Below are 72,089 nucleotides of genomic sequence, written 5' to 3'. Positions count from 1 at the left end.
AAATCTTATTGTGTTATTAACGTAAATCAATTGTTATTGATTGTTGATCGTCCGTGGGACGGAGTGTTAACGTAAGGATTAATTTGTGGAAGGGTGCTGGAGTTGCCAGTGAACCCATTAGTTATTGTTGTCATTGAAAGACTACTGATTTGATTGCATTGCAACCGCTGTTGTAGGTGTAGACTGCACTGAGGCGTAGAACAGTTAGGAGGTTACTGGAGACGTGTTTCAGAACCTACTGTGTCATTTGTTGTAATTGTGATTATAGATCTGTTAGTTCTTGCTTGCTTGTTGATTCCGCTGTGGTCACGCTTATGTTCGAGTTAGTTCATTATGCAGCCCGAGGGGCTGGTGTCTAGCTGTCATTGATAGTGTCACAGGAAGGATTTCGAGTAACGTCATTGACATTTCTTTGTTTTGTTGTAGTAGTTAGTACTTTATTGAATAAACTAAGTTGTTATGGTTAACACTGTCTTTTCGTTACACCCCCACACATTATTATTGTTATGCAAATGTTCTTCACACTCGACTAAAATTGAGACTAATTTTCTGAGCTTTGGATCAAATATACGGCACCACACAACAATAAATTATTGTTGTGAGAGCCCGTGACCTACTCGTTAGATTCGCTTCGGCGATTGGCGAAGGTCGGCGGCCTAAGTGGGGGGGGATTTCAATTTTCATTGGGGTCTCGGCGTTTGCTCGCGCCTAGTCAATTGTTCATACATGGTCCCAAAGTGAGGAATGAGCTGGTTACTACACTGGTGTGTTAGCTAAGCAAGTCCTTCCTCAGGCGACCTAGTTGAATATCACGACGGGAATAATGGTTAAAGAATAAAGAAAGTTCTTAGAAATTTTCCGAGCTAAAATTCCTTATACCAATTATAATTTATTCCACAAATTCTCTCAAAAACTCTCACAGGGCGCATATATATATATATATATATATATATATATATATATATATATATATATATATATATATATATATATATATATATATATATATATATATATACACACACAACTGAATCACGAGTGGGGGGGGGGGGTGTTTTAAGTCTGGTGTGGACCTGTTGCCAGCTGATTCAGCCTACTCGGGAAAAACTGTTTTGCATACCGAAATAGTTGGTCAGTACATCAGGGCGTCAGCTTCCCATGATGTTCAAAAAGCACTCAAGATGTACCATTAAGTTCTTTGTCAAGACCATCAGGATTATTTATAAACAGGAACAAGCTGACTAGGGAGGCGGCAAAAAATATTTCAATCAACTCTAGCTGAATCTGAGGTCACAGGCTGACCTTAACCCAACCACCAGGGCTGAGAGGGTGCACGACCACCAGAGCTGAGAGGGTGCACGACCACCAGGGCTGAGAGGGTGCACGACCACCAGGGCTGAGAGGGTGCACGACCACCAGGGCTGAGAGGGTGCACGACCACCAGGGCTGAGAGAGTGCACGACCACCAGGGCTGAGAGGGTGCACGACCACCAGGGCTGAGAGAGTGCACGACCACCAGGGCTGAGAGGGTGCACGACCACCAGGGCTGAGAGAGTGCACGACCACCAGGGCTGAGAGGGTGCACGACCACCATGGCTGAGAGAGTGCACGACCACCAGGGCTGAGAGGGTGCACGACCACCAGGGCTAAGAGGGTGCACGACCACCAGGGCTGAGAGGGTGCACGACCACCAGGGTTGAGAGGGTGCACGACCACCAGGGCTGAGAGAGTGCACGACCACCAGGGCTGAGAGGGTGCACGAACCACCAGGGATGTGAGGGTGCACGAACCACCAGAGCTGAGAGGGTGCACGAACCACCAGAGCTGAGAGGGTGCACGAACCACCAGAGCTGAGAGGGTGCACGAACCACCAGAGCTGTGAGGGTGCAAGAACCACCAGGGCTGTGAGGGTGCACGAACCACCAGGGCTGAGAGGGCGCACGAACCACCAGGGCTGAGAGGGTGCAAGAACCACCAGGGCTGAGAGGGTGCACGAACCACCAGGGCTGAGAGGGTGCATGAACCACCAGAGCTGTGAGGGTGCACGAACCACCAGGGCTGAGAGGGTGCACGAACCACCAGAGCTGAGAGGGTGCACGAACCACCAGGGCTGAGAGGGTGCACGAACCACCAGGGCTGAGAGGGTGCACGAACCACCAGGGCTGAGAGGGTGCACGAACCACCAGGGCTGAGAGGGTGCACGAACCACCAGGGCTAAGAGGGTGCACGAACCACCAGAGCTGAGAGGGTGCACGAACCACCAGGGCTAAGAGGGTGCACGAACCACCAGAGCTTAGAGGGTGCACGAACCACCAGGGCTGAGAGGGTGCACGAACCACCAGGGCTGAGAGGGTGCACGAACCACCAGAGCTGTGAGGGTGCACGAACCACCAGGGCTGAGAGGGTGCACGAACCACCAGAGCTGCGAGGGTGCACGAACCACCAGGGCTGAGAGGGTGCACGAACCACGAGAGCTGTGAGGGGGCACGAACCACAAGGGCTGAGAGGGTGCACGAACCACCAGGGCAGAGAGGGTGCACGAACCACCAGAGCTGAGAGGATGCACGAACCACCAGAGCTGAGAGGGTGCACGAACCACCAGGGCTGAGAGGGTGCACGAACCACCAGAGCTGAGAGGGTGCACGAACCACCAGAGCTGAGAGGGTGCACGAACCACCAGAGCTGAGAGGGTGTACGAACCACCAGAGCTGAGAGGGTGCACGAACCACCAGAGCTGAGAGGGTGCACGAACCACCAGGACTGAGAGGGTGCACGAACCACCAGAGCTGAGAAGGTGCACGAACCACCAGAGCTGAGAGGGTGCACGAACCACCAGAGCTGAGAGGGTGCACGAACCACCAGAGCTGAGAGGGTGCACTAACCACCAGGACTGAGAGGGTGCACGAACCACCAGAGCTGAGAGGGTGCACGAACCACCAGAGCTGAGAGGGTGCACGAACCACCAGAGCTGAGAGGGTGCACGAACCACCAGAGCTGAGAGGGTGCACGAACCACCAGAGCTGTGAGGGTGCAAGAACCACCAGGGCTGTGAGGGTGCACGAACCACCAGGACTGAGAGGGTGCACGAACCACCAGGACTGAGAAGGTGCACGAACCACCAGGACTGAGAGGGTGCACGAACCACCAGGGCTGAGAGGGTGCACGAAACACCAGGGCTGAGCGGGTGCACGAACCACCAGGGCTGAGAGGGTGCACGAACCACCAGAGCTGTGAGGGTGCAAGAACCACCAGGGCTGTGAGGGTGCACGAACCGCCAGGGCTGAGAGGGTGCACGAACCACAAGGCTGAGAGGGTGCACGAACCACCAGAGCTGTGAGGGTGCACGAACCACCAGGGCTGTGAGGGTGCACGAACCACCAGGGCTGAGAGGGTGCACGAACCACCAGGGCTGAGAGGGTGCACGAACCACCAGGGCTGAGAGGGTGCACGAACCACCAGAGCTGAGAGGGTGCACGAACCACCAGGGCTGAGAGGGTGCACGAACCACCAGGGCTGAGAGGGTGCACGAACCACCAGAGCTGAGAGGGTGCACGAACCACCAGGGCTGAGAGGGTGCACGAACCACCAGGGCTGAGAGGGTGCACGAACCACCAGAGCTGAGAGGGTGCACGAACCACCAGAGCTGAGAGGGTGCACGAACCACCAGAGCTGAGAGGGTGCACGAACCACCAGGGCTGAGAGGGTGCACGAACCACCAGAGCAGAGAGGGTGCACGAACCACCAGAGCTGAGAGGGTGCACGAACCACCAGAGCTGAGAGGGTGTACGAACCACCAGAGCTGAGATGGTGCACGAACCACCTGAGCTGAGAGGGTGCACGAACCACCAGGACTGAGAGGGTGCACGAACCACCAGAGCTGAGAGGGTGCACGAACCACCAAGACTGAGAGGGTGCACGAACCACCAGAGCTGAGAGGGTGCACGAACCACCAGAGCTGAGAGGGTGCACGAACCACCAGGACTGAGAGGGTGCACGAACCACCAGGGCTGAGAGGGTGCACGATCCACCAGGACTGAGAGGGTGCACGAACCACCAGGGCTGAGAGGGTGCACGAACCACCAGGACTGAGAGGGTGCACGAACCACCAGGACTGAGAAGGTGCACGAACCACCAGGACTGAGAGGGTGCACGAACCACCAGGGCTAAGAGGGTGCACGAACCACCAGGGCTGAGAGGGTGCACGAACCACCAGGACTGAGAGGGTGCACACGAACCACCAGGACTGAGAGGGTGCACGAACCACCAGGACTGAGAGGGTGCACGAACCACCAGGACTGAGAGGGTGCACGAACCACCAGGGCTGAGAGGGTGCACGAACCACCAGGACTGAGAGGGTGCACGAACCACCAGGACTGAGAAGGTGCACGAACCACCAGGACTGAGAGGGTGCACGAACCACCAGAGCTGTGAGGGTGCACGAACCACCAGGGCTGAGAGGGTGCACGAACCACCAGGGCTGAGAGGGTGCACGAACCACCAGAGCTGAGAGAGTGCACCAACCACCAGAGCTGAGAGGGTGCACGAACCACCAGGGCTGAGAGGGTGCACGAACCACCAGAGCTGAGAGGGTGCACGAACCACCAGAGCTGAGAGGGTGCACGAACCACCAGAGCTGAGAGGGTGTACGAACCACCAGAGCTAAGAGGGTACACGTACCAACAGAGTTGAGAGGGTGCACGAACCACCAGGACTGAGAGGGTGCACGAACCACCAGAGCTGAGAGGGTGCACGAACCACCAGAGCTGAGAGGGTGCACGAACCACCAGGACTGAGAGGGTGCACGAACCACCAAAGCTGAGAGGGTACACGAACCACCAGAGCTGAGAGGGTGCACGAACCACCAGAGCTGAGAGGGTGCACGAACCACCAGAGCTGAGAGGGTGCACGAACCACCAGGGCTGTGAGGGTGCAAGAACCACCAGGACTGAGAGGGTGCACGAACCACCAGGACTGAGAAGGTACACGAACCACCAGGACTGAGAGGGTGCACGAACCACCAGGACTGAGAAGGTGAACGAACCACCAGGACTGAGAGGGTGCACGAACCACCAGGGCTGAGAGGGTGCACGAACCACCAGGGCTGAGAGGGTGCACGAACCACCAGGGCTGTGAGGGTGCACGAACCACCAGGGCTGAGAGGGTGCACTAACCACCAGGGCTGAGAGGGTGCACGAACCACCAGGGCTGAGAGGGTGCACGAACCACCAGAGCTGTGAGGGTGCACGAACCACCAGAGCTGTGAGGGTGCACGAACCACCAGAGCTGTGAGGGTGCAAGAACCACCAGGGCTGATAGGGTGCACGACCACCAGGGCTGAGAGGGTGCACGACCACCAGGGCTGAGAGAGTGCACGACCACCAGGGCTGAGAGGGTGCACGAACCACCAGGACTGAGAGGGTGCACACGAACCACCAGGACTGAGAGGGTGCACGAACCACCAGGACTGAGAGGGTGCACGAACCACCAGGACTGAGAGGGTGCACGAACCACCAGGGCTGAGAGGGTGCACGAACCACCAGGACTGAGAGGGTGCACGAACCACCAGGACTGAGAAGGTGCACGAACCACCAGGACTGAGAGGGTGCACGAACCACCAGAGCTGTGAGGGTGCACGAACCACCAGGGCTGAGAGGGTGCACGAACCACCAGGGCTGAGAGGGTGCACGAACCACCAGAGCTGAGAGAGTGCACCAACCACCAGAGCTGAGAGGGTGCACGAACCACCAGGGCTGAGAGGGTGCACGAACCACCAGAGCTGAGAGGGTGCACGAACCACCAGAGCTGAGAGGGTGCACGAACCACCAGAGCTGAGAGGGTGTACGAACCACCAGAGCTAAGAGGGTACACGTACCAACAGAGTTGAGAGGGTGCACGAACCACCAGGACTGAGAGGGTGCACGAACCACCAGAGCTGAGAGGGTGCACGAACCACCAGAGCTGAGAGGGTGCACGAACCACCAGGACTGAGAGGGTGCACGAACCACCAGAGCTGAGAGGGTACACGAACCACCAGAGCTGAGAGGGTGCACGAACCACCAGAGCTGAGAGGGTGCACGAACCACCAGAGCTGAGAGGGTGCACGAACCACCAGGGCTGTGAGGGTGCAAGAACCACCAGGACTGAGAGGGTGCACGAACCACCAGGACTGAGAAGGTACACGAACCACCAGGACTGAGAGGGTGCACGAACCACCAGGACTGAGAAGGTGAACGAACCACCAGGACTGAGAGGGTGCACGAACCACCAGGGCTGAGAGGGTGCACGAACCACCAGGGCTGAGAGGGTGCACGAACCACCAGGGCTGTGAGGGTGCACGAACCACCAGGGCTGAGAGGGTGCACTAACCACCAGGGCTGAGAGGGTGCACGAACCACCAGGGCTGAGAGGGTGCACGAACCACCAGAGCTGTGAGGGTGCACGAACCACCAGAGCTGTGAGGGTGCACGAACCACCAGAGCTGTGAGGGTGCAAGAACCACCAGGGCTGATAGGGTGCACGACCACCAGGGCTGAGAGGGTGCACGACCACCAGGGCTGAGAGAGTGCACGACCACCAGGGCTGAGAGGGTGCACGAACCACCAGGGCTGAGAGGGTGCACGACCACCAGGGCTGAGAGGGTGCACGACCACCAGGGCTGAGAGGGTGCACGAACCACCAGGGCTGTGAGGGTGCACGACCACCAGGGCTGAGAGGGTGCACGAACCACCAGGGCTGAGAGGATGCACGACCACCAGGGCTGAGAGGGTGCACGGCCACCAGGGCTGAGAGGGTGCACGAACCACCAGGGCTGTGAGGGTGCACGACCACCAGGGCTGAGAGGGTGCACGAACCACCAGGGCTGAGAGGATGCACGAACCACCAGGGCTGAGAGGATGCACGACCACCAGGGCTGAGAGGGTGCACGGCCACCAGGGCTGAGAGGGTGCACTAACCACCAGGGCTGAGAGGGTGCACGGCCACCAGGGCTGAGAGGGTGCACTAACCACCAGGGATGAGAGGGTGCACGAACTACCTGGGCTGAGAGGGTGCACGAACCACCAGAGCTGTGAGGGTGCAAGAACCACCAGGGCTGTGAGGGTGCACGACAACCAGGGCTGAGAGGGTGCACGACCACCAGGGCTGAGAGGGTGCACGAACCACCAGAGCTGAGAGGGTGCACTAACCACCAGGGCTGAGAGGGTGCACGAACCACCAGGGCTGAGAGGATGCACTAACCACCAGGGCTGAGAGGGTGCACGAACCACCAGGGCTGAGAGGATGCACTAACCACCAGGGCTGAGAGGGTGCACGACCACCAGGGCTGAGAGGGTGCACGGCCACCAGGGCTGAGAGGGTGCACTAACCACCAGGGCTGAGAGGGTGCACTAACCACCAGGGATGAGAGGGTGCACGAACTACCTGGGCTGAGAGGGTGCACGAACCACCAGAGCTGTGAGGGTGCAAGAACCACCAGGGCTGTGAGGGTGCACGACAACCAGGGCTGAGAGGGTGCACGACCACCTGGGCTGAGAGGGTGCACGAACCACCAGAGCTGAGAGGGTGCACGAACCACCAGAGCTGAGAGGGTGCACGAACCACCAGAGCTGTGAGGGTGCAAGAACCACCAGGGCTGTGAGGGTGCACGAACCACCAGGACTGAGAGGGTGCACGAACCACCAGGACTGAGAAGGTGCACGAACCATCAGGACTGAGAGGGTGCACGAACCACCAGGACTGAGAAGGTGAACGAACCACCAGGACTGAGAGGGTGCACGAACCACCAGGGCTGAGAGGGTGCACGAACCACCAGGGCTGAGAGGGTGCACGAACCACCAGGGTTGTGAGGGTGCACGAACCACCAGGGCTGAGAGGGTGCACTAACCACCAGGGCTGAGAGGGTGCACGAACCACCAGGGCTGAGAGGGTGCACGAACCACCAGAGCTGTGAGGGTGCACGAACCACCAGAGCTGTGAGGGTGCACGAACCACCAGAGCTGTGAGGGTGCAAGAACCACCAGGGCTGATAGGGTGCACGACCACCAGGGCTGAGAGGGTGCACGACCACCAGGGCTGAGAGAGTGCACGACCACCAGGGCTGAGAGGGTGCACGAACCACCAGGGCTAAGAGGGTGCACGACCACCAGGGCTGCGAGGATGCACGACCACCAGGGCTGAGAGGGTGCACGAACCACCAGGGCTGTGAGGGTGCACGACCACCAGGGCTGAGAGGGTGCACGAACCACCAGGGCTGAGAGGATGCACGACCACCAGGGCTGAGAGGGTGCACGGCCACCAGGGCTGAGAGGGTGCACTAACCACCAGGGCTGAGAGGGTGCACTAACCACCAGGGATGAGAGGGTGCACGAACTACCTGGGCTGAGAGGGTGCACGAACCACCAGAGCTCTGAGGGTGCAAGAACCACCAGGGCTGTGAGGGTGCACGACAACCAGGGCTGAGAGGGTGCACGACCACCAGGGCTGAGAGGGTGCACGAACCACCAGGGCTGAGAGGGTGCACTAACCACCAGGGCTGAGAGGGTGCACGAACCACCAGGGCTGAGAGGATGCACTAACCACCATGGCTGAGAGGGTGCACGAACCACCAGGGCTGAGAGGGTGCACTAACCACCAGGGCTGAGAGGGTGCACGAACCACCAGGGCTGAGAGGATGCACTAACCACCAGGGCTGAGAGGGTGCACGAACCACCAGGGCTGAGAGGGTGCACGAACCACCAGAGCTGTGAGGGTGCACGAACCACCAGAGCTGTGAGGGTGCAAGAACCACCAGGGTTGAGAGGGTGCACGACCACCAGGGCTGAGAGGGTGCACGACCACCAGGGCTGAGAGAGTGCACGACCACCAGGGCTGAGAGGGTGCACGAACCACCAGAGCTGTGAGGGTGCAAGAACCACCAGAGCTGAGAGGGTGCACGAACCACCAGAGCTGAGAGGGTGCACGAACCACCAGAGCTGAGAGGGTGCACGAACCACCAGAGCTGTGAGGGTGCACGAACCAACAGGGCTGAGAGGGTGCACGAACCTCAGAGCTGAGAGGGTGCACGAACCACCAGAGCTGAGAGGGTGCACGAACCACCAGGGCTGAGAGGGTGCACGAACCACCAGAGCTGAGAGGGTGCACGAACCACCAGAGCTGAGAGGGTGCACGAACCACCAGAGCTGAGAGGGTGTACGAACCACCAGAGCCGAGAGGGTGCACGAACCACCAGAGCTGAGAGGGTGCACGAACCACCAGAGCTGAGAGGGTGCACGAACCACCAGAGCTGAGAGGGTGCACGAACCACCAGAGCTGAGAGGGTGCACGAACCACCAGGACTGAGAGGGTGCACGAACCACCAGAGCTGAGAGGGTGCACTAACCACCAGGGCTGTGAGGGTGCACGAACCACCAGGGCTGAGAGGGTGTACGAACCACCAGAGTTGTGAGGGTGCAAGAACCACCAGGGCTGTGAGGGTGCACGAACCACCAGGGCTGAGAGGGTGCACGAACCACCAGGGCTGAGAGGGTGCACGAACCACTAGGGCTGAGAGGGTGCACGAACCACCAGAGCTGTGAGGGTGCACGAACCACCAGGGCTGTGAGGGTGCACGAACCACCAGGGCTGAGAGGGTGCACGAACCACCAGGGCTGAGAGGGTGCACGAACCACCAGAGCTGAGAGGGTGCACGAACCACCAGGGCTGAGAGGGTGCACGAACCACCAGGGCTGAGAGGGTGCACGAACCACCAGAGCTGAGAGGGTGCACGAACCACCAGGGCTGAGGGGGTGCACGAACCACCAGAGCTGTGAGGGTGCACGAACCACCAGAGCTGAGAGGGTGCACGAACCACCAGGGCTGAGGGGGTGCACGAACCACCAGAGCTGTGAGGGTGCACGAACCACCAGGGCTGAGAGGGTGCACGAACCACCAGGGCTGAGAGGGTGCACGAACCACTAGAGGTGAGAGGGTGCACGAACCACCAGAGCTGAGAGGGTGCACGAACCACCAGGGCTGAGAGGGTGCACGAACCACCAGAGCTGAGAGGGTGCACGAACCACCAGAGCTGAGAGGGTGCACGAACCACCAGAGCTGAGAGGGTGTACGAACCACCAGAGCTGAGAGGGTGCACGAACCACCAGAGCTGAGAGGGTGCACGAACCACCAGGACTGAGAGGGTGCACGGGATACCAGAGCCGAGAGGGTGCACGAACCACCAGAGCTGAGAGGGTGCACGAACCACCAGGACTGAGACGGTGCACGAACCATCAAAGCTGAGAGGGTGCACGAACCACCAGAGCTGAGAGGGTGCACGAACCACCAGGACTGAGAGGGTGCACGAACCACCAGGGCTGAGAGGGTGCACGAACCACCAGGACTGAGAGATAGCACGAACCACCAGGACTGAGAAGGTGCACGAACCACCAGGACTGAGAGGGTGCACGAACCACCAGGGCCGAGAGGGTGCACGAACCACCAGGACTGAGAGGGTGCACACGAACCATCAGGACTGAGAGGGTGCACGAACCACCAGGACTGAGAGGGTGCACGAACCACCAGGACTGAGAGGGTGCACGAACCACCAGGGCTGAGAGGGTGCACGAACCACCAGGACTGAGAGGGTGCACGAACCACCAGGACTGAGAAGGTGCACGAACCACCAGGACTGAGAGGGTGCACGAACCACCAGAGCTGTGAGGGTGCACGAACCACCAGAGCTGTGAGGGTGCAAGAACCACCAGGGCTGATAGGGTGCACGACCACCAGGGCTGAGAGGGTGCACGACCACCAGGGCTGAGAGAGTGCACGACCACCAGGGCTGAGAGGGTGCACGAACCACCAGGGCTGAGAGGGTGCACGACCACCAGGGCTGAGAGGGTGCACGACCACCAGGGCTGAGAGGGTGCACGAACCACCAGGGCTGTGAGGGTGCACGACCACCAGGGCTGAGAGGGTGCACGAACCACCAGGGATGAGAGGATGCACGACCACCAGGGCTGAGAGGGTGCACGGCCACCAGGGCTGAGAGGGTGCACGAACCACCAGGGCTGTGAGGGTGCACGACCACCAGGGCTGAGAGGGTGCACGAACCACCAGGGCTGAGAGGATGCACGACCACCAGGGCTGAGAGGGTGCACGGCCACCAGGGCTGAGAGGGTGCACTAACCACCAGGGCTGAGAGGGTGCACGGCCACCAGGGCTGAGAGGGTGCACTAACCACCAGGGATGAGAGGGTGCACGAACTACCTGGGCTGAGAGGGTGCACGAACCACCAGAGCTGTGAGGGTGCAAGAACCACCAGGGCTGTGAGGGTGCACGACAACCAGGGCTGAGAGGGTGCACGACCACCAGGGCTGAGAGGGTGCACGAACCACCAGAGCTGAGAGGGTGCACTAACCATCAGGGCTGAGAGGGTGCACGAACCACCAGGGCTGAGAGGATGCACTAACCACCAGGGCTGAGAGGGTGCACGAACCACCAGGGCTGAGAGGATGCACTAACCACCAGGGCTGAGAGGGTGCACGACCACCAGGGCTGAGAGGGTGCACGGCCACCAGGGCTGAGAGGGTGCACTAACCACCAGGGCTGAGAGGGTGCACTAACCACCAGGGATGAGAGGGTGCACGAACTACCTGGGCTGAGAGGGTGCACGAACCACCAGAGCTGTGAGGGTGCAAGAACCACCAGGGCTGTGAGGGTGCACGACAACCAGGGCTGAGAGGGTGCACGACCACCTGGGCTGAGAGGGTGCACGAACCACCAGAGCTGAGAGGGTGCACGAACCACCAGAGCTGAGAGGGTGCACGAACCACCAGAGCTGTGAGGGTGCAAGAACCACCAGGGCTGTGAGGGTGCACGAACCACCAGGACTGAGAGGGTGCACGAACCACCAGGACTGAGAAGGTGCACGAACCACCAGGACTGAGAGGGTGCACGAACCACCAGGACTGAGAAGGTGAACGAACCACCAGGACTGAGAGGGTGCACGAACCACCAGGGCTGAGAGGGTGCACGAACCACCAGGGCTGAGAGGGTGCACGAACCACCAGGGTTGTGAGGGTGCACGAACCACCAGGGCTGAGAGGGTGCACTAACCACCAGGGCTGAGAGGGTGCACGAACCACCAGGGCTGAGAGGGTGCACGAACCACCAGAGCTGTGAGGGTGCACGAACCACCAGAGCTGTGAGGGTGCACGAACCACCAGAGCTGTGAGGGTGCAAGAACCACCAGGGCTGATAGGGTGCACGACCACCAGGGCTGAGAGGGTGCACGACCACCAGGGCTGAGAGAGTGCACGACCACCAGGGCTGAGAGGGTGCACGAACCACCAGGGCTAAGAGGGTGCACGACCACCAGGGCTGCGAGGATGCACGACCACCAGGGCTGAGAGGGTGCACGAACCACCAGGGCTGTGAGGGTGCACGACCACCAGGGCTGAGAGGGTGCACGAACCACCAGGGCTGAGAGGATGCACGACCACCAGGGCTGAGAGGGTGCACGGCCACCAGGGCTGAGAGGGTGCACTAACCACCAGGGCTGAGAGGGTGCACTAACCACCAGGGATGAGAGGGTGCACGAACTACCTGGGCTGAGAGGGTGCACGAACCACCAGAGCTCTGAGGGTGCAAGAACCACCAGGGCTGTGAGGGTGCACGACAACCAGGGCTGAGAGGGTGCACGACCACCAGGGCTGAGAGGGTGCACGAACCACCAGGGCTGAGAGGGTGCACTAACCACCAGGGCTGAGAGGGTGCACGAACCACCAGGGCTGAGAGGATGCACTAACCACCAGGGCTGAGAGGGTGCACGAACCACCAGGGCTGAGAGGGTGCACTAACCACCAGGGCTGAGAGGGTGCACGAACCACCAGGGCTGAGAGGATGCACTAACCACCAGGGCTGAGAGGGTGCACGAACCACCAGAGCTGTGAGGGTGCAAGAACCACCAGGGTTGAGAGGGTGCACGACCACCAGGGCTGAGAGGGTGCACGACCACCAGGGCTGAGAGAGTGCACGACCACCAGGGCTGAGAGGGTGCACGAACCACCAGAGCTGTGAGGGTGCAAGAACCACCAGAGCTGAGAGGGTGCACGAACCACCAGAGCTGAGAGGGTGCACGAACCACCAGAGCTGAGAGGGTGCACGAACCACCAGAGCTGTGAGGGTGCACGAACCAACAGGGCTGAGAGGGTGCACGAACCTCAGAGCTGAGAGGGTGCACGAACCACCAGAGCTGAGAGGGTGCACGAACCACCAGGGCTAAGAGGGTGCACGAACCACCAGAGCTGAGAGGGTGCACGAACCACCAGAGCTGAGAGGGTGCACGAACCACCAGAGCTGAGAGGGTGTACGAACCACCAGAGCTGAGAGGGTGCACGAACCACCAGAGCTGAGAGGGTGCACGAACCACCAGAGCTGAGAGGGTGCACGAACCACCAGAGCTGAGAGGGTGCACGAACCACCAGAGCTGAGAGGGTGCACGAACCACCAGGACTGAGAGGGTGCACGAACCACCAGAGCTGAGAGGGTGCACTAACCACCAGGGCTGTGAGGGTGCACGAACCACCAGGGCTGAGAGGGTGTACGAACCACCAGAGTTGTGAGGGTGCAAGAACCACCAGGGCTGCGAGGGTGCACGAACCACCAGGGCTGAGAGGGTGCACGAACCACCAGGGCTGAGAGGGTGCACGAACCACTAGGGCTGAGAGGGTGCACGAACCACCAGAGCTGTGAGGGTGCACGAACCACCAGGGCTGTGAGGGTGCACGAACCACCAGGGCTGAGAGAGTGCACGAACCACCAGGGCTGAGAGGGTGCACGAACCACCAGAGCTGAGAGGGTGCACGAACCACCAGGGCTGAGAGGGTGCACGAACCACCAGGGCTGAGAGGGTGCACGAACCACCAGAGCTGAGAGGGTGCACGAACCACCAGGGCTGAGGGGGTGCACGAACCACCAGAGCTGTGAGGGTGCACGAACCACCAGAGCTGAGAGGGTGCACGAACCACCAGGGCTGAGGGGGTGCACGAACCACCAGAGCTGTGAGGGTGCACGAACCACCAGGGCTGAGAGGGTGCACGAACCACCAGGGCTGAGAGGGTGCACGAACCACTAGAGGTGAGAGGGTGCACGAACCACCAGAGCTGAGAGGGTGCACGAACCACCAGGGCTGAGAGGGTGCACGAACCACCAGAGCTGAGAGGGTGCACGAACCACCAGAGCTGAGAGGGTGCACGAACCACCAGAGCTGAGAGGGTGTACGAACCACCAGAGCTGAGAGGGTGCACGAACCACCAGAGCTGAGAGGGTGCACGAACCACCAGGACTGAGAGGGTGCACGGGATACCAGAGCCGAGAGGGTGCACGAACCACCAGAGCTGAGAGGGTGCACGAACCACCAGGACTGAGAGGGTGCACGAACCATCAAAGCTGAGAGGGTGCACGAACCACCAGAGCTGAGAGGGTGCACGAACCACCAGGACTGAGAGGGTGCACGAACCACCAGGGCTGAGAGGGTGCACGAACCACCAGGACTGAGAGATAGCACGAACCACCAGGACTGAGAAGGTGCACGAACCACCAGGACTGAGAGGGTGCACGAACCACCAGGGCCGAGAGGGTGCACGAACCACCAGGACTGAGAGGGTGCACACGAACCATCAGGACTGAGAGGGTGCACGAACCACCAGGACTGAGAGGGTGCACGAACCACCAGGACTGAGAGGGTGCACGAACCACCAGGGCTGAGAGGGTGCACGAACCACCAGGACTGAGAGGGTGCACGAACCACCAGGACTGAGAAGGTGCACGAACCACCAGGACTGAGAGGGTGCACGAACCACCAGAGCTGTGAGGGTGCACGAACCACCAGAGCTGTGAGGGTGCAAGAACCACCAGGGCTGATAGGGTGCACGACCACCAGGGCTGAGAGGGTGCACGACCACCAGGGCTGAGAGAGTGCACGACCACCAGGGCTGAGAGGGTGCACGAACCACCAGGGCTGAGAGGGTGCACGACCACCAGGGCTGAGAGGGTGCACGACCACCAGGGCTGAGAGGGTGCACGAACCACCAGGGCTGTGAGGGTGCACGACCACCAGGGCTGAGAGGGTGCACGAACCACCAGGGCTGAGAGGATGCACGACCACCAGGGCTGAGAGGGTGCACGGCCACCAGGGCTGAGAGGGTGCACGAACCACCAGGGCTGTGAGGGTGCACGACCACCAGGGCTGAGAGGGTGCACGAACCACCAGGGCTGAGAGGATGCACGACCACCAGGGCTGAGAGGGTGCACGGCCACCAGGGCTGAGAGGGTGCACTAACCACCAGGGCTGAGAGGGTGCACGGCCACCAGGGCTGAGAGGGTGCACTAACCACCAGGGATGAGAGGGTGCACGAACTACCTGGGCTGAGAGGGTGCACGAACCACCAGAGCTGTGAGGGTGCAAGAACCACCAGGGCTGTGAGGGTGCACGACAACCAGGGCTGAGAGGGTGCACGACCACCAGGGCTGAGAGGGTGCACGAACCACCAGAGCTGAGAGGGTGCACTAACCACCAGGGCTGAGAGGGTGCACGAACCACCAGGGCTGAGAGGATGCACTAACCACCAGGGCTGAGAGGGTGCACGAACCACCAGGGCTGAGAGGATGCACTAACCACCAGGGCTGAGAGGGTGCACGACCACCAGGGCTGAGAGGGTGCACAGCCACCAGGGCTGAGAGGGTGCACTAACCACCAGGGCTGAGAGGGTGCACTAACCACCAGGGATGAGAGGGTGCACGAACTACCTGGGCTGAGAGGGTGCACGAACCACCAGAGCTGTGAGGGTGCAAGAACCACCAGGGCTGTGAGGGTGCACGACAACCAGGGCTGAGAGGGTGCACGACCACCTGGGCTGAGAGGGTGCACGAACCACCAGAGCTGAGAGGGTGCACGAACCACCAGAGCTGAGAGGGTGCACGAACCACCAGAGCTGTGAGGGTGCAAGAACCACCAGGGCTGTGAGGGTGCACGAACCACCAGGACTGAGAGGGTGCACGAACCACCAGGACTGAGAAGGTGCACGAACCACCAGGACTGAGAGGGTGCACGAACCACCAGGACTGAGAAGGTGAACGAACCACCAGGACTGAGAGGGTGCACGAACCACCAGGGTTGTGAGGGTGCACGAACCACCAGGGCTGAGAGGGTGCACTAACCACCAGGGCTGAGAGGGTGCACGAACCACCAGGGCTGAGAGGGTGCACGAACCACCAGAGCTGTGAGGGTGCACGAACCACCAGAGCTGTGAGGGTGCACGAACCACCAGAGCTGTGAGGGTGCAAGAACCACCAGGGCTGATAGGGTGCACGACCACCAGGGCTGAGAGGGTGCACGACCACCAGGGCTGAGAGAGTGCACGACCACCAGGGCTGAGAGGGTGCACGAACCACCAGGGCTGAGAGGGTGCACGACCACCAGGGCTGCGAGGGTGCACGAACCACCAGGGCTGAGAGGATGCACGACCACCAGGGCTGAGAGGGTGCACGGCCACCAGGGCTGAGAGGGTGCACGAACCACCAGGGCTGTGAGGGTGCACGACCACCAGGGCTGAGAGGGTGCACGAACCACCAGGGCTGAGAGGATGCACGACCACCAGGGCTGAGAGGGTGCACGGCCACCAGGGCTGAGAGGGTGCACTAACCACCAGGGCTGAGAGGGTGCACGGCCACCAGGGCTGAGAGGGTGCACTAACCACCAGGGATGAGAGGGTGCACGAACTACCTGGGCTGAGAGGGTGCACGAACCACCAGAGCTGTGAGGGTGCAAGAACCACCAGGGCTGTGAGGGTGCACGACAACCAGGGCTGAGAGGGTGCACGACCACCAGGGCTGAGAGGGTGCACGAACCACCAGAGCTGAGAGGGTGCACTAACCACCAGGGCTGAGAGGGTGCACGAACCACCAGGGCTGAGAGGATGCACTAACCACCAGGGCTGAGAGGGTGCACGAACCACCAGGGCTGAGAGGATGCACTAACCACCAGGGCTGAGAGGGTGCACGACCACCAGGGCTGAGAGGGTGCACAGCCACCAGGGCTGAGAGGGTGCACTAACCACCAGGGCTGAGAGGGTGCACTAACCACCAGGGATGAGAGGGTGCACGAACTACCTGGGCTGAGAGGGTGCACGAACCACCAGAGCTGTGAGGGTGCAAGAACCACCAGGGCTGTGAGGGTGCACGACAACCAGGGCTGAGAGGGTGCACGACCACCTGGGCTGAGAGGGTGCACGAACCACCAGAGCTGAGAGGGTGCACGAACCACCAGAGCTGAGAGGGTGCACGAACCACCAGAGCTGTGAGGGTGCAAGAACCACCAGGGCTGTGAGGGTGCACGAACCACCAGGACTGAGAGGGTGCACGAACCACCAGGACTGAGAAGGTGCACGAACCACCAGGACTGAGAGGGTGCACGAACCACCAGGACTGAGAAGGTGAACGAACCACCAGGACTGAGAGGGTGCACGAACCACCAGGGTTGTGAGGGTGCACGAACCACCAGGGCTGAGAGGGTGCACTAACCACCAGGGCTGAGAGGGTGCACGAACCACCAGGGCTGAGAGGGTGCACGAACCACCAGAGCTGTGAGGGTGCACGAACCACCAGAGCTGTGAGGGTGCACGAACCACCAGAGCTGTGAGGGTGCAAGAACCACCAGGGCTGATAGGGTGCACGACCACCAGGGCTGAGAGGGTGCACGACCACCAGGGCTGAGAGAGTGCACGACCACCAGGGCTGAGAGGGTGCACGAACCACCAGGGCTGAGAGGGTGCACGACCACCAGGGCTGCGAGGATGCACGACCACCAGGGCTGAGAGGGTGCACGAACCACCAGGGCTGTGAGGGTGCACGACCACCAGGGCTGAGAGGGTGCACGAACCACCAGGGCTGAGAGGATGCACGACCACCAGGGCTGAGAGGGTGCACGGCCACCAGGGCTGAGAGGGTGCACTAACCACCAGGGCTGAGAGGGTGCATTAACCACCAGGGATGAGAGGGTGCACGAACTACCTGGGCTGAGAGGGTGCACGAACCACCAGAGCTGTGAGGGTGCAAGAACCACCAGGGCTGTGAGGGTGCACGACAACCAGGGCTGAGAGGGTGCACGACCACCAGGGCTGAGAGGGTGCACGAACCACCAGGGCTGAGAGGGTGCACTAACCACCAGGGCTGAGAGGGTGCACGAACCACCAGGGCTGAGAGGATGCACTAACCACCAGGGCTGAGAGGGTGCACGAACCACCAGGGCTGAGAGGGTGCACTAACCACCAGGGCTGAGAGGGTGCACGAACCACCAGGGCTGAGAGGATGCACTAACCACCAGGGCTGAGAGGGTGCACGAACCACCAGAGCTGTGAGGGTGCACGAACCACCAGAGCTGTGAGGGTGCAAGAACCACCAGGGTTGAGAGGGTGCACGACCACCAGGGCTGAGAGGGTGCACGACCACCAGGGCTGAGAGAGTGCACGACCACCAGGGCTGAGAGGGTGCACGAACCACCAGAGCTGTGAGGGTGCAAGAACCACCAGAGCTGAGAGGGTGCACGAACCACCAGAGCTGAGAGGGTGCACGAACCACCAGAGCTGTGAGGGTGCAAGAACCACCAGGGCTGTGAGGGTGCACGAACCACCAGGACTGAGAGGGTGCACGAACCACCAGGACTGAGAAGGTGCACGAACCACCAGGACTGAGAGGGTGCACGAACCACCAGGACTGAGAAGGTGAACGAACCACCAGGACTGAGAGGGTACACGAACCACCAGGGCTGAGAGGGTGCACGAACCACCAGGGCTGAGAGGGTGCACGAACCACCAGGGTTGTGAGGGTGCACGAACCACCAGGGCTGAGAGGGTGCACTAACCACCAGGGCTGAGAGGGTGCACGAACCACCAGGGCTGAGAGGGTGCACGAACCACCAGAGCTGTGAGGGTGCACGAACCACCAGAGCTGTGAGGGTGCACGAACCACCAGAGCTGTGAGGGTGCAAGAACCACCAGGGCTGATAGGGTGCACGACCACCAGGGCTGAGAGGGTGCACGACCACCAGGGCTGAGAGAGTGCACGACCACCAGGGCTGAGAGGGTGCACGAACCACCAGGGCTGAGAGGGTGCACGACCACCAGGGCTGCGAGGATGCACGACCACCAGGGCTGAGAGGGTGCACGAACCACCAGGGCTGTGAGGGTGCACGACCACCAGGGCTGAGAGGGTGCACGAACCACCAGGGCTGAGAGGATGCACGACCACCAGGGCTGAGAGGGTGCACGGCCACCAGGGCTGAGAGGGTGCACTAACCACCAGGGCTGAGAGGGTGCACTAACCACCAGGGATGAGAGGGTGCACGAACTACCTGGGCTGAGAGGGTGCACGAACCACCAGAGCTGTGAGGGTGCAAGAACCACCAGGGCTGTGAGGGTGCACGACAACCAGGGCTGAGAGGGTGCACGACCACCAGGGCTGAGAGGGTGCACGAACCACCAGGGCTGAGAGGGTGCACTAACCACCAGGGCTGAGAGGGTGCACGAACCACCAGGGCTGAGAGGATGCACTAACCACCAGGGCTGAGAGGGTGCACGAACCACCAGGGCTGAGAGGGTGCACTAACCACCAGGGCTGAGAGGGTGCACGAACCACCAGGGCTGAGAGGATGCACTAACCACCAGGGCTGAGAGGGTGCACGAACCACCAGAGCTGTGAGGGTGCACGAACCACCAGAGCTGTGAGGGTGCAAGAACCACCAGGGTTGAGAGGGTGCACGACCACCAGGGCTGAGAGGGTGCACGACCACCAGGGCTGAGAGAGTGCACGACCACCAGGGCTGAGAGGGTGCACGAACCACCAGAGCTGTGAGGGTGCAAGAACCACCAGAGCTGAGAGGGTGCACGAACCACCAGAGCTGAGAGGGTGCACGAACCACCAGAGCTGAGAGGGTGCACGAACCACCAGAGCTGTGAGGGTGCACGAACCAACAGGGCTGAGAGGGTGCACGAACCTCAGAGCTGAGAGGGTGCACGAACCACCAGAGCTGAGAGGGTGCACGAACCACCAGGGCTGAGAGGGTGCACGAACCACCAGAGCTGAGAGGGTGCACGAACCACCAGAGCTGAGAGGGTGCACGAACCACCAGAGCTGAGAGGGTGTACGAACCACCAGAGCTGAGAGGGTGCACGAACCACCAGAGCTGAGAGGGTGCACGAACCACCAGAGCTGAGAGGGTGCACGAACCACCAGAGCTGAGAGGGTGCACGAACCACCAGAGCTGAGAGGGTGCACGAACCACCAGGACTGAGAGGGTGCACGAACCACCAGAGCTGAGAGGGTGCACTAACCACCAGGGCTGTGAGGGTGCACGAACCACCAGGGCTGAGAGGGTGTACGAACCACCAGAGCTGTGAGGGTGCACGAACCACCAGGGCTGAGAGGGTGTACGAACCACCAGAGCTGTGAGGGTGCAAGAACCACCAGGGCTGTGAGGGTGCACGAACCACCAGGGCTGAGAGGGTGCACGAACCACCAGGGCTGATAGGGTGCACGAACCACTAGGGCTGAGAGGGTGCACGAACCACCAGAGCTGTGAGGGTGCACGAACCACCAGGGCTGTGAGGGTGCACGAACCACCAGGGCTGAGAGGGTGCACGAATAACCAGGGCTGAGAGGGTGCACGAACCACCAGAGCTGAGAGGGTGCACGAACCACCAGGGCTGAGAGGGTGCACGAACCACCAGGGCTGAGAGGGTGCACGAACCACCAGAGCTGAGAGGGTGCACGAACCACCAGGGCTGAGGGGGTGCACGAACCACCAGAGCTGTGAGGGTGCACGAACCACCAGAGCTGAGAGGGTGCACGAACCACCAGGGCTGAGGGGGTGCACGAACCACCAGAGCTGTGAGGGTGCACGAACCACCAGGGCTAAGAGGGTGCACGAACCACCAGGGCTGAGAGGGTGCACGAACCACTAGAGGTGAGAGGGTGCACGAACCACCAGAGCTGAGAGGGTGCACGAACCACCAGGGCTGAGAGGGTGCACGAACCACCAGAGCTGAGAGGGTGCACGAACCACCAGAGCTGAGAGGGTGCACGAACCACCAGAGCTGAGAGGGTGTACGAACCACCAGAGCTGAGAGGGTGCACGAACCACCAGAGCTGAGAGGGTGCACGAACCACCAGGACTGAGAGGGTGCACGGGATACCAGAGCCGAGAGGGTGCACGAACCACCAGAGCTGAGAGGGTGCACGAACCACCAGGACTGAGAGGGTGCACGAACCATCAAAGCTGAGAGGGTGCACGAACCACCAGAGCTGAGAGGGTGCACGAACCACCAGGACTGAGAGGGTGCACGAACCACCAGGGCTGAGAGGGTGCACGAACCACCAGGACTGAGAGATAGCACGAACCACCAGGACTGAGAAGGTGCACGAACCACCAGGACTGAGAGGGTGCACGAACCACCAGGGCCGAGAGGGTGCACGAACCACCAGGACTGAGAGGGTGCACACGAACCATCAGGACTGAGAGGGTGCACGAACCACCAGGACTGAGAGGGTGCACGAACCACCAGGACTGAGAGGGTGCACGAACCACCAGGGCTGAGAGGGTGCACGAACCACCAGGACTGAGAGGGTGCACGAACCACCAGGACTGAGAAGGTGCACGAACCACCAGGACTGAGAGGGTGCACGAACCACCAGAGCTGTGAGGGTGCACGAAACACCAGGGCTGAGAGGGTGCACGAAACACCAGGGCTGAGAGGGTGCACGAACCACCAGAGCTGAGAGGGTGCACGAATCACCAGAGCTGAGAGGGTGCACGAACCACCAGAGCTGAGAGGGTGCACGAACCACCAGAGCTGGGAGGGTGTACGAACCACCAGAGCTGAGAGGGTGCACGAACCACCAGAGCTGAGAGGGTGCACGAACCACCAGGACTAAGAGGGTGCACGAACCACCAGGACTGAGAAGGTGCACGAACCACCAGGACTGAGAGGGTGCACGAACCACCAGGACTGAGAAGGTGCACGAACCACCAGGACTGAGAGGGTGCACGAACCACCAGGGCTGAGAGGGTGCACGAACCACCAGGGCTGAGAGGGTGCACGAACCACCAGGGCTGTGAGGGTGCACGAACCACCAGGGCTGTGAGGGTGCACGAACCACCAGGGCTGAGAGGGTGCACTAACCACCAGGGATGAGAGGGTGCACTAACCACCAGGGCTGAGAGGGTGCACGAACCACCAGGGCTGAGAGGGTGCACGAACAACGAGAGCTGTGAGGGTGCAAGAACCACCAGGGCTGTGAGGGTGCACGAACCACCAGGGCTGAGAGGGTGCACGAACCACCAGAGCTGAGAGGGTGCACGAACCACCAGAGCTGAGAGGGTGCACGAACCACCAGGGCTGAGAGGGTGCACGAACCACCAGAGCTGAGAGGGTGCACGAACCACCAGAGCTGAGAGGGTGCACGAACCACCAGAGCTGAGAGGGTGTACGAACCACCAGAACTGAGAGGGTGCACGAACCACCAGAGCTGAGAGGGTGCACGAACCACCAGGACTGAGAGGGTGCACGAACCACCAGGACTGAGAGGGTGCACGAACCACCAGAGCTGAGAGGGTGCACGAACCACCAGAGCTGAGAGGGTGCACGAACCACCAGGACTGAGAGGGTGCACGAACCACCTGAGCTGAGAGGGTGCACGAACCACCAGAGCTGAGAGGGTGCACGAACCACCAAGACTGAGAGGGTGCACGAACTACCAGGGCTGAGAGGGTGCACGAACCACCAGGACTGAAAGGGTGCACGAACCACCAGAGCTGAGAGGGTGCACGAACCACCAGAACTGAGAGGCTGCACGAACCACCAGGACTGAGAGGGTGCACGAACCACCAGAGCTGAGAGGGTGCACGAACCACCAGAGCTGAGAGTATGCACGAACCACCAGGACTGAGAGGGTGCACGAACCACCAGGGCTGAGAGGGTGCACGAACCACCAGGACTGAGAGGGTGCACGAACCACCAGGGCTGAGAGGGTGCACGAACCACCAGGACTGAGAGGGTGCACGAACCACCAGGACTGAGAAGGTGCACGAACCAAAAGGACTGAGAGGGTGCACGAACCACCAGGGCTGAGAGGGTGCACGAACCACCAGGGCTGAGAGGGTGCACGAACCATCAGGACTGAGAGGGTACACACGAACCATCAGGACTGAGAGGGTGCACGAACCACCAGGACTGAGAGGGTGCACGAACTACCAGGACTGAGAAGGTGCACGAACCACCAGGACTGAGAGGGTGCACGAACCACCAGAGCTGTGAGGGTGCACGAACCACCAGGGCTGAGAGGGTGCACGAACCACCAGGGCTGAGAGGGTGCACGAACCACCAGAGCTGAGAGGGTGCACGAACCACCAGAGCTGAGAGGTTGCACGAACCACCAGAGCTGAGAGGGTGCACGAACCACCAGAGCTGAGAGGGTGTACGAACCACCAGAGCTGAGAGGGTGCACGAACCACCAGAGCTGAGAGGGTGCACGAACCACCAGGACTGAGAGGGTGCACGAACCACCAGAGCTGAGAGGGTGCACGAACCACCAGAGCTGAGAGGGTGCACGAACCACCAGGACTGAGAGGGTGCACGAACCACCAGAGCTGAGAGGGTGCACGACCCACCAGAGCTGAGAGGGTGCACGAACCACCAGAGCTGAAAGGGTGCACGAACCACCAGAGCTGAGAGGGTGCACGAACCACCAGAGCTGTGAGGGTGCAAGAACCACCAGGGCTGTGAGGGTGCACGAACCACCAGGACTGAGAGGGTGAACGAACCACCAGGACTGAGAAGGTGCACGAACCACCAGGACTGAGAGGGTGCACGAACCACCAGGACTGAGAAGGTGCACGAACCACCAGGACTGAGAGGGTGCACGAACCACCAGGGCTGAGAGGGTGCACGAACCACCAGGGCTGAGAGGGTGCACGAACCACCAGGGCTGAGAGGGTGCACGAACCACCAGGGCTGTGAGGGTGCACGAACCACCAGGGCTGAGAGGGTGCACTAACCACCAGGGCTGAGAGGGTGCACTAACCACCAGAGCTGAGAGGGTGCACGAACCACCAGAGCTGAGAGGGTGCACGAACCACCAGAGCTGAGAGGGTGCACGAACCACCAGAGCTGAGAGGGTGCACGAACCACCAGGACTGAGAGGGTGCACGAACCACCAGAGCTGAGAGGGTGCACGAACCACCAGAGCTGAGAGGGTGCACGAACCACCAGGACTGAGAGGGTGCACGAACCACCAGAGCTGAGAGGGTGCACGAACCACCAGAGCTGAGAGGGTGCACGAACCACCAGGACTGAGAGGGTGCACGAACCACCAGGGCTGAGAGGGTGCACGAACCACCAGGAATGAGAGGGTGCACGAACCACCAGGGCTGAGAGGGTGCACGAACCACCAGGACTGAGAGGGTGCACGAACCACCAGGACTGAGAAGGTGCACGAACCACCAGGACTGAGAGGGTGCACGAACCACCAGGGCTGAGAGGGTGCACGAACCACCAGGGCTGAGAGGGTGCACGAACCGCCAGGACTGAGAGGGTGCACACGAACCATCAGGACTGAGAGGGTGCACGAACCACCAGGACTGAGAGGGTGCACGAACCACCAGGACTGAGAGGGTGCACAAACCACCAGGGCTGAGAGGGTGCACGAACCACCAGGACTGAGAGGGTGCACGAACCACCAGGACTGAGAAGGTGCACGAACCACCAGGACTGAGAGGGTACACGAACCACCAGAGCTGTGAGGGTGCACGAACCACCAGGGCTGAGAGGGTGCACGAACCACCAGGGCTGAGAGGGTGCACGAACCACCAGAGCTGAGAGGGTGCACGAACCACCAGAGCTGAGAGGGTGCACGAACCACCAGAGCTGAGAGGGTGCACGAACCACCAGAGCTGAGAGGGTGCACGAACCACCAGAGCTGAGAGGGTGTACGAACCACCAGGACTGAGAGGGTGCACGAACCACCAGAGCTGAGAGGGTGCACGAACCACCAGAGCTGAGAGGGTGCACGAACCACCAGAGCTGAGAGGGTGCACGAACCACCAGGACTGAGAGGGTGCACGAACCACCAGAGCTGAGAGGGTGCACGAACCACCAGAGCTGAGAGGGTGCACCAACCACCAGAGCTGAGAGGGTGCACGAACCACCAGAGCTGAGAGGGTGCACGAACCACCAGAGCTGTGAGGGTGCAAGAACCACCAGGGCTGTGAGGGTGCACGAACCACCAGGACTGAGAGGGTGCACGAACCACCAGGACTGAGAAGGTGCACGAACCACCAGGACTGAGAGGGTGCACGAACCACCAGGACTGAGAAGGTGCACGAACCACCAGGACTGAGAGGGTGCACGAACCACCTGGGCTGAGAGGGTGCACGAACCACCAGGGCTTAGAGGGTGCACGAACCACCAGGGCTGTGAGGGTGCACGAACCACCAGGGCTGAGAGGGTGCAGTAACCACCAGGGCTGAGAGGGTGCACTAACCACCAGGGCTGAGAGGGTGCACGAACCACCAGGGCTGAGAGGGTGCACGAACCACCAGAGCTGTGAGGGTGCACGAACCACCAGAGCTGAGAGGGTGCACGAACCACCAGAGCTGAGAGGGTGCACGAACCACCAGGGCTGAGAGCGTGCACGAACCACCAGAGCTGAAAGGGTGCACGAACCACCAGAGCTGAGAGGGTGCACGAACCACCAGAGCTGAGAGGGTGTACGAACCACCAGAGCTGAGAGGGTGCACGAACCACCAGAGCTGAGAGGGTGCACGAACCACCAGGACTGAGTGGGTGCACGAACCACCAGAGCTGAGAGGGTGCACGAACCACCAGAGCTGAGAGGGTGCACGAACCACCAGGACTGAGAGGGTGCACGAACCACCAGAGCTGAGAGGGTGCACGAACCACCAGAGCTGAGAGGGTGCACGATCCACCAGGACTGAGAGGGTGCACGAACCACCAGGGCTGAGAGGGTGCACGAACCACCAGGACTGAGAGGGTGCACGAACCACCAGGGCTGAGAGGGTGCACGAACCACCAGGACTGAGAGGGTGCACACGAACCACCAGGACTGAGAGGGTGCACGAACCACCAGGACTGAGAGGGTGCACGAACCACCAGGACTGAGAGGGTGCACGAACCACCAGGGCTGAGAGGGTGCACGAACCACCAGGACTGAGAGGGTGCACGAACCACCAGGACTGAGAAGGTGCACGAACCACCAGGACTGAGAGGGTGCACGAACCACCAGGGCTGAGAGGGTGCACGAACCACCAGGGCTGAGAGGGTGCACGAACCACCAGGACTGAGAGGGTGCACACGAACCACCAGGACTGAGAGGGTGCACGACCCACCAGGACTGAGATGGTGCACGAACCACCAGGACTGAGAGGGTGCACGAACCACCAGGACTGAGAGGGCGCAGGAACCACCAAGACTGAGAGGGTGCACGAACCACCAGGGCTGAGAGGGTGCACGAACCACCAGGGCTGAGAGGGTGCACGAACCACCAGGACTGAGAAGGTGCAGGAACCACCAAGACTGAGAGGGTGCACGAACCACCAGGGCTGAGAGGGTGCACGAACCACCAGGACTGAGAGGGTGCACGAACCACCAGAGCTGAGAGGGTGCACGAACCACCAGAGCTGAGAGGGTGCACGAACCACCAGAGCTGAGAGGGTGCTCGAACCACCAGAGCTGAGAAAGTGCACGAACCACCAGGACTGAGAGGGTGCACGAACCACCAGGGCTGAGAGGGTGCACGAACTACCAGGACTGAGAGGGTGCACGAACCACCAGGGCTGAGAGGGTGCACGAACCACCAGGACTGAGAGGGTGCACGAACCACCAGGACTGAGAGGGTGCAGGAACCACCAGGGCTGAGAGGGTGCACGAACCACCAGGGCTGAGAGGGTGCACGAACCACCAGGACTGAGAGGGTGCACACGAACCACCAGGACTGAGAGGGTGCACGAACCACCAGGACTGAGAGGGTGCACGAACCACCAGGACTGAGAGGGTGCACGAACCACCAGGACTGAGAAGGTGCACGAACCACCAGGGCTGAGAGGGTGCACGAACCACCAGGACTGAGAGGGTGCACGAATCACCAGGGCTGAGAGGGTGCACGTACCACCAGGACTGAGAGGATGCACGAACCACCAGGACTGAGAGGGTGCAGGAACCACCAGGACTGAGAGGGTGCACGAACCACCAGGGCTGAGAGGGTGCACGAACCACCAGGACTGTGTGGGTGCACGAACCACCAGGACTGTGTGGGTGCACGAACCACCAGGACTGTGTTGGTACACGAACCACCAGGACTGTGTTGGTGCACGAACCACCAGGACTGTGTGGGTGCACGAACCACCAGGACTGTGTTGGTGCACGAACCACCAGGACTGTGTGGGTGCACGAACCACCAGGACTGTGTGGGTGCACGAACCACCAGGACTGTGTTGGTGCACGAACCACCAGGACTGTGTTGGTGCACGAACCACCAGGACTGTGTGGGTGCACGAACCACCAGGACTGTGTGGGTGCACGAACCACCAGGACTGTGTGGGTGCACGAACCACCAGGACTGTGTGGGTGCACGAACCACCAGGACTGTGTGGGTGCACGAACCACCAGGACTGTGTGGGTGCACGAACCACCAGGACTGTGTGGGTGCACGAACCACCAGGACTGTGTGGGTGCACGAACCACCAGGACTGTGTAGGTGCACGAACCACCAGGACTGTGTGGGTGCACGAAGGGAGAGAGAGAGGAAGAAGGAGGAAGAGAGAAGGAAAGTAAAAGAAGGAGGGAAGGTTAAGCGGGAAGGTGGATTTGGGTAAAAATATATAAAGAGGATAAAATTTAAGAAATAACTATACCTGTAAGGTTAGGTTAAGGATAATATACTCAACAAATAGGTCCATCACAAAAAATTACATCTGAAAGGTTAGGTTAAAGGATAAAGAACAAGAGCAAATTATATAAGACCCAATACATACAGTAAGATCAAAAGAGGTTAGGTTAAAGGGGTGAAGAATAAGAACAAATATATTAAACACAATAAATACAAGTTATGAGAGGCCTGAAGAACTTTTGATGTACAAAGTGCTTAAACTTACATCTCTAACAAATATTCCTTAAACTGAACAAAATGCCTATAGATAACAAATCCTTTGAAAAAGAATAAGCACCTATTTCTAACAAAATCTCTTGAAAATTAACAAACACCTGTATATAACAAAAATCTTTGAAATTCTGAAACATCCATCTCTTACAAATAACTTCTAAAAATGCATAAACACCTATCTTTAACAATATCCCTGGCCAATGCTTTTACACCTGATCTTTAACAAAATCCTATGAAAATATAATTAGTGTATCTCAGCTTAGCCTGTTCTTATTACTATTTCACTCTGTTCTGCTTCCAATCTCTATTATTCCTTGTAAAGCGTTATTTGAGCATCTTTTGCTTACATGGGCCTAATAACACTAACCTAACCAACACTAGCTTAATCATTCGTTAATCCCATATATTGTTTACTTGTACACTATCTACCTAGTATTTTATGTACTTCTTACTTTAACACACCCCCAACTAACCTATACTCAATTTATATTTTATCATACTTTTCCAGTAATTTATAAGAAGTCTATTTATGACATCTAGTCCTTACATACATTCTTTATACATTTAAAATCTTATCATATTTATATGTTTATATTGTTTACTTGTACACTATCTACCTAGTATTTTATGTACTTCTTACTTTAACACACCCCCAACTAACCTATACTCAATTTATATTTTATCATACTTTTCCAAACATGAAATGTCCTGAAGAAAAACATATAAATATGATAAGATTTTAAATGTATAAAGAATGTATTTATGACATCTAGTCCTTACATACATTCTTTATACATTTAAAATCTTATCATATTTATATGTTTTTCTTCAGGACATTTCATGTTTTCAATCTAGGGTTTAAATAAGTAGATAAATTAGTTGAATGAGCATTTTATGTAATGTGGTGAAATTAGTATTTGTGCAAGAGTTTCTCAAATCGTCTAAGTGTTTGTGAGAGTTATGCTAGTTTTTCTAAGAGTACATGTAGCCTGTGTTAGTATATAAATATATTTGCATATTTGATTATGTTTGTGAATGTAATATGAAAGTTCTAGTTTGCATCTGTAAGTGTAAAAAGAGTGACGTCTGGCATATAAATGACAAATGTAAGTTTCAGAGAGAATAAGATGATGCTTTAAATAAGTTATGTTAAGTAAGTTAGGTTTAGTAAGTTATATAAGAAATGTAAGGGTAGGTGAGTTATATCAGGTAGGGTAGGATAGGTAAGGTAAGTTTTTTTGTTTTTTGAGATATATTCAAGAGTTGTTACATTCTTGTACAGCCACCAGTACGCGTAGCGTTTCGGGCAAATTCTTAATCCTATGGTCCTTGGAATACGACCCCAGCGAAGAATCGTTTTTACAACCAGGCACCCATTTTACTGTTGAGTTAAACAGAGGCTACAGTTAAGGATTTGCGCCCAGTAAATCCTCCACGGCCAGGATACGAACCCATGACAAAGCACTCGCAGAACGCCTGGTGAGTATCTTACTACTACACCACGGAGACTAAAGTTGCATTAAGATAGGCGGGATAGATTAGTACAGGTAAGTTTTTTTATTAAATTTATTAAGTTATGTAAGTTAGACAAAGTTAGGATGGGTAAGTTATGTCAGGAAGGATAGGTTATGAAAGTTCTATCAGGTAGGTGAGGCTATGTAAGTTGGAATGCATTAGCTAAGTTAGTAAGTTATGTAAGTTAGGCCAGGTCAGGATAGGTAAGTTACCTTAGATAGGGAGGAATTAGGTAAGTTACCTAAGATAGGGAGGAAATAGGTAAATTACCTTAGATAGGGAGGAAATAGGTAAGTTACTTTAGGATAGGTTAGGTTAGGTTATAGAAGTTACATCAGGTAGGAGAGGATAGATAAGTTGGAATAGGTAAGTTACTTTAGGATAGGCTAGGTTAGGTTAGGTCATAGAAGTTACATAAGGTGGGAGAGGATATGTAAGTTTGACTAGGTAAATTACATTAGGTTAGGTTAGGATGGGTAGGCTGTGTTGGGGGTAGGTAATTTGGTAGGTTATGTAAAGTTATGCAATATCAGGATGGGTAAGTTACGTCGGGTAGAAGAGGGAAAGTAGGTTTGAATAGGGAAATTACATTGTGTAAGTTATGATATGTTCAGTTACATGAAGTAGGAGAGGATATGTAAGTCTGACTAGGTAAGTTACATTATAAGACTATAATGTAAATGTCTTTGGTAAATATTTTCTTTACTAATATATATGACAGTGAATAACTATTGCTGAACTGAAGTTACATTAATAAGAAATGATAGATATATTACAGAGAGATGAGGTATTTTATTAGTGACATAATAAGTGTTATTATCAAGATTTGACTGTAAATGTCTTAGTGGAAACTGTTTCAACAAAATATAAGATAGGTATTTTACTAATTTTTACATGATCCGTACGTTTATTAGTACATAAAGTCATGAATTGTTACAAAAAGTTGTACATGCTTAGTTTGATATAATAATTAAAGATGATTATGACTACATAATGCAGTGTCTTAGTAAGTTTAGTACAAACTTAGTTTACACATTTCTTGAAGAAAGATGATAGTGACTAATTATTTATTGAATGAAAAACGATGTTTGTTACATTGAGAGTATCAATTGATGTACAAAGACGTTCTAAAGAGCTATTATTTATATACAGGTAGGTTACAAAGTACAAATGTTAATTCAATTATATCGGAATGTTTTACTGTTCTCTTGGAAAGTTTCTTTAAAGAGTCAGGATGTCTAGAGAGTTTCTTTGATGCTCAAAGATGTCTTAAAATGTTTATTTGTTGCCCAAAGGTGACTTAGAGAACAACTTTGATGACTGAGCATAACTTTTGATGTTATGAATCACATTTTTTATATCTTTGTGTGAATTCTTAATGACTCTGAGTGAGTCTTTTATGTCTTTGAGTGTGTTATTGATGTTTTGAAAAATATCTTTTGTATATTTTTCACATTTAACGACGCATAATGTTAGTTATGAACAGTGATGAAGGTTTGCTTTGGTTTTTTTAGTTGAGAGAAGGGTTATCTTAGTTAAGAAATGATGAAAATATATTACACTTGACTATTTTTTTTTACTCTATGACGAATAATGGTGGTTAAGAAAAAGTTAAAAGAAGTTACACTTTACTATTTTCAGTTGATAGAGGTGTTATTTTGGTTAAAAATTCTGAAAAGATGATGAAAGTGACCATTTTCAGTTGATTGACGAATAATTTTAGTTAAGAAACGACATGAAAAGAATGTCTTGGTAAATTTGTTAATGTATAAAGAGCAGATTTGTTAAGAACAGTGTTAGTAAGAAATAATAACGTGATAAGTAGAAATACATTGATATAGTTTTTTTCTTAATAAAGTCGGTGACTGACTGACTAAATACTTTGCAATAAATAATTTGTAAATAGCTAAACAAATTGTAACTAAATTTGTTGCGGAACTCTAATGCTATTGATAAGATCTAACAAAGAAGTAGTTACTGAATGGAAGAAATAATTGTACATTGATACATTTGATTTTAAAGAACATGTAAGAGAGTGAAATGAACACTGTGAACATGCAGGGAACATGAATTGAACTTGTAGAGAAAGTGAAAACATACAGAGAATATATAAAGTATATGAACAATGAACTTATTGAACTTTTATTTTTTTTATTGATATATACAAGAGTTGTTACATTTTTGTACAGCCACCAGTACGCGTAGCGTTTCGGGCAAGTCCTTAATCCTAAGTTCCATGGAATGGGACCCCCACGAAGAATCGTTTTTACAACCAGGTACCCATTTTACTGTTGAGTTAAACAGAGGCTACAGTTAAGTATTTGCACCCAGCAAATCCTCCACGGCCAGGATACGAACCCAGGACAAAGCACTCGCGGAACGCCAGGCAAGCATCTTACCACTATGCCACGGAGACTGTTCTTGTCAAGAACATGCTAAGAACATTATGAGAATATGAAAAAGAACACAGAGAACATGAGTTGAACATGAAAGAGAATGGGAAGAACATTTACAGAACATGGAGAAAAAATATAATTATGGAATGACTATGGCAAGAGTATAATTATGGAATGACTATGAGGGGGAGGAGGAGCTGGGGGTATGAGGGAGATAAGTGAGTGTGGAGTTCTGTGTTGCTGGGGAAGTCTTGGTCGTAGGGGTGATATAAAGCCATTGCTTGCTTACTGACTTTAATACTTATACTGATACATGACTAACAGCGTCCAAGCTTGGCGGGCGTCCTGCACGCTCTCTGTTGTTTACCTACAGCTGGCGTATGAAACGCAGCACATTCAAAGGGATGATGCCTTTAGCTATGAACATGACATCTCTCCTTTTCTTTAAAAAGAATGAATACAGGATGTCTACCATGCTTGTAGCACTAAGCAAAGTTATTGACACAAAGTAAGTTATTAACATATCAAAAGATGTATAGATTTAACATTAATTATGCACACAAAGAATTTAAACAACTTCATCTTTACCACAAAGGATTTTAATATTAAAAATACAAGTGCAATGTTAAACAAAAATGAAAGAAACTGTATTACAAAGTTACAAAATACTCTTGAGGTTATCATGAGATGATTTCGGGGATTTTTTTTTTTTTTAGTGTCCCCGCGGCCCGGTCCTCGACCAGGCCTCCACCCCCAGGAAGCAGTCCGTGACAGCTGACTAACACCCAGGTACCTATTTTACTGCTAGGTAACAGGGGCATAGGGTGAAGGAAACTCTGCCCATTGTTTCCCGCCGGCGCCTGGGATCGAACCCAGGACCACAGGATCACAAGTCCAGCGTGCTGTCCGCTCGGCCGACCGGCTCCCACTAATACTGAATGCATACTGAATGAGCGATATGCATTAATCAAACAATATTAAATTTAGTTTAGCATAATAAGTAAATACTTTGCATTTGGAACACAATTAATCATCAAATCGCGTAGGGCATTTAATGTGACGTTTAGGACGAGAGTAATTAAACACAAGAATATCACTTGGTGAATTGTTTGTCTGGTTATAAAAAAAAATGTCTTTATCGTTTGTACGACTTTGCACTTCATCATTTTCTGCACTAGTTGGAATCACTTTGAAATAAGCCATATTACGTGTTATACTATGATCTCTATTACTCGCTGTTACCATAGTTCCTTTTACACTAATCACTTTATATGGTTTTGTATCATAGGGTATATCTAGCTTTCCCTCTTTTTTTTTCTTTTTTTTTAACTAGAACAGTGTCTCCAACCTTTATGAATTGTTCCTTTGCACGTTGATCATGAGCAATTTTCATTTTGCCCTTGGCTAGTGCATCCTTCTCAGCGAGACGTTTATCCGTTACCTCGGCTGGTATGACAGGTAGTGCGATTCTCATAGGACGTCCAAATAAAAGTTCGCCAGGCGACTTGCCCAGTGTTCCATGTGGTGTTGCACGGTAGTTCCTGAGAAAAGCATACATAGCTTGTTTCCAGGATCGTCCTTCGGCATGAGCACAGCTTACCGCTTTCATGAGAGGTTGCATGAATCTCTCGACGTCTCCATTTGCTTGAGGATGTAGTGGTATCACACGGCGGTGTTTGAATCCAATATGCTCAGCAAAGTAGACGAAGTCTTGTCCATTGAATGGCGGCCCATTGTCGGTTTTGACAACTTCAGGAATGCCAAAATTTGAAAAGATCTTGTCGAGTTTTGGGATGACAGCCTTTGCAGATGTGGAAGTGATGATTTCTACTTCTGGATAACGTGAGTGATCATCAATGAATACCATTACGTACTCTCTAGTTGGTAGCGGTCTACAGAAGTCCACCGATACTTCCGTCCATGGTGCAGCAGGCAGTGGTGAAGGTTATAGAGGTGTTGGTCTTGAAGTATCCACTGCAGCTTGGCAAGGGACACAGGCATCATGCATGTCCTTTGCTTGACGATCGATGTCAGGAAACCACACCTTTTCTCGTAGCAGCTGTTTGGTCCTAACAAGACCTTGGTGTCCTTGATGTGCAAGCTTCAGAGCACGTTGCTGGAGAACAGCTGGAATGACAATACGAGTACCTCGCAGCACGGTGTCGCGTTGTTGCGTAACACTTAATTCAGTCTGGATGCGTTCAAGTGCTTTGAATGCATCTTGGTCAACTCCTGAGGGTGGGATGCGTGGAAACTTTTTCTTAGTCAATGCATCCACTGTTGCTTGCAGAGTTGGGTCCTCTAGGGTTGCAGTACGGATTTCATCAAGAGTGAGAGCCTTTGGGACTGCATCACAGGTTACAGAGTGTACATATTCCTCGGCAACTTGCTGATGCTTGGTGATGGTGAAACTGTTGGCAGGATGTCGACTGATGTAATCAGCGGGATTGCCTGCACCCGGCTTGTATTTCACCGTAAAGTTGTATGGTTGCAGACGAAGGGCCCATCTCTCAATGCGAGCTGGTGGTTTGGACTTTGGATTATTGAATATATTCTCCAACGCCTTATGGTCAGTGACTATCGTGGTGAAGGGTGCACCGAGCAGATACACATTGAAGTGTTCACAGCCCCATACAAGAGCAAGAGCTTCCTTCTCTGTCTGACTGTATCGTTGCTCAACATCTGTGAGAGAACGGCTGGCATAGGCAATTACTACTCTGGAACTGGCTGACCAGGTTTGTGTTGGGCTAAAACAGCACCTAAATTTAGCATCCACAGTTAGCTCAGTGTCCATTGATACGCAGCAGTCACATTCTATACTAGTGCATCTTTCACAGCATCAAATGCATTTGGCTCGATATCACTCCAGTACCATGATGCATTTTTCTTTAGGAGCTCACGTAGAGACTTGGTAATGGTAGCAAAATCTGGAATGAAGCGAGAACAGTAGTTTCCCATTCCCAGAGAGCTATGTACTTCAGTGGACGTTGAAGGAGGTGCAGCGTTCACCATATCTGCAACTTTCTTAGGATCTGGAGACAGACCTTTGTCACTAAGTACATGTCCAAAGAATTCAATTTTATATTGATTGAACTCACACTTTGCTCGGCTTAACGTCAGATTCTTTTCTCGTAAGCGTTGCAATGTTGCGCGAAGAGCTTTGTCGTGTTCAGCTTGGGTACGGCCATAAACAATGATGTCATCAGACATGTTGTCAGCATTAGGTATATCTTGCAATACCTGGCTGATGATGTGCTGGAATACCTCAGCAGCACTGTTAATACCAAAACTCAGGCGCTTGTACCTATACAGACCTCGATGTGTCGTAAACGTTGTGATGAAGCGACTCTCATCATCAAGTTCAAGCTGATGATAGCCCTTGTTTAAATCTAACTTGCTAAATACAGTTGCACCATTCAAGTGGTAAATCATATCATCTACAGTGGGTGTAGGATGGCGTTCACGCATTATTGCCTTGTTGGGAACACGCATGTCCACACAAATGCGTATCTGATCTGGATTCTTCAGCTTTGGCAGAGTGACAATTGGGCTTACCTATGGTGTTGGGCCTGTTACTGGTTCAATGATATTTAGTTCCATCAGCCTATCCAGTTCGGCATCGACTTCCTTGTGAGAGTGGAATGTTTCTTACGGGTATGAAATGGCTGTCGGCATTGTGATCGGGCAACTGGAATTACATCTGGGTTGATGTGCAGATGTACTTTGCTATCAGTTTAACAACCTATGGATTGAAATCGATCAGAAAATTCAGCAACAATGGCATCAACATTGTTTGCAGATTCCACTGCTACAACATTAGAAAGACGAAGTGGTGCCAATTTGGTTGAAATCTTGTAACTGAGTAGAGACTCCTTTGCATTCTTAACAACATGAAATGTAGTAATGAACATTGCACTCTTTGACTTAATTTCTGCAGTGAAAGTTCCAATTACTGGCAAGGCTACCTTTGAAGCATAGGCAGTGGCTATAGACCAGTTGCACTAACGTCCCACATAATAAAAGTATTTGAGAGAGTGATCAGGAGTCAGGTCACTAGATTCATGGAAACCAATGACCTCCACAACCCAGGCCAATATGGATTTAGAGCAGGAAGATTATGCCTCTCACAGCTACTTGACCACTATGACAAAATCACTGAGGCATTAGAGGAAAAACAGAATGCAGATGTCGTATACACAGATTTTGCAAAGGCATTCGACAAATGTGACCATGGAGTGATTGCACACAAAATGAGGTCAATGGGTATAACTGGTAAAGTAGGACGCTGGATACTCAATTTCCTGTTGAACAGAACACAAAGAGTAACAGTCAATCAAGTAAAATCGAGTCCGAGCGCAGTTAAAAGCTCTGTACCTCAAGATACAGTCCTTGCACCACTGCTGTTCCTTATTCTCATATCAGATATAGACAAAAACACAAGTCACAGCTTCGTGTCATCCTTTGCAGATGATACAAAAATCAGCATGAAAATTACCTCTGCTGAAGACATTGATAAACTACAAACAGATATTAACAAAGTTTTCGACTGGGCAGCAGAAAATAACATAATGTTTAACGGTGATAAATTCCAGGTACTCAGATACGGCAAAAATGAGGATCTTAAACATAATACAGGGTACAAAACACAATCAAATCTGCCCATAGTAGGAAAACAGCATGTCAAGGATTTGGGAATAATGATGTCCGACGATCTAACGTTTAGGGAGCATAACCAAGCAAATATTGCGTCAGCCAGAAAAATGATAGGATGGATTACGAAAACCTTCAAGTCCAGAGATCCCATCACAATGGTTGTGCTCTTCAAATCACTTGTGTTGTCTCGTCTTGAGTACTGCTCATTACTCACTTCCCCTTTCAGAGCAGGAGACATCTCTCCAGGAGAACCGTGACATCTTCAAGAGGAAACTAGATTGTTTCCTTCAAGGAGTGCCGGACCAACCGGGTTGTGGTGGGTATGTGGGCCTGCGGGCCGCTTCAAGCAACAGCCTAGTGGACCAAACTCTCACAAGTCAAGTCTGGCCTCGGGCCGGGCTTTGGGAGTAGAAGAACTCCCAGAACACCATCAACCAACAATCAACCACGCTTTACCATTGTAGTTCTCAAGCTCTGGAATAGTTTTTTTAATTTCTCATGGTGGCACTCAGCAATGGTGTCAATGTTTGATCCAGTGTCAATGAGAACTTTGAGACAAATACCAACAATGTATACTATAGTCTCTGGGTTGTTTGGAAGATTATTCCATTTTGTGATTCCTTGTACTCCATAAGTATGATCATAGTCACTGTCATCTGAGACTGGTTGTAATGGAATGTTGTCTTGTACATTATTAACATTCTGGACATGAGGGGCAATATTGTGTTTGTCACCTCGTCCCCTATGACCTGATCCTCATACAGTACTTTTATTCACTGACTGTGGTTTCTTTAGTGCGGAACGACACATAGCACCAAAATTACCTAATTTTCCACACTCATAGCACTTACCTGTTGTGATGTAGGACAAGGATTACCTTGGTGTGGGAAGTCTCCTCCACAATTGTAAAAAAAAAATTGTTGACACCCTCTGATGTGGGTCGTTGTTACTGATTGAGTCTTGTTCCTTGACTCCAGTTGTAATGTAGTCCTTGGCTGAAATTGCTGTTGGATTTGCCATGATACCTCCTATGATCACGGTGTCCTCCCTGAACCTTGTGTACCTCATCACTGTTAATAACACTGGCAGAACCGTTGTTGGCACTGCACTCCATGACTAGCAGCGTCCAAGCTTGGCGGGCGTCCTGCACGCTCTCTGTTGTTTACCTACAGCTGGCGTATGAAACGCAGCGCATACAAACGGATAGTGCCGTTTGCTATGAACATGACGGTGAGCAGACAGGTGTGGGGGCATGGAGGGGAGATAAGGTGTGTGTTATGATCGTGTGATAATTAACAGGTGAGTGGTTATTTACACAGGTAAGTAAACAAGAGTATTGAAGGTGAGGTCATGTGTATTTTGATACAGTTGCAATAACCCGATTGCCTTTCCTCCTTTACTCGCTCGACACCCCAGCTCAACCCTGCTAGCAACTCAGTGACCTTCACTAAACTACCGCTAATTATTAAGCTGAAATATTAAATGCAGGAAGAAACCACAGGAGAAGGGGATCATTATATTTTAAAGTAATGAATAAAGACTTAACAAAACACTGCCACCACCCTCCTGGTACCTGAATGTGTCTAGATTACCGACCTCCCAGGAAGGACAGAAGTCAATAATAATGAACTGAAGGGCATTAAAAATCTTGGTAATATAAATGCTTGGGGAGTAAATTATTGAATTTTATTTGATTAATTTAGCTTCAAGGGCAACTTTACTATCCAGGAAATAGAGGAGAACCCAGGGGGAATTTCCAAACGTATGAATGATTCAGTATTACTCAAAAAGGAACAGATAACTAAACACAAATACCTTAGTACACTTTATTTAATTAAAACACGTATATTGAAATGAATTTAGATATATCCTAGCTATAAATACACCCTAAGAGGCTATGGTCTGACTCAATGATGTACATTAATACTCAAGAACACTTTACCTTAATCCTGCAAATTTCGCCAAAGATGTTGATGGCTGCCCTCAGCCCCTTGATGTCTGACCGAGTTCCCACCCCAAAGCACTCCCAGGACACACTACTGAAATTTGTTTCACCCACTTACTAGTGGAAGGATAGCTCCTCCCACAACTAATACAGCACTGGAGCTCCTCCCTTAATTTTGACTACAGCCAACCATTTAAAACTAGAACTGAGGTCTGGCTCTCAAGGGCCAATAAGGGTTTGGCACTTATCTACCGCCAATCACCTTCCAGATCTGCCTGAAAGGTACATGAAATTCTCATAGATTTAAGTCAGCTCTACCCAGCTACTCGAAGGGACAAGGCCTCTTTGTAGTTGGACCACCCCAGACCTGGTCCACAGCGTCTGCAGTTACCTCTATTCTTATGTTCTTATGTTTCACCCCCCCCCCCCCATTTATCCCTAGTGTATCCCCCCATGTTTTCACCTTTATTGTCTTATCACCTGACCCAGTGCGGGTATAAAATCAAATGTTTACAGAAACGGATGAAACATGTTCCAAACCTGTCCCTCTAAGATACAGGTAGGGACACTTGACCCGCCTGGGATGGTGAGGAACCGGGAGAGGGGGAAGAGAGGGAATTTGAGTGGTGGATGGAGAGAGAATTACCGTTGGAATAGGTACCAAGAGGACCAAGCGAGGAAGACCACCCTCAGGTCAACCTAGTGGGCCCTTGACTTTAGACAAATGGGCGGAGGGGGGGGGGAGGGAGGAGGGGGAAGGAAAGAGAGGATCAGGGCTGCTAGCGCAGCCGTTACACAGTGATACGCAGGAGAGGGTCTTGATCTGAAATACTAAGTTTGATGAACGTTGAAATACGGTGGAGGATGGGAGTTGGCAATTTATAACTATCTTTGACCTTATTTACTATGTCAGAAATATAGCGGGTTTAAATTTCAGGGAACTTGATCAGTTAATAACGGAATTGTATGAGTAAAGTAAGGCAGAGGACAAGAGCTGGAACTTGGTAATTGTTTTGATCTATTTTACTATGTCTGAAATACAGCTGGTTTAAATTTCAGGGAGATTGCACTGTTAGTATCGAATCCAAAGGAGTAAACTAAGACAGAGGACGAAAACAAGAACTCAGTAACTCAATTTTGTTTTACATAAGAACATAAAAATAAAGGCAACTGCGGAAGGCCTATTGGCCCATACGAGGCAGCTCCTATCTACATACAAAGATTAATCAAGTGTAATTGTCCTGTTATGTTGAACAGTGTCTTCTGTGTTGGCATCGTTATGTTCTGGTCTTGTCCTTACTCTCATGGTGGGTAAAGATTCTTGATTAATCTTTGTATGTAGATAGGAGCTGCCTCGTATGGGCCAATAGGCCTTCTGCAGTTACCTCTATTCTTATGTTCTTATGTTTCACCCCCCATTTATCCCTCGTGTATCCCCCCATGTTTTCACCTTTATTGTCTTATCACCTGACCCAGTGCGGGTATAAAATCAACCAGTCCTGAAAAATTCTTTTCACTTGAAAATGAACCATGGAGGCTCGAAACGTTGTGCAAATTGTATAAATAAGTGTAATACATTCTATAGTAATTCACTTCTTTTTTTCACCTTGAAATTACGAAAATAAGTTTTGAAGAACTCCTATTTTAGCTAAGCCCTGATGCTAAGAAAATAAAGGGATAGAAGCCCTAAATCAGAAGATAGTAAATACAGAATATGCGGTCATATTCAATGATACATGTTTAAAAGAATTTAATTTATCTAAAAGAATGTTTATTTATATATGTATATATATGTATATATATGTATATATATGTGTATATATATATATATATATATATATATATATATATATATATATATATATATATATATATATATATATATATATATATATATATATATGCGAACAAGCCTGAATGGTCCCCAGGACATATGCAACTGAAAACTCACACCCCAGAAGTGACTCGAACCCATACTCCCAGAAGCAACGCAACTGGTATGTACAAGACGCCTTAATCCGTACAAGACGCCGATTAAGGCGTCTTGTACATACCAGTTGCGTTGCTTCTGGGAGTATGGGTTCGAGTCACTTCTGGGGTGTGAGTTTTCAGTTATATATATATATATATATATATATATATATATATATATATATATATATATATATATATATAATATATATATATATATATATATATATATAATATATATATATATATATATATATATATATATCAGTTATATATATTTATATATATATATATATATATATATATATATATATATATATATATATATATATATATATATATATATATATATATATATATACATATATATATATATATATATATATATATATATATATATATATATATATATATATAAATTCAGCAGAAAACAATTTTATAGATTTTACAATTATGAGCTAATCAACCACAAGTGACTATTGACATTATTCTTCCACCTGATGGAATAGTTGGTTTAAGGTCGTCTATAGTGAGGTCTGACAAGGTCATCTGAATATACACATAATCAGCTGGTGTTTGAGGGGCACACGTACACTCTCGTCCAGCAAGTGGCCTCAAGTTGTAAACTCTCCTGCGTGTACATGATGCACAGTTGGGCTGGAGACCAGAGTTTGCCTCTGCACGAGTGAGTATTGGCCCTGACCTGGGTTGTGAGATGGTTGGTGGGGCGGCCTCTAGAGGAGTGAGTATTGGCCCTGACCTGGGTTGTGAGATGGTTGGTGGGGCGGCCTCTAGAGGAGTGAGTATTGGCCCTGACCTGGGTTGTGAGATGGTTGGTGGGGCGGCCTCTAGAGGAGTGAGTATTGGCCCTGACCTGGGTTGTGAGATGGTTAGTGGGGCGGCCTTTATGGTGGAGACCGGCAAGTCTGACCAGGGAAAGACAGCCTCACAGGTTTTACTAGGCAAAGAGACAATGTTTCTCGTTGAAGTGGGAGGAAGAAAATCATTGTTTGACATGAGCTCAACACTGTGATTATAAACTTTTGGAATCGTCTCAAAACCTCTAGAGAATGAGTCAGGCATCAGGGAGGTTTCCACTTCACAGTTGCTTATGTAGAATGTCCTGGAGTAGGTGTCAATGCAAGAGGACATTTGGAAACTGATACATGTTGAAAAAGTTCGTACACACTGAGGAGTGATATCTAAATCTGCAAACTCATCAGAGTGTAAAGTAAACACAAAGGGTCCACAACCCACGGAGTAGGTTTCATTGTCATCATTGTAATCAATAGGGATTCCAAAACACTTCTGGATATGCCCATTACCTTGGGCGTATCTCTGGTTGTGAAGATTACAATCACATGTGCTTTCTGTGTTCCGAATTTCAATTGCATAGTCATACTTCTGAGCACATCTGTGTAGCCTGACTACACTAAACTTTTTCTTTTTCAGCAGGGTTCGAGCTCTTCTGGGATCGAGAGAGCGTAGCTGGCGGCCGTCGATGCATATGCACGACTTCATACAGACGACTGGCTTGCCACCATCAAGTGAGCAGAACCAATAGACGACCACACGACTTCCTGCGGCACTCAGACGACCACCATAAGTGTACTCAGCCATGTTACCCTGGAATATGACATGCATTATATTATAAATTTTCTTGGAGAAAATCTAGTCATAGTAATGTTTCAGTGAAAACAGAGCCAACTTCACAAATTTTAAGAATACAAAAATGCAAGCTAAAATTATAAAAATTTGTAATGAAATATGATAGAGAAAGGAAAATATTACAAATTTATCGATGGACAAAACTTCTATGTACATTCCTAATGATACCTCCAAATAGAAGTAGTGTTTAATCACATTTGTACACTCAAGAAAGGTATAACATATATGAACAAGGTAGGAAAGAGAGTAGAGCATGCGTAATGAGAACTGTCCGTGTACTGAACCCAAAACAATGCCTGTAAGCTGGAGAAGGTCAGATTCATGAAAGATACTGAGAAGTACTGGTTTGATGACTGGGTGGATGGAAATGAACGGTGGGGAAATTTCCCATTGAATGCCACAGTTTTATGCGGAAACGACCACTAAGATATAAAACCCATTACCTGTCCATTATTTTGGATTTGTTGAATTACCAACTTATATCTTGACATGTGTCCTAATTCTTTCCTAAGATGAGAGGTAAATAAAAAAATTCCAAAAGAAGGCACAAAGCCAGGAAGACTGTACAGCACCAACTATATCACAGAATATTCATAAGGTCCTAAATATCATACAGGATCCCAATACGAGAGCAAAAAGACATAAAGCAAGCCACGTCATGCGCGTGTTCACGTCTGGCTTCCCCAGACCAGCATTACTGAGCAGTCGTGTCTTCTGGCCTCCCCAGACCAGCATTACTGAGCAGTCGTGTCCTCTGGCCTCCCCAGACCAGCATTACTTGCTCAAATTCTTACTCAGGAACCAGGACATTACTTCAAAAATAGACATGAATGCACGTAAGTTTGGCTCCACTGTCACTTCAATGTTACATTGTGAGAAACCAGAATGTTCCTCCTGGTCAGTAAACAGTCTGTTATTCTCCACTGAGAAATTCTTTCCTTTAAGTTACTGTGTTTTTGAGGGTTTCTCTTCTCTTATGTTGTGTTTAATGGAGCTGTGTTTACTGCAGCTATCCTCACCACGATGTGGCTTCATAGCAGATTCATATCAAAGTTCCCAAATTGCCAGGCCTTTAGTCACTATGGATCACAGGGCTCTTGAATTAATTAATTATGAATAACAAACTGCGCACTCTCAAGTGTGACCTGTTCCCTAGAATGGCCTTCTTCCTACCACCGTAATAGGTGGTAATAAATGGCTCTAGATAAGCTTCGTTTCGGCCACTGGCACTTAACTCGTGGTCACTCTCTTAACCCCCTGACACCCCACCCCTCTTGCAACCCCACACCTCCTGCAACCCCACACCCCCTGCAACCCCACACCCCCTGCAACCCCACACCCCCTGAAACCCCACACCTCCTGCAACCCCACACCCCCTGAAACCCCACACCCCCTGACACCCTACACCTCCTGCAACCCCACACCTCCTGCAACCCCACACCCCCTGCAACCCCACACCTCCTGAAACCCCACACCCCCTGAAACCCCACACCCCCTGACACCCTACACCTCCTGCAACCCCACACCTCCTGCAACCCCACACCCCCTGCAACCTCACACCCCCTGACATCCCACACCCCCTGCAACCCTACAACCCCTGCAACCCCACACCCCCTGACACCCCACACTTCCTGCAACCCCACACCTCCTGCAACCCCACACCTCCTGACACTCCACACCCCCTGACACCCTACACCTCCTGCAACCCCACACCTCCTGCAACCCCACACCTCCTGCAACCCCACACCCCCTGCAACCCCACACCTCCTGAAACCCCACACCCCCTGAAACCCCACACCCCCTGACACCCTACACCTCCTGCAACCCCTCACCTCCTGCAACCCCACACCCCCTGCAACCTCACACCCCCTGACATCCCACACCCCCTGCAACCCTACAACCCCTGCAACCCCACACCCCCTGACACCCCACACTTCCTGCAACCCCACACCTCCTGCAACCCCACACCTCCTGACACCCCACACCCCCTGACACCCTACACCTCCTGCAACCCCACACCTCCTGCAACCCCACACCTCCTGCAACCCCACACCCCCTGCAACCCCACACCTCCTGCAACCCCACACCTCCTGCAACCCCACACCCCCTGCAACCTCACACCCCCTGACACCCCACACCCCCTGCAACCCAACACCCCCTGCAACCCCACACCCTCTGACACCCCACACCCCCTGCAACCCCACACCTCCTGCAACCCCACACCCCCTGACACCCCACACCCCCTGCAACCCCACACCCCCTGACACCCCACACCCCCTGCAACCCCACACCCCCTGCAACCCCACACCCCCTGACACCCCACACCCCCCTGCAACCCCACACCCCCCTGCAACCCCACACCCCCTGACACACCCACACCTACTGCAACCCAACACCCCCTGCAACCCCACACCCCCTGCAACCCCACACCCCCTGACACCCCACACCCCCTGCAACCCCACACCCCCTGCAACCCCACACCCCCTGACACCCCACACCCCCTGCAACCCCACACCCCCTGCAACCCCACACCCCCTGCAACCCAACACCCCCTGCAACCCAACACCCCCTGCAACCCCACACCCTCCGACACCCCACACCCCCTGCAACCCCACACCCCCTGCAACCCCACACCTCCTGCAACCCCACACCTCCTGCAACCCCACACCCCCTGCAACCCAACACCCCCTGCAACCCAACACCCTCTGACACCCCACACCCCCTGCAACCCCACACCCCCTGCAACCCCACACCCCCTGACACCCTACACCTCCTGCAACCCCACACCCCCTGCAACCCTACACCCCCTGCAACCCTACACCCCCTGACACCCCACACTTCCTGCAACCCCACACCTCCTGCAACCCCACACCTCCTGACACCCCACACCCCCTGACACCCTACACCCCCTGCAACCCCACACCTCCTGCAACCTCACACCCCCTGACATCCCACACCTCCTGCAACCCTACACCCCCTGCAACCCCACACCCCCTGCAACTCCACACCCCCTGCAACCCCACACCCCCTGCAACCCTACACCTCCTGCAACCCCACACCCCCTGACACCCCACACCTCCTGACACCCCACACCCCCTGACACCCTACACCCCTTGCAACCCCACACCTCCTGCAACCCCACACCCCCTGACACCCTACACCCCCTGCAACCCCACACCTCCTGCAACCCCACACCCCCTGACACCCCACACCCCCTGAAACCCCACACCTCCTGCAACCCCACACCCCCTGACACCCCACACCTGCAACCCCACACCTTCCTGCAACCCCACACCTCCTGCAATCCCACACCCCCTGACACCCCACACCCCCTGCAACCCCACACCCCCTGCAACCCCACACCCCCTGACACCCCACACCCCCCTGCAACCCCACACCCCCCTGCAATCCCACACCCCCTGACACCCCACACCTACTGCAACCCAACACCCCCTGCAACCCCACACCCCCTGTAACCCCACACCCTCTGACACCCCACACCCCCTGCAACCCCACACCCCCTGCAACCCCACACCCCCTGTAACCCCACACCCTCTGACACCCCACACCTCCTGCAACCCCACACCTGCAACCCCACACCCCCTGCAACCCCACACCCCTGCAACCCCACACCCTCTGACACCCCACACCCCCTGCAACCCCACACCCACTGCAACCCCACACCCTCTGACACCCCACACCCCCTGCAACCCCACACCCCCTGCAACCCCACACCCTCTGACACCCCACACCTCCTGCAACCCCACACCCCCTGCAACCCCACACCCCCTGCAACCCAACACCCCCTGCAACCCCACACCCCCTGTAACCCCACACCCTCTGACACCCCACACCCCCTGCAACCCCACACCCCCTGCAACCCCACACCCCCTGCAACCCCACACCCCCTGTAACCCCACACCCCCTGCAACCCCACACCCCCTGCAACCCCACACCCCCTGAAACCCCACACCTTCTGACACCCCACACCTCCTGCAACCCAACACCCCCTGCAACCCCACACCCTCTGACACCCCACACCCCCTGCAACCCCACACCTCCTGCAACCCCACACCCCCTGACACCCCACACCCCCTGCAACCCCACACCCCCTGACACCCCACACCCCCTGCAACCCCACACCCCCTGACACCCCACACCCCCTGCAACCCCACACCCCCTGCAACCCCACACCCCCTGACACCCCACACCCCCCTGCAACCCCACACCCCCCTGCAACCCCACACCCCCTGACACCCCACACCTACTGCAACCCAACACCCCCTGCAACCCCACACCCCCTGCAACCCCACACTCCCTGACACCCCACACCCCCTGCAACCCCACACCCCCTGCAACCCCACACTCCCTGACACCCCACACCCCCTGAAACCCCACACCTCCTGCAACCTCACACCCCCTGCAACCCCACACCTGCAACCCCACACCCCCTGCAACCCCACACTCCCTGACACCCCACACCCCCTGCAACCCCACACCCCCTGCAACCCCACACCCCCTGCAACCCCACACCCCCTGCAACCCCACACCTCCTGCCACCTCACACCCCCTGCAACCCCACACCTGCAAGCCCACACCTCCTGCAACCCCAACCCCCCTGACACCCCACACCCCCCCTGCAACCCCACACCCCCTGCAACCCCACACCTCCTGCAACCCCCACACCTGCAACCCCACACCCCCTGCAACCCCACACCTACTGCAACCCAACACCCCCTGCAACCCCACACCTACTGCAACCCAACACCCCCTGCAACCCCACACCTACTGCAACCCCCACACCTGCAACCCCACACCTGCAACCCCACACCTACTGCAACCCAACACCCCCTGCAACCCCACACCCCCTGCAACCCCACACCTACTGCAACCCCACACCTCCTGCAACCTCACACCCCCTGCAACCACACACCTGCAACCCCACACCTGCAACCCCAAACCCCCTGCAACCTCACACCCCCTGACACCCCACACCCCCTGCAACCCAACACCCCCTGCAACCCCACACCCTCTGAAACCCCACACCCCCTGCAACCCCACACCTCCTGCAACCCCACACCCCCTGCAACCCCACACCCCCTGACACCCCACACCCCCTGCAACCCCACACCCCCTGACACCCCACACCCCCTGCAACCCCACACCCCCTGACACCCCACACCCCCCTGCAACCCCACACCCCCCTGCAACCCCACACCCCCTGACACACCCACACCTACTGCAACCCAACACCCCCTGCAACCCCACACCCCCTGCAACCCCACACCCCCTGACACCCCACACCCCCTGCAACCCCACACCTCCTGCAACCTCACACCCCCTGCAACCCCACACCTGCAAGCCCACACCTCCTGCAACCCCCCTGACACCCCACACCCCCCCTGCAACCCCACACCCCCTGCAACCCCACACCTCCTGCAACCCCACACCCCCTGCAACCCCACACCTACTGCAACCCAACACCCCCTGCAACCCCACACCTACTGCAACCCAACACCCCCTGCAACCCCACACCTACTGCAACCCAAAACCCCCTGCAACCCCCACACCTGCAACCCCACACCTGCAACCCCACACCTACTGCAACCCAACACCCCCTGCAACCCCACACCCCCTGCAACCCCACACCTACTGCAACCCCACACCTCCTGCAACCTCACACCCCCTGCAACCACACCTCCTGCAACCCCAAACCCCCTGCAACCCCACACCCCCTGACACCCCACACCACCTGCAACCCCAAACCTCCTGCAACCCCACACACCCCTGCAACCCCACACCTGCAACCCCACACCCCCTGCAACCCCACACCTCCTGCAACCCTACACCACCTGCAACCCCAAACCTCCTGCAACCCCACACCCCCCTGCAACCCCACACCTGCAACCCCACACCCCCTGCAACCCCACCCCCCCTGCAACCCCACACCCCCTGCAACCCCACACCTCCTGCAACCCTACACCCCCTGACACCCCACACCCCCTGTAACCCCACACCCCCTGCAACCCCACACCCCCTGCAACCCCACACCCCCTGACACCCCACACCCCCTGCAGTGGAGGATAGTAGTGGTAATGGATGTGAAGGGTGGTGGAGGGTAGTGGTGATGATGGTGGTGGGTAGTAGTGATGATGGTGGAGGGTAGTGGTGGTGATGGTGGAGGGTAGTAGTGGTGATGATGAAGGTGGAGGGTAGTGGTGGTAATGGTGGTGGAGGGTAGTGGTGGTGGAGGGTAGTGGTGGTGAAGATGATGGAGGGTAGTTGTGGTGGTGATAGTGGTGGATAGTGGTGGTGATGATGGTGGAGGGTAGTGGTGGTGATGGTGGTGGTGGATAGTGGTGGTGATGATGGTGGTGGATAGTGGTGGTGATGGTGGTGGAGGGAAGAGGTGGTGATGGTGGTGGTGATGGTGGTGGTGATGATGGTGGAGGGTAGTGGTGGTGATGATGGTGGTGGATAGTGGTGGTGATGGTGGTGGAGGGAAGTGGTGGTGGTGGTGGTGGTGATGATGGTGGAGGGTAGTTGTGGTGACGATGGTGGAGGGTAGTGGTGGTGATGATGGTGGTGGGTAGTAGTGGTGATGATGGTGGAGGGTAGTGATGGTGATGATGGTGGAGGGTAGTGGTGGTGGTGGGTAGTGGTAGTGATGATGGTGGAGGGTAGTGGTGGTGATGGTGGTGGAGGGTAGTGGTGGTGATGGTGGTGAAGGGTAGTGGTGGTTATGGTGGTGGTGGGTAGTAGTGGTAATAGTGAAGGGTAGTTGTGGTGATAATGGTGGTGGGGTGGTAGTGGTGATGGTGGAGGGTATTGGTGGTGATGGTGGTGGTGGGTAGTGGTGGTGAGGATGATGGAGGGTAGTGGTGGTGATGGTGAGGGATGGTGGTGGAGGATTGTGGTGGTGGTGATGGTGGAGGGCAGCGGTGGTGATGGTGGTGGTGGGTAGTGGTGGTGATGATTTTGGAGGGTAGTGGTGGTGATGACGATGGAGGGTAGTGGTGGTGATGATGATGGAGGGTAGTGGTGGTGATGATGATGGAGGGTAGTGGTGGTGATGATGATGGAGGGTAGTGGTGGTGATGATGATAGAGGGAAGTGGTGGTGGTGATAATGGTGGAGAGTAGTGGTGGTGATGATGATGGTGCAGGGTAGTGGTGATGATGATGAAGGGTTGTGGTGGTTGTGTGGTGGTGGGTAGTGGTGATGATGATGAAGGGTAGTGGTTGTAGTGATGATGGAGAGTAGTGGTGGTTGAGGGTAGTGGTGATGGTGGTGGAGGGTAGTAGTGGTGGTGGTGATGGTGGCGGGTAGTGGTGGTGATGATGGTGGGTAGTGGTGGTGATGGTGGTGGGTAGTGGTGTTGATGGTGGAGGGTAGAGGTGGTGGTGATAGTGGTGGTGATGGTGGTGGGTAGTGATGGTGGTGGAGGGTAGTGGTGTTGATGGTGGAGAGTAGAGTTGGTTATGATGGTGGAGGGTAGTGGTGTTGATGGTGGTGGATAGTGGTGGTGGTGGAGTAGTGGTGGTGGTGGAGTAGTGGTGGTGGTGGAGTAGTGGTGGTTATGATGGTGGAGGGTAGTGGTGTTGATGGTGGTGGATAGTGGTGGTGGTGGATAGTGGTGGTGATGGTGGTGGAGGGTAGTGGTGATGATGGTGGTGATGGGTAGTGGTGGTGGAGTGTAGTGGTGATTATGGTGGTGGTGGGTAGTGGTGGTAATAGTGGTGAAGGGTAGTGGTGGTGATAATGGTGGTGGGAAGTGGTGGTGTTGATGGTGGAGGGTAGTGGTGGGGAGTGCTGGTGATGATGGTGGTGGAGGGTAGTGGTGATGATGATGGTGGTGGTGGAGGGTAGTGGTGGTTATGGTGGTGGTGGGTAGTGGTGGTGAGGATGATGGAGGGTAGTGGTGGTGATGGTGGGGGATAGTGGTGGTGATGGTGGTGGAGGATTGTGGTGGTGGTGATGGTGGAGGGCAGTGGTGGTGATGGTGGAGGGTAGTGTTGATGGTGGAGGGTAGTGGTGGTGGAGGGTAGCGGTGGTGATGATGGTGGAGGGTAGTGGTGATGATGGTGGAGGGTAGTGGTGGTGATGGTGGTGGAGGGTAGCGGTGGTGATGATGGTGGAGGATAGTGGTGATGATGGTGGAGGGTAGTGGTGGTGATGGTGGTGGAGGGTAGCGGTGGTGATGATGGTGGAGGATAGTGGTGATGATGGTGGAGGGTAGTGGTGGTGATGGTGGTGGAGGGTAGCGGTGGTGATGATGGTGGTGGGTAGTGGTGGTGATGATGGTGGTGGGTAGTGGTGGTGATGATTTTGGAGGGTAGTGGTGGTGATGACGATGGAGGGTAATGGTGGTGATGATGATGGAGGGTAGTGGTGGTGATGATGATAGAGGGAAGTGGCGGTGGTGATAATGGTGGAGAGTAGTGGTGGTGATGATGATGGTGCAGGGTAGTGGTGATGATGAAGGGTTGTGGTGGTGGGTAGTGGTGATGATGATGGAGGGTAGTGGTGGTGGTGATGATGGAGAGTAGTGGTGGTTGTGCGGTTGAGGGTAGTGGTGATGGTGGTGGAGGGTAGTAGTGATGGTGATGGTGGTGGGTAGTGGTGGTGATGATGGTGGGTAGTGGTGGTGGTGGGTAGTGGTGTTGATGGTGGAGGGTAGAGGTGGTGGTGGTGGTGATGGTGGTGGGTAGTGGTGGTGGAGGGTTGTGTTGGTGATGATGGTGGAGGGTAGTGGTGGTGATGGTGGAGAGTAGTGGTGTTTATGATGGTGGAGGGTAGTGGTGGTAATGATGGTGGATAGTGGTGGTGGTGGATAGTGGTGGTGATGGTGGTGGAGGATAGTGGTGATGATGGTGGTGGAGGGTAGTGGTGATGATGGTGGCGAAGGGTAGTGGTGGTGGAGTGTAGTGGTGGTTATGGTGGTGGTGGATAGTGGTGAAGGGTAGTGGTGGTTATGTTGGTGGTGGGTAGTGGTGGTGATGATGATGGAGGGTAGTGGTGGTGATGATGATGGAGGGTAGTGGTGGTAGTGATAGTGGTAGCGGTGGTGGCCTCCCTCCACAGGAGGCCTTAGGCGATAGTTGCCAAGTCGTCAATAAATCACATCTCTCGCTATTAAAACATCAAGTAATCAGTGCCCATAGTGCTAAGCTCTCTATGCAAAACCTGTGTCTATTATAACAAAAATTAAGATAACATATTTTAATATCAAGTGAACAAATTATACACAAAATAAGTCCGTCGTGTGCATGTAAACAAGGGCCATTTGGAGGTAGGCCCACCCCAGTACCCTCTTGTGTGTGTATTCTTTCAAATAGTGTAACGTACTCAGGTAACTAGTTATCTTGAGATGATTTCGGGGCTTTTTAGTGTCCCCGCGGCCCGGTCCTCGACCAGGCCTCCACCCCCAGGAAGCAGCCCATGACAGCTGACTAACACACAGGTACCTATTTTACTGCTAGGTAACAGGGGCATAGGGTGAAACAAACTCTGCCCATTGTTTCTCGCCGGCGCCTGGGATCGAACCCAAGACCACAGGATCACAAGTCCAGCGTGCTGTCCGCTCGGCCGACCGGCTCCCCATTGCCCAGACACAGAAACTAGACGCCTCCGCTGTAAGGTAACTAGTGGGAAAATGCAAGTAATGTAATCTAACAAGTTAACAAAACAAATTAAGAGTGCGACACGTGGTAGCAACACTGGCCGTCCATACAGCCTCCTCCAGGCCTGTCTCAAGTTGGTAAACACCCACGGTCAATACCCACGGCCAGCACCCACGGCCAGCACCCGCGGTCAACTTCCCCACCGGTCAACACCCCACCTTGTAAGACCATCACCACTGAACAGAAGTGTCCAAAAATGGCTTTGATAAAAACGTGCATAGAATGCAACATGAAGGTAGATTACCAACAGAGCTTTCAATGCCAACTCTGTTCAGCAGCCATACACAAAAAATGTGCCAACATGACTAACAATTCAAGGAGAAATGGTCCCAGTGACCACTCTGTGTATTGGCTCTGCAAAAAGGATGATGTAACTTTTTTGAAATTGATGGAAATCCTGGATAAAACTCCCGCCGAAAACAGAGAATTACTAATTAATGCCTGCATAGCAATTTCTAATGTCTTCAAACAAACTGTACATGACACCAAGGTACAACCAGATGTGGCACAGAGCTTGGTGGCAGCGGCGCCTGAGCAGGGCGCGGAGTCGGGGATGCCTGAGCAGGGCGCGGTATCGCAGGCACCGGAGCAGAGCGCGGTGTCACAGGCACCGGAGCAGAGCGCGGTGTCACAGGCACCGGAGCAGAGTGCGGTGTCACAGGCACCGGAGCAGAGTGCGGTGTCACAGGCACCGGAGCAGAGCGCGGTGTCACAGGCACCGGAGCAGAGCGCGGTGTCACAGGCACCGGAGCAGAGCGCGGTGTCACAGGCACCGGAGCAGAGCGCGGTGTCACAGGCACCGGAGCAGAGCGCGGTGTCACAGGCACCGGAGCAGGGCACAGTGTCACAGGCACCGGAGCAGAGCGCGGTGTCACAGGCACCGGAGCAGGGCACAGTGTCACAGGCACCGGAGCAGAGCGCGGTGTCACAGGCACCGGAGCAGGGCACAGTGTCACAGGCACCGGAGCAGGGCACAGTGTCGGGGGCGCTGCAGCACAGTGCGGTCCCTGGCAGAGAGACACAAACAAAACAAGGCCCCAAAATCTGTTGGTATTACAGATGGGCTACCTGTAAGCATGGGGAATCGGGAAGAATAAATGGAACATGTACATACGATCACCCTAGAAAGTGCAGAAACCTCCTCAATACAGGTAAATGTACCAAAAGTTGTGAATTCTTTCACCCAGAAATTTGCAAAAACTCTTTAGACAGGAAAGAATGCTTCAATGCTGAATGTCCAGCTTTTCATATAAGAGGTACCAGGCGAATAAAACCGACAGACTACCACTATGAAAACAGCCACTACTCCATCGACCGGGGTAATTTTTTAGCAAGAGGAGGAGGAGAAGAATGGCTAAAAATGACCAGACTCTACCACCAACTCGGTCAAATGCTAGAGAGGACGCAAACACAGTAGCCTCCTTACCAGAGCCTCAGATATTAACACCAAGTAAAGCATCCAGCACTTCCACTAACACGATAACATCATTTATTTGCCAACATCCAGGGTATAAAAACACGCAAATCCAACAAAGTTCACTTTACAGATGGTCTCCTTCATGAGGCAAATGCAGTGTTTGCAGCCCTAACGGAAACTCACACAAAGGACTACCATGATGGTGAAATATGGATCTCAGAATACAATCTCTTCAGATGTGATAGGAAACACCGGCTTCAGGGTGGGGTCAGCCTCTACATCAAAGACACACTCATCTGTACTGAGCTGTTAAACACCTCAAATGATATGGTGGAAGTGCTGATAGTCAAAATAGAGATCCTAAATGTAGTTGTTGTCCTTGTATATAAGTCACCGGAGGCAAACCCTCAGCAGTTTAAAGACCAACTAATGAAAATAGAGCACTGCTTGGAAAACCTCACAAATCCAGCTCCAAACATCATCCTGTTTGGGGACTTCAACCTACGGCACCTGAAATGGAAGCACCTGGCTAATACAGTAATATCAGAAAGAATACCAGGAAGTAGCCTAAATGAACAGGCACATGCAAATGACCTGCTACGGATGTGCGATAGGTTTGCCTTAAACCAGCAAATAGTAGAACCAACTAGGAAGGAGAACACGCTGGACCTCATTTTCATTAATAATGATGAGTTGATCGGGAACATAATGATTACAAATACCTGTTACTCAGATCACAACTTAATTGAAGTTCTGACAACCATGGGGAATGGACCTTCAAAACCAGTCCAGATTCCCGGTGGAGGAGATTTCAGCAAATTCAACTTCAATAATAAACAGATAAACTGGGAGCAAATAAACCAGGACTTCACAGAAATAAACTGGGAAGAACAGCTAGAAAATGCAAACCTGAACCAGTGCCTGGAAAAAATAAGCTCAGTAGCACTAGAAATATGTTCAAACCGCATACCCCTAAGAAAAAAGAGAAAGAGATGCAGATTGGAATGGGAACGTCGTTCTCTATATAGGCGAAGAAAACGAATCGCGGAACAACTTGAGAGTCGCACCCTATCTCAAGAACGGCGAAGAAGGTTAGGTAGAGAAATAGAAACAATTAAACTCAAGCTACAAGAATCATACAAAACCCAGGAGAGGCAAAGAGAGCAAAAGGCCATCAGTGAAATAGAGAGAAATCCGAAATATTTTTTCTCCTATGCAAAATCAAGATCAAAAACCACATCTAGTATCGGGCCCCTGCGAAAGGGAGATGGAACTTTCACCGATGACAACAAAGAAATGAGCGAGTTACTGAGGAAGCAGTACGACTCTGTTTTCAGCGAGCCATTAAATGCACTAAAGATTGATAACCCAAATGAATTTTTCATGGATATGATACCAACATCAAATCATATATCAGACGTCACCCTATCCCCACTAGATTTTGAAGAAGCCATAAACAGTATGCCTATGCACTCTGCACCAGTCCCGGATTCTTGGAACTCCATATTCATCAAGAACTGTAAAAAACCATTATCGCAGGCCCTTCACATTCTGTGGAGACAAAGCCTAGATACTGGCGTTATCCCTGACATACTAAAAACAGCAGAGATAGCACCACTCCATAAAGGAGGAAATAAGGCAGAGGCAAAAAATTACAGACCCATAGCACTAACATCGCACATCATAAAAAAATTTGAGAGAGTGCTAAGAAGATCACAAAATACATGAAATCATAGCATCTCCATAACCCCGGACAACATGGTTTCAGAACAGGGCGCTCTTGCCTGTCGCAGTTGCTGGACCACTATGATATGGCATTAGATGCTATGGAAGACAAACAAAACGCTGATGTAATTTACACAGATTTCGCAAAAGCTTTTGATAATTGTGACCATGGTGTTATTGCACATAAAATGCGTTCAAAAGGAATTACCGGGAAAATAGGCAGATGGATCTACAATTTCCTGACTAACAGAACCCAATGTGTAATAGTCAACAAAATAAAATCCAGCCCATCAACCGTGAAGAGCTCAGTCCCCCAGGGTACTGTGCTGGCTCCAGTACTTTTTCTCATCCTCATATCGGACATAGACCAGAACACAACCTATAGCACTGTATCATCCTTTGCAGATGACACTAGGATTTTCATGAGAGTTGGCAACATAGAGGACACGGCAAACCTCCAATCAGATGTAGATCAGGTCTTTCTATGGGCTACAGAAAATTATATGGTGTTTAACGAGGATAAGTTCCAGCTCATGCGCAACGGAAAAATTGAAAATATAAAAGCAGAAATCACGTACAAAACTCAGGTAAATCATAACATAGAACGAAAAGGCAATGTAAAAGATCTGGGTGTACTCATGTCGGAAGACCTTACCTTTAAAGAACACAATAAAGTAGCCGTCACAACTGCAAGAAAAATGACAGGTTGGATAACAAGAACTTTTCACACTAGAGATGCTATACCTATGATGATACTTTTCAAAACGCTTGTGCTCTCTAGAGTGGAGTACTGCTGCACAATGACAGCCCCTTTCAGAGCTGGAGAAATTGCTGACCTGGAGAGCGTGCAGAGATCCTTTACTGCTAGAATCCACTCAGTAAAACATCTAAATTACTGGGACCGACTAAAGAGCGTAAATCTGTACTCCCTTGAGCGCAGGCGGGAGAGATACATAATAATTTACACGTGGAAAATAATTGAGGGGCTGGTCCCAAACCTGCACACAGAAATAACATCACATGAGACCAGAAGACATGGCAGGATGTGCAGAATACCCCCGTTGAAAAGCAGAGGTGCAACAGGTACTCTGAGAGAGAACTCTATCAACATCAGAGGCCCGAGACTGTTCAACACGTTTCCACTACACATAAGGGACATAACTGGCCGACCCCCTACAGTGTTCTAGAGAGAAATGGATAAGCACCTCCAATACCTGATCAACCAGGCTGTGACTCATACGTCAGGTTGCGAGCAGCCGCGTCTAACAGCCTGGTTGATCAGTCCAGCAACCAGGAGGCCTGGTCGACGACCGGGCCGAGGGGACACTAAGCCCCGGAAGCACCTCAAGGTAAGGAAGGTGATGATGATAGAGGGAAGTGGTGGTGGTGATAATGGTGGGGAGTAGTGGTGGTAGTGATGATGGTGCAGGGTAGTGATGATGATGATGAAGGGTTGTGGTGGTGGGTAGTGGTGATGATGATGATGGAGAGTAGTGGTGGAGGGTAGTGGTGGTGGGTAGTGGTGTTGATGGTGGAGGGTAGAGGTGATGGTGATAGTGGTGGGTAGTGATGGTGGTGGGTAGGGGTGGTATTGGAGGGTTGTGGTGATGATGATGGTGAAGGGTAGTGGTGGTGATGATGGTGGAGGGTAGTGGTGTTGATGGTGGAGGGTGATGATGGTGGAGAGTAGTGGTGGTGTTGATGGTGGTGGATAGTGGTGGTGAGGATGATGGAGCGTAGTGGTGGTGATGGTGGTGGATAGTGGTGATGGTGGAGGGCAGTAGTGGTGATATTGGAGGGTAGGGTTGATGACGGTGGAGGGTAGTGGTGGTGGTGGGTAGTGGTAGTGATAATGGTGGATAGTGGTGGTGGAGGGTAGTGGTGGTGATGGTTATGGAGGGTAGTGGTGGTTATGTTGGTGGTGGGTAGTGGTGGTGAAGGGTAGTGATGGAGGTAGAAGATAGTGGTGATGAGGATGATGGAGGGTAGTGGTGGTGGTTAGTGGTGATGATGGAGCATAGTGGTGATGGTGGAGGGTAGTGGTGATGATGGTGGTGGAGGGTAGTGGTGGTGATGATGGTGGAGGGTAGTTGTGGTGATGGGTAGTGGTGGTGAAGGGTAGTGGTGGTGGAGGGTAGTAGTGGTGAAGGGTAGTGGTGGTGATAATGGTGGTAGGTAGTGGTGGTGATGATGGTGGAGGGTAGTGGTGGTGATCGTGATGGGTAGTGGTGGTGATAATAGTGGCGGTGATGATGGTGGAGGGTAGTGGTGGTGGTGGGCAGTAGTGGTGGTGATTATGGAGGGTAGTGGTGGTGAGGATGATGGAGGGTAGTTGTGGTGATGATGGTGGTGGGTAATGGTGCTGAGGATGATGGAGGGAAGTGGTGCTGATTGTGGTGGAGGGTAGTGGTGGTGATGATAGTGGAGAGTAGTGGTGGTGATAATGGTGGTGGGTAGTGGTGGTGATGATTGTGGAGGGTTGTGATGGTGGTGGAGGATAGTGGTGGTGAGAATGATGGAAGGTAGTGGTGGTGGTTAGTGGTGATGACGGAGCGTAGCGGTGGTGATGTTGGTGGAGGGTATTGGTGGTGATGGGTAGTGGTGGTGAAGGGTGGTAGTGGTGGTGGTGGTTAGTGGTGATAATAGTGGAGGGTAGTGGGTAGTGGTGGTGGTGGAGAGTAATGGTGGTGATGATGGTGGAGGGTAGTGGCGGAGAGTAGTTGTGGTGATGGTGGTGGAGGGTAGTGAAGGTGAAGATGATGGAGGGTAGTTGTGGTGATGATAGTGGAGGGTAGTGGTGGTGGAGGGAAGTAGTGGTGAGGATGATGGAGGGTAGTGGTGGTGATGGTGGTGGAGGGTAGTGGTGGTGATGATTGTTGAGGGTGGTGGTGGTGGTGATGGGTGATGGTGGTGGTGGTTATAGTAGTGGTGGTGGTGATGGGTAGTGGTGGTGGTGGAGGGTAGTGGTGGTTATAGTAGTGGTGGTGGTGATGGGTAGTGGCGATGATGGTGGTGGTGATGATAGCGTAGGGTAGTGGTGGTGATGATGGTGGAGGGTGGTGGTGGTTATAGTGGTGGTGATGGTGGTGGTGGTGGTTATGGTAGTGGTGGTAATAGTGGTGAAAGGTAGTGGTGGTGATAATGGTTTGGGTAGTGGTGGTGATGATGGTGGAGGGTAGTGGTGGTGATGGTGAAGGGTAGTGGTGGTGATGATAGTGGAGGGTAGTGGTGGTGATGATGGTGGAGGGTAGTGGTGGTGGTGATGATGGTGGTGGGTAGTAGTGGTGATGATGATAAACAGATAAAGGATGGTGGTGGAGGATAGTGATGGAAGTTAGTGGTGGTGGAGGGTAGTGGTGGTGAGGATGATGGAGGGTAGTTGTAGTGATGGTGGTGGGTAGTAGTGGTGATGATGGTGGAGGGTAGTGGTGGTGATTATGGTGGAGGGTAGTGGTGGTGATTGTGGTGGAGGTTAGTGGTGGTGATGGTGGTGGAGGGTAGTGGTGGTGATAACGGTGGTCATAATGGTGGTGGGTAGCGGTGGTGATGATGGTGGAGGGTAGTGATAGTGGTGGTGAGAATGATGGAAGATAGTGGTGGAGGTTAGAGGTGATAATGGTGGAGGGTATTGGTGATGATATGGGTGGAGGGTAGTGGTGATGGTGGGAAGTGGTGGTGATGATGGTGGAGGGTAGTGGTGGTGATGATGGTGGACGGTATTGGTGGTGATTGTGGTGGAGAGTAGTGGAGGTGATGGTGGTGGAGGGTACTGGTCGTTATGGTGGTGGTGGTGAAAGGGTAGTGGTGGTGAACATGGTGGTGGGGAGTGGTGATGATGATGGAGGGTAGTTGTGATGATGGTGGAGGGTAGTGGTGATGATGGTGGAGGGTAGTGGTGGTGATGATGGTGGAGGAGGGTAGTGGTGGTGATGATGGTGGTGGAGAGTAGTGATGGTGGTGGTGGGTAGTAGTGGTTAAGATGGTGGTGGGTAGTGGTGATGATGGTGGAGAGTAGTGGTGGTGATGATGGGGGAGGGTAGTGGTGGTGATGATGGTGGTGGAGGGTAGTGGTGGTGATGATGGTGGTAGAGGGTAGTGGTGGTTATGGAGGTGGTGGGTAGTTGTGGTGATGGTGGTGAAGGGTATTGGTGGTGATGGTGGTGAAGGGTATTGGTGGTGATGGTGGTGGAGGGTAATGGTGGTTATGGTCGTGGTGGGTAGTGGTGGTAATAGTGGTGAAGGGTAGTGGTGGTGATAATGGTGGTTGGTAGTGGTGGGGATGATGGTGGAGGGTAGTTGTGGTGAAGATGAAGGGTAGTGGTGGTGATAATGTTGGTGGGTAGTGGTGAGGATGATGGAGGGTAGTGGTGGTGATGATGGTGGAGGTTAGTGGTGGTGGTGGAGGGTAGTGGTGGTGATGGTGGATTGGGTAGTGGTGGTGATGTTGGACGGGAGTGTTGATGATCGTGGTGGAGGGTAGTGGTGATGATGATGGTGCTGGAGGGTAGTGGTGGTGAAGAGTAGTGGTGGTGGAGGGTAGTGGTGGTTATGGTAGTGGTGGTAATAGTGAAGGGTAGTGGTGGTGATAATTGTGGTGAGTAGTAGTGGTGATGGTGGAGGGTATTGGTGGTGATGGTGAAGGGAAGTGGTGGTGATAATGGTGGTGGGAAGTGGTAGTGATGATGGTGGAGGGTAGTGGTGGTGGTGGGTAGTGGTGGTGAGGATGATGGAGGGTAGTGGTGGTGATGGTGGAGGGCAGTGGTGGTGATGATGGAGGGTAGTGTTGATGATGGTGGAGGGTAGTGGTGATGATGGTAGAGGGTAGTGGTGGTGATGGTGGTGGAGGGGAGCGGTGGTGATGATGGTGGTGGAGGGTAGTGGTGGTGATGATGGTGGAGGGTAGTGGTGGTGAAGGGTAGTGATGGAGGTAGAAGATAGTGGTGATGAGGATGATGGAGGGTAGTGGTGGTGGTTAGTGGTGATGATGGAGCATAGTGGTGATGGTGGAGGGTAGTGGTGATGATGGTGGTGGAGGGTAGTGGTGGTGATGATGGTGGAGGGTAGTTGTGGTGTTGGGTAGTGGTGGTGAAGGGTAGTGGTGGTGGAGGGTAGTAGTGGTAATAGTGGTGAAGGGTAGTGGTGGTGGTAGTGGTGGTGGTAGTAGTGGTGGTGATAATGGTGGTAGGTAGTGGTGGTGATGATGGTTGAGGGTAGTGGTGGTGATCGTGATGGGTAGTGGTGGTGATAATAGTGGCGGTGATGATGGTGGAGGGTAGTGGTGGTGGTGGGCAGTAGTGGTGGTGATTATGGAGGGTAGTGGTTGTGATGGTAGTGGTGGTGAGGATGATGGAGGGTAGTTGTGGTGATGATGGTGGTGGGTAATGGTGCTGAGGATGATGGAGGGAAGTGGTGCTGATTGTGGTGGAGGGTAGTGGTGGTGATGATAGTGGAGAGTAGTGGTGGTGATAATGGTGGTGGGTAGTGGTGGTGATGATTGTGGAGGGTTGTGATGGTGGTGGAGGATAGTGGTGGTGAGAATGATGGAAGGTAGTGGTGGTGGTTAGTGGTGATGACGGAGCGTAGCGGTGGTGATGTTGGTGGAGGGTATTGGTGGTGATGGGTAGTGGTGGTGAAGGGTGGTAGTGGTGGTGGTGATAATAGTGGAGGGTAGTGGGTAGTGGTGGTGGTGGAGAGTAATGGTGGTGATGATGGTGGAGGGTAGTGGCGGAGAGTAGTTGTGGTGATGGTGGTGGAGGGTAGTGAAGGTGAAGATGATGGAGGGTAGTTGTGGTGATGATAGTGGAGGGTAGTGGTGGTGGAGGGAAGTAGTGGTGAGGATGATGGAGGGTAGTGGTGGTGATGGTGGTGGAGGGTAGTGGTGGTGATGATTGTTGAGGGTGGTGGTGGTGATGGGTAGTGGTGGTGATGGTGGTGGTGGTTATAGTAGTGGTGGTGGTGATGGGTAGTGGTGGTGATGGTGGTGGAGGGTAGTGGTGGTTATAGTAGTGGTGGTGGTGATGGGTAGTGGCGATGATGGTGGTGGTGATGATAGCGTAGGGTAGTGGTGGTGATGATGGTGGAGGGTGGTGGTGGTTATAGTGGTGGTGGTGGTGATGGTGGTGGTTATGGTAGTGGTGGTAATAGTGGTGAAAGGTAGTGGTGGTGATAATGGTTTGGGTAGTGGTGGTGATGATGGTGGAGGGTAGTGGTGGTGATGGTGAAGGGTAGTGGTGGTGATGATAGTGGAGGGTAGTGGTGGTGATGATGGTGGAGGGTAGTGATGGTGGTGGGTAGTAGTGGTGATGATGATAAACAGATAAAGGGTAGTGGTGGTGATGGTGGTGGAGGATAGTGATGGAAGTTAGTGGTGGTGGAGGGTAGTGGTGGTGAGGATGATGGAGGGTAGTTGTAGTGATGGTGGTGGGTAGTAGTGGTGATGATGGTGGAGGGTAGTGGTGGTGATTATGGTGGAGGGTAGTGGTGGTGATTGTGGTGGAGGTTAGTGGTGGTGATGGTGGTGGAGGGTAGTGGTGGTGATAACGGTGATCATAATGGTGGTGGGTAGCAGTGGTGATGATGGTGGAGGGTAGTGATAGTGGTGGTGAGAATGATGGAAGATAGTGGTGGAGGTTAGAGGTGATAATGGTGGAGGGTATTGGTGATGATATGGGTGGAGGGTAGTGGTGATGGTGGGAAGTGGTGGTGATGATGGTGGAGGGTAGTGGTGGTGATGATGGTGGACGGTATTGGTGGTGATTGTGGTGGAGAGTAGTGGAGGTGATGGTGGTGGAGGGTACTGGTCGTTATGGTGGTGGTGGTGAAAGGGTAGTGGTGGTGAACATGGTGGTGGGGAGTGGTGATGATGATGGAGGGTAGTTGTGATGATGGTGGAGGGTAGTGGTGATGATGGTGGAGGGTAGTGGTGGTGATGATGGTGGAGGAGGGTAGTGGTGGTGATGATGGTGGTGGAGAGTAGTGATGGTGGTGGTGGGTAGTAGTGGTTAAGATGGTGGTGGGTAGTGGTGATGATGGTGGAGGGTAGTGGTGGTGATGATGGGGGAGGGTAGTGGTGGTGATGATGGTGGTGGAGGGTAGTGGTGGTGATGATGGTGGTAGAGGGTAGTGGTGGTTATGGAGGTGGTGGGTAGTTGTGGTGATGGTGGTGAAGGGTATTGGTGGTGATTGTGGTGAAGGGTATTGGTGGTGATGGTGGTGGAGGGTAATGGTGGTTATGGTCGTGGTGGGTAGTGGTGGTAATAGTGGTGAAGGGTAGTGGTGGTGATAATGGTGGTTGGTAGTGGTGGGGATGATGGTGGAGGGTAGTTGTGGTGAAGATGAAGGGTAGTGGTGGTGATAATGTTGGTGGGTAGTGGTGAGGATGATGGAGGGTAGTGGTGGTGATGATGGTGGAGGTTAGTGGTGGTGGTGGAGGTTAGTGGTGGTGGTGGAGGGTAGTGGTGGTGATGGTGGATTGGGTAGTGGTGGTGATGTTGGACGGGAGTGTTGATGATCGTGGTGGAGGGTAGTGGTGATGATGATGGTGCTGGAGGGTAGTGGTGTTTATGGTGGTGGTGAAGAGTAGTGGTGGTGGAGGGTAGTGGTGGTTATGGTAGTGGTGGTAATAGTGAAGGGTAGTGGTGGTGATAATTGTGGTGAGTAGTAGTGGTGATGGTGGAGGGTATTGGTGGTGATGGTGAAGGGAAGTGGTGGTGATAATGGTGGTGGGAAGTGGTAGTGATGATGGTGGAGGGTAGTGGTGGTGAGGATGATGGAGGGTAGTGGTGGTGATGGTGGAGGGCAGTGGTGGTGATGATGGAGGGTAGTGTTGATGATGGTGGAGGGTAGTGGTGATGATGGTAGAGGGTAGTGGTGGTGATGGTGGTGGAGGGGAGCGGTGGTGATGATGGTGGTGGGTAGTGGTGGTGATGATTTTGGAGGGTAGTGGTGGTGATGATTTTGGAGGGTAGTGGTGGTGGTGATAATGGTGGAGAGTAGTGGTTGTGGTGATGATGGTGCAGGGTAGTGGTGATGATGATGAAAGGTTGTGGTGGTGGTGATGGAGGGTAGTGGTGGTGGTGATGATGGAGAGTAGTGGTGGTTGTGTGGTGGAGGGTAGTGGTGATGGTGGTTGAGGGTAGTGATGGTGGTGGTGATGGTGGTTGGTAGTGGTGTTGATGGTGGTGGGTAGTGGTGGTGGTGATGGTGGTGGGTAGTGGTGGTGGTGATGGTGGTGGGTAGTGGTGGTGATGGTGGTGGAGGTTTGTGGTGGTGGTGATGATGGTGGAGGGTAGTGATGGTGAGTAGTGGTGGTGGTGGTGGGTAGTGGTGGTTATAGCGGTGGAGAGTAGTGGTGGTGATGGTGGTGGAGGGTAATGGTGGTGATAATGATAGTGGGTTATGGTGGTGGAGGGTAGTGGTGGTGGAGGGTATTGGTGGTGATAATGATAGTGGGTTATGGTGGTGGAGGGTAGTGGTGGTGGAGGTTAGTGGTGGTGGAGGGTAGTGGTGGTGGAGGGTAGCGGTGGTGGAGGGTAGTGATGGTGATGGTGGTGGTGTTGGAGGGTAGTGGTGGTGGAGGGTAGTGGCGGTGGTGAGGGGTAGCGGTGATGGAGGGTAGTGGTGGTGGAGGGTAGTGGTGGTGATGGTGGTGGTGTTGGAGGGTAGTGGTGGTGGAGGGTAGCGAGGGTGATGGTGGTGGAGAGTAGTGGTGGTGGGTAGTGGTGGTGGTGGGTGAAGGTGGTGTAGGGTAGTGGTGGTTATGGTGGTGGAGGGTAGAGGTGGTGGAGGGTAGTGGTGGTAGAGGGTAGTGGTGGTGGAGGGTAGTGGTGGTGGAGGGTAGTGGTGGTGGAGGGTAGCGGTGGTGGAGGGTAGCGGTGGTGGAGGGTAGCGGTGGTGGAGGGTAGCGGTGGTGGAGGGTAGCGGTGGTGGAGGGTAGTGGTGGTGGAGGGTAGTGGTGGTGGAGGGTAGTGGTGGTGGAGGGTAGTGGTGGTGGAGGGTAGCGGTGGTGGAGGGTAGTGGTGGTGGAGGGTAGCGGTGGTGGAGGGTAGCGGTGGTGGAGGGTAGTGGTGGTGGAGGGTAGCGGTGGTGGAGGGTAGTGGTGGTGGAGGGTAGTGGTGGTGGAGGGTAGTGGTGGTGGAGGGTAGTGGTGGTGGAGGGTAGTGGTGGTGGAGGGTAGCGGTGGTGGAGGGTAGTGGTGGTGGAGGGTAGTGGTGGTGGAGGGTAGTGGTGGTGGAGGGTAGTGGTGGTGGAGGGTAGTGGTGGTGGAGGGTAGCGGTGGTGGAGGGTAGTGGTGGTGGAGGGTAGTGGTGGAGAGGGGTAGTGGTGGTGGAGGGTAGTGGTGGTGGAGGGTAGTGGTGGTGTTGGGTAGTGGTGGTGGAGGGTAGCGGTGGTGGAGGGTAGCGGTGGTGGAGGGTAGCGGTGGTGGAGGGTAGCGGTGGTGGAGGGTAGTGGTGGTGGAGGGTAGTGGTGGTGGAGGGTAGTGGTGGAGAGGGGTAGTGGTGGTGGAGGGTAGTGGTGGTGGAGGGTAGTGGTGGTGGAGGGTAGTGGTGGTGGAGGGTAACGGTGGTGGAGGGTAGTGGTGGTGGAGGGTAGCGGTGGTGGAGGGTAGTGGTGGTGGAGGGTAGCGGTGGTGGAGGGTAGTGGTGGTGGAGGGTAGTGGTGGTGGAGGGTAGTGGTGGTGGAGGGTAGCGGTGGTGGAGGGTAGTGGTGGTGGAGGGTAGTGGTGGTGGAGGGTAGTGGTGGTGGAGGGTAGCGGTGGTGGAGGGTAGCGGTGGTGGAGGGTAGCGGTAGTGGAGGGTAGTGGTGGTGGAGGGTAGCGGTGGTGGAGGGTAGTGGTCGTGGAGGGTAGTGGTGGTGGAGGGTAGCGGTGGTGGAGGGTAGCGGTGGTGGAGGGTAGCGGTGGTGGAGGGTAGTGGTGGTGGAGGGTAGCGGTGGTGGAGGGTAGTGGTGGTGGAGGGTAGTGGTGGTGGAGGGTAGCGGTGGTGGAGGGTAGCGGTAGTGGAGGGTAGTGGTGGTGGAGGGTAGCGGTGGTGGAGGGTAGTGGTGGTGGAGGGTAGTGGTGGTGGAGGGTAGCGGTGGTGGAGGGTAGTGGTGGTGGAGGGTAGCGGTGGTGGAGGGTAGTGGTGGTGATGGTGGAGGGTAGTGGTGGTGATGGTGGAGGGTAGTGGTGGTGGAGGGTAGCGGTGGTGGAGGGTAATGGTGGTGATGGTGGAGGATGATAAAGGCACTAACCCTACAGTGGGAACCACTTGTCAAGCGTCGCTGTGTTGAGAAATTCACTGCTGGAGTAAGAGCCTCCAGTGACTGGGCTGAGAGAGGCGCTGGCACGTCTACCCCCTACACTTTATTGTCGTCTACTGGGGTTCAGTGTTTGAAGGGAGCTGATTTGCCCGACCCTCGTGACGTCACCGTCTAGGGTGGCCGCTGATGGGTGGAGGCGCCACATGTACACAAACCGACCAGGACCGTTAGGGTACTAGCAGGCAACCACTCGTGGTGAATGGTGGTAGCTTGTGGTGGACCTTGGTTGTGGTGGTGGATGGCGGTAAGCTGTGGTGGTGGTAGGCTTTGGTGGTGGTGGTAGGTTGTGCTGATGGATGGTGGTTGATGGGGGTGGGCTTTGGTGGTGGTACATGGTGGTAGGCGGGCGACAACAGGTAGCAGACTGTAGCCGGCCGCCTGTACTCACCTATTTGTGCTTGCGGGGGTTGAGCTCTGGCTCTTTGGTCCCGCCTCTCAACTGTCAATCAACTGGTGTACAGGTTCCTGAGCCTACTGGGCTCAATCATATCTACATGTAAAACTGTGCATGGAGTCAGACTCCTCCACATCACTGCCTAATGCATTCCATCCATTAACTACTCTGACACTGAAAAAGTTCCTTCTAACGGCCCGTGGCTCATGCGAGTACTCAGTTTCCCCCTGTGTCCCCTTGCTCGCGTCCCGCCAGTGTGGCCGCCCGCCTGTGGCCACCCACCTGTGGCCGCCCACCTGTGGCCGCCCGCCTGTGGCCGACCGCCTAGCTGTGGCCGCCCGCCTGTGGCCGCCCACCTGTGGCCGCCCGCCTGTGGCCGCCCGCCTGTGGACGCCCGTCTGTGGCCGCCCACCTGTGGCCGCCCACTTGTGGTCGCCCACCTGTGGCCGCCCACCTGTGGCCGCCCGCCTGTGGCCGACCGCCTAGCTGTGGCCGCCCGCCTGTGGCCGCCCACCTGTGGCCGCCCGCCTTTGGACGCCCGTCTGTGGCCGCCCACCTGTGGCCGCCCGCCTGTGGCCGCCTGCCTTTGGCCGCCCACCTGTGGCCGCCCACCTGTGACCGACCGCCTGTGGCCGCCCACCTGTGGCCGCCCACCTGTGGCCGACCGCCTGCGGGGAGGGAGATTAGATTAAATGCTTGTCTGATAAATGCTGAGGCCATAGAGGGGAATTGTCTTACTGTGGATGAAATGCTAAGTGATCATTTTTTATTACGAATACAGCTTCAACTAAATAACAAGAATGCCTGCCTTCGGAGGAAAAGTTAGAGTTTAATAAGGGAGAATTAAGGGGTCTTGTTGGTCATGAAGTCTTAGTATGATACTTATAATATCAGTATCAGTATGAAGGCTGATACTTCAGCCTTCATACGGCTGAAGCATTTTATGAAAATCTAATTAAGGAGGTAGATATAGTTAATGCGACATTGAACTGAAGATCATCCACTATATAAAAGCATGTTTATATAAAGCAGTATATAAAAAGACAAGAAGATTCAGGTGTGGTATGAAGGTTGTATGTCAGGTGTGAGATCTTTTGAACTCGGCACACCTCAGGGAGGAGTGTTGAGTCCCACCCTGTTTAATGTACTAATGAATAAGATATCATCTGAGAGATACTCAAATGGGGTAACTCCGATCATATATGCCGGTGTTATTTTGTTTCAGGACAAAGATATTTCAAAGGTTCAAACGGTGTTGTGTAATTTCGGAAACCTGTGTCACCATATGGGACTGGTATTTAACGAAGACAAAACTAAGTTTGAATGCAGAAGTCGGAGGTTATTATATTGAAAATAAAAGATAAAAATATAGAGAGAGTTAATTATATACAAATATTTAGGCATATATGTTGTATATACTTATTAGAGTTTGGAAGCTGAGATGAACAGACTGTTGGATCAATGTGGGAAGAGGTTACAACCTCTGAAGGTCTTGGCATGCTGTGGAAAGGGAGTGGGAGTCCCTGTGCTACCAATGATATACTTGAGTACTGTAAGATCCCTTACTGATTGTGCTACACCTGTCATTTCTTGTTTTGCTAAAGGTAGGATGGGCAAGTTGGAGAAGGTACAAAATGAAGCCATGAGAATTATCTTAGGATGCCCAAAAAACGTTATGACTGAGATAATGAGGATGGAGTTGAATCTGCAGAGTATTGGGGATAGAATTTCAGAGATAAATGTAGCCTCTGCCATTAAATTAATGAGAGGTGGGGGAGCTAATGAATTAATCCTCTCTCTTCAAAAGGTGGGAAGTAATGAACAATGTATGATAAAGAAGAGAGCATGTATGAGTACCTTATGCTCTAATGTTATAAAGTATGATGTTATTCCAGAATGTATTGTTTTGCCTTACAGACAATTCACACCACCATGGGAGGATTGTAAAGTAGATGTAGTAATTATTCCCTTCCAAAAGCCAAAAAGCATGTATGAAATAGGAGAGCTGAGGGCAACATATGATTGTATAATTCGAAAACTGCCTACAGAAAACACTCTACATGTATATTGTGATGGGTCAGTAGCTAGGGATGGGAAGGCAGGATGTGGAGTCTTGATCAGGGAGTACACTGATATCGGCACTGTAGATACTGTTATTAGACGCCACTTAACTGACAATGTCTCTTCATCGCAGGCTGAACTCCAAGGTGTATTAGTAGGATTACAGGAAGTAGTCAAATGTGGTAAAAATGCCTGTGTTTTTTATATACATAGTAGAGGAGCGTTGGAGTCTTTTAAATAGCAGACGCCCAGTATACCAGAATATTGTGATAGAGTGTAGAGAGAATGTTTAGACATTAGAAAAAAAGGTATAAAGTAAGATTCATGTGGATCCCTTCACATGTGGGAATACTGTTGAATAAGGCAGTTGATGACATAGCCAAGAGAGCCACGGAAAAACTTTTGTCGATGTTGTATGTCAGAAAACTTTGAAACAAATAAAGACAATTATCAAGATGATCCAAGAGGATGAAGAAAAAGTTAAGTGAATGGCAATGGTAGACAGTAGTAACACATTTAAGAATTATTCAATAATAAATACAAATTCGTCCTTCACTTATGGTAGAGGAAAGTCTACTTGAAAGGACTCAATTTACAGGAGATTACAGTAGGATACAAATATATCTGGCAATACGGTGTTGATATCAGTGAAAAAGATAAGGAGTGTAAATTGTGTAGTATGCTGTACACCCACATTATGTATTAGAGTATCAACTTATTGATAACTATAGAAATAGAGAAAGTATACTTAGGAGCTACGAACATTTTACCTCAAGAGTGTAACACTTAGATGCTGTGCTTACTATATTAACCTGTAATGTTAAATGGAATTATTGTACTGTGATTAGTGGATTTGAACTTAATAGATAAGTGCGCCCCTTGAGGGACTTAAAGTAGAGGAGGGTAGAAATAGCCTAAGCTACTCTATCCCTTTGAGATGCATCTTATTGTCTCAATAAAAGTACTTGAATTTGAGGAAGCTAATTCATTAGCTCCCTCGCCTCTCATTAGTCTAATCGCCGAAGCCTCATTTATCTCTGATGATCTATCCAAATACTCTGTAAGTTCAATCATATCATGATTATCTCAGTAATATTATTTCTTAGGCCATACCTTTCCTTGAGGTTAGCTTGAAGTGTTTCCGGGGCGGCCACAGACTGGCGTAGCGTCCACAGGAGAGCAGACACAGGCGGGCGGCCACAGACTGGCGTAGCGTCCACAGGAGAGCAGACACAGGAGAGCAGACACAGGCGGGCGGCTACATACGCTGCACACAGGCTGGCGGCCACAGGCTGGTCGCCTGGTTGTATAAAGAATAAATATATTTGATTAAAGAATTTGAATTAGTACAGTTGGGCAGGACTAAAATGCCTAAATCTGTATTCTGTATTGAGCACAGTCGGGAGAGATACATAGTAATTTACACGTGGAAGATATTAAAGGGGCTGGTCCCAAACCTGCACACAAAAATAACACCACACGAGACCAGGAGGCATGGCAGGATGTGCAGAATACCCCCGTTGAAGAACAGAGGTGTAATAGGTACTCTGAGAGACAACTATCAACATCAGAGGCCCGAGACTGTTCAACACCCTTCCTCTACACTTAAGGGGCATAACTGGCCGACCCCCCACAGTGTTCAAGAGAGAACTATCAACATCAGAGGTCCGAGACTGTTCAACACGCTTCTACTACACATAAGGGGCGTAACTTGCCGACTCTCCCAAAGTGTTCAAGAGAGATCTTGATAAACACCTCCAAAGGATACCTGATCATCCAGGCTGTGACTCATACGTCAGGCTGCGAGCAGCTGCGTCCAACAGCCTGGTTGACCAGTTCAGCAAGGAGGAGGCATGGACAAGGACCGGGCCGTGGGGACGCTGTAGCCCGGAATCGTGGCAAGGTAACCGCAAGGTAAGGAAGGCACTGCACAGTCGGGATAGGGGAAGGGGTCATAGACTGGCGAGGGTTTCAGGACTGCACAGGTTGGTGGGGGTTTTGGGCGGGCACTTGAGGGCAGGGGTATCGGGTGGCCACTAACTTATTTGGGGTTTAATAATGTGGGTTTAGGGATGGATGTTGTGTGTGGGAGCAGGTGGGCGGGCACAGTGGGGCACTATTCTGGCAGTGGGGGCAGCGGGTTTAATGCTTCACGGGCACATGTTGTTAGGGAAGGGGGTGTCAGGTTCGGGCTTTTGCAGGAGCTGAGAGGTTAACAAGTATACATGTTGGCCACTGGTCACCCATTGAGTTTATTATTATTATTTTATTTTATTTTATTTATATATATACAAGAAGGTACATTGGGATTGTGATGATACATAGCATAGTAATTACGTTCTTGTAAAGCCACTAGTACGCGCAGCGTTTCGGGCAGAGCATCGGGCAATTATTATTATTATTATTATTATTATTATTATTATTATTATTATTGTTATTATTATTATTATTATTATTATTATTATTATTATTATTTTCTACCACAGACGTGGCCACACATTTACAATGCTAACCAGCATATATACATTTTCTTCTGTCCTCCGTGGACAGGGTGAGGGAAACATATAGTCTCCGTGGTGTAGTGGTAAGACACTCGCCTGGCGTTCCGGGAGCGCTATGTCATGGGTTCGTATCCTGGCCGGGGAGGATTTACTGGGCGCAATTCCTTAGCTGTAGCCTCTGTTTAACGCAACAGTAAAATGTGTACTTGGATGAAAAAACGATTCTTCGCGGCAGGGGATCGTATTCCAGGGACCTGCCCGAAACGCTACGCGTACTAGTGGCTGTACAAGAATGTAACAACTCTTGTATATATCTAAAAAAAAAAAAAAAAAAAAAAAAATAGTTCAGGGATTTATTGAACAATCAACCACAGAAGGGAATTGTAGTGCTTTTAAAATGCTAATCTAACCTACAGACATAAATACATAGATACACAGAGTTACGTCTGCCCTACATAGAGTTATCGATGTGTCTTTTTACATAGTGTCATCAATGTGCATTTACAAAGGTGAAATGTAATTCTGACCAGCTTTCACATATACATTATACAAAGACATACACACACACACACACACACACACACACACACAGCTGTTGGACCAGACAAAGTATCACCGTGGATACTTAAAGAGGCAGCGCAGGCTCTCAGCGTGCCTCTGGCAATGATCTTCAATGAGTCACTTATGTCGGGAGAATTGCCCAGTTTCTGGAGGGAGGCAAATGTCGTACCGATTTTCAAGAAAGGTGATAGGGAGGAGGCACTTAACTACAGACCCGTATCACTGACAAGCTTCCCCTGCAAAATACTTGAAAGAATAATTAGGCTAAGACTTGTTGAGCACCTGGAGAGCACTGGTTTTGTAAATAAGCACCAACATGGGTTCTGGACAGGGAAATCATGCCTAACAAACCTTTTAGAATTCTATGATAAAGTAAGAAGGATAAGACAGGACAGAGAAGGCTGGGCAGACTGCATATTTCTTGACTGCCAAAAGGCCTTTGATACAGTACCGCACATGAGACTGCTATACAAACTTGAGAGGCAGGCAGGAGTAAGCGGAAAGGCCTTAGTATGGGTGAAAAACTACCTAACAGGAAGGAGCCAGAGGGTAATGGTAAGGGGCGAGAAGTCGGACTGGCGAACAGTAACAAGTGGAGTACCTCAAGGATCGGTGCTGGGACCAATCCTCTTTCTAATTTACGTAAATGATATGTTTACAGGAGTGGAATCATACATGTCAATGTTTGCGGATGACGCAAAATTAATGAGAAGAGTTGTGACAGACGAGGATTGTAGGATCCTCCAAGAGGACTTACACAGGTTGCAGAGATGGTCAGGGAAATGGTTACTGGAGTTTAACACCAGTAAATGTAAAGTTATGGAAATGGGATCAGGTGATAGGAGACCAAAGGGACAGTACACAATGAAGGGGAACAGCCTACCTGTAACGATTCGAGAAAGAGACCTGGGAGTGGATATGACATCTAATCTAACTCCTGAGGCACATATAAATAGGATAACGACAGCAGCGTACTCTACACTGGCGAAAATTAGAACTTCTTTCAGAAACCTAAATGAGGAGGCTTTTAGGGCGCTTTACACTTCCTACATGAGACCCGACTTAGAGTATGCCACGCCATCATGGAGCCCCAC

At 53.1% G+C, this 72,089-nt stretch overlaps 1 protein-coding gene across 3 annotated transcripts; it reads right to left on the bottom strand.

The window, feature by feature from the left end:
• Positions 1-41,073: 41,073 nt before the first annotated feature.
• On the bottom strand, positions 41,074-65,602 carry LOC123765815 (uncharacterized). Of its 3 annotated transcripts, XM_045754590.2 has the most exons (3): positions 65,410-65,602; positions 41,561-42,312; positions 41,074-41,446 (listed from the first exon to the last, which is right to left on the bottom strand). In XM_045754590.2, the coding sequence occupies exons 2-3, from the start codon at positions 42,304-42,306 to the stop codon at positions 41,149-41,151; spliced, it is 1,044 nt and encodes a 347-aa protein (XP_045610546.1). In that variant the 5' UTR covers positions 42,307-42,312; positions 65,410-65,602; the 3' UTR covers positions 41,074-41,148. The 3 variants fall into 3 exon arrangements, with proteins under 3 accessions (XP_045610546.1, XP_045610543.1, XP_045610542.1); XM_045754587.2 differs by having other exon boundaries at positions 41,074-42,312; positions 65,458-65,545; XM_045754586.2 differs by having other exon boundaries at positions 41,075-42,312; positions 65,410-65,594.
• Positions 65,603-72,089: the final 6,487 nt, after the last annotated feature.

The sequence above is a fragment of the Procambarus clarkii genome, chromosome 37 (assembly GCF_040958095.1).
Source record: "Procambarus clarkii isolate CNS0578487 chromosome 37, FALCON_Pclarkii_2.0, whole genome shotgun sequence".
NCBI classification, from domain to species: Eukaryota; Metazoa; Arthropoda; class Malacostraca; order Decapoda; family Cambaridae; genus Procambarus; species Procambarus clarkii.
The sequence above is the reverse complement of the archived record's forward strand: the minus strand, read 5'-3'. Positions and strand labels throughout refer to the sequence as shown.

Coding starts and splice junctions, on each gene's coding strand:
- LOC123765815 (XM_045754586.2), bottom strand. CDS start 42,306: ATGGCTGAGTACACTTATGGTGGTCGTCTGAGTGCCGCAGGAAGTCGT.